At 43.9% G+C, this 72089-nt stretch overlaps 1 protein-coding gene across 1 annotated transcript; it reads right to left on the bottom strand.

Moving 5' to 3' along the window:
- Positions 1-17853: 17853 nt before the first annotated feature.
- TNS4 (tensin 4) lies at positions 17854-41156 on the bottom strand. Its single transcript, XM_036753187.1, has 13 exons — positions 40964-41156; positions 40682-40930; positions 32626-33070; positions 27814-28256; positions 25853-25942; positions 25080-25205; positions 22863-22961; positions 22649-22726; positions 22263-22334; positions 20780-20948; positions 19009-19077; positions 18686-18712; positions 17854-17995 (listed from the first exon to the last, which is right to left on the bottom strand). Exons 1-13 carry the CDS (start codon positions 41154-41156, stop codon positions 17854-17856), a joined length of 2202 nt encoding a protein of 733 aa, XP_036609082.1.
- Between the last annotated feature and the right edge of the window lie 30933 nt (positions 41157-72089).

Raw genomic sequence — 72089 nt, 5'->3', positions numbered from 1 at the left:
TTTGATCGTGGAGGTGGAACACTTGTAGAGGCTGGAAAGATCAGTGATTTTTAAAAAAAATTATTTTTATTTAATTTATTTTTATTTTATCAGTATTTACAGCTGAGAAGTAGGCTATGCTTGAGGGTATTGAGGCAAGACGAGCTTGAACCCTACTGGGTGTGGGATTTCGGTTGGACAAACTGCTTCCCTGCTTCATGTTGATGGTTGGTGACTGCTGGGAACGTAGGCTGAGCGAATGGTTCCATGGTTGGTTCCCGGGCATGGCAATCTCTGCCAGTTATTGTCCTGCTCTTCTCAGGTGGCTACTCAGGTAAAAATAATGATGATGATGATGACAGCTAGCATTTATGTGGTACCTACTATGTTCCAGGCACTGTCCTAGGTACTTTACAAATAGAATTTCATTTGATTCTTGCAACAACCCTGGTAGGCAGGTACTATTATTTCTCTCCTATTAAAGATGAAGAAACTGAAGCAGATGGAGATTAAGTGACTTGCCCAAGGTCAAACAGTGGATGACATTACCAAGGGAGAAAGTGTAGGAAGAATGAGAATAGGGTCCAGGACAGAGCCTTGGGGGTATATCCATACTGCCAGATTTGAGGCTGGATTTGAACCAAAGTTTTCCTGACTCCAGGTCCAGCACTCTATCCACAGTACCACATAACAACCCCTCATCTCTGGTGTATATTTCTCCCTTCTACCAGCTTCTGTGCTTCACCTCTTTAGGGCCACTTGCTGGTGATCTTAACTATAATCTGGTACAACTAGTGTTCTTTCTGGTAGCGGTCAGCTGACATCTCTTTACTCATAGCCACTACACCAGCTAAAAAACGTCAAGGCACAGTGCCTCCAGGTTAACTTTAAGTTTTTTCTTTTTGACCTTTGTTTCTGGGTAGGGATCTTGGGCTTCTGTTTCAGACAACTATCTGACCTAAGGGTGGCCATCCTCAAGATGCTTTCTGGTTTGGCATACAAACGAATCTGAGCCAAAGGAAAAGGTAAACTAAGGAGGCAAGATCTTTGCTCTCTATTCATTTAGCCTGAATTCTTGCCTTTCTTATGTGAATCTGTCAGCAGCAAAATCCCGTTGCTTTGGTGATGTGTTTTGGCCAGGGAAAAAACTTGTTGTTTCTCTATACAGGTCCCCACTCTTCATATTTACTGGAAGTGACACCATTACTTCTTCCTTCTTTCTTGATAATAGCAACACTGGATAACGGTTGCAAACTATCTACAGAGGAGCAAGCCTGAGGTGAGCAATGGAATCTGAAAAGCAAGAGTCTGTGGGGAGATATTGAAAACTCACCCAAGTGAATCTACAGTAAAGAAACTCCCAGATAGCTGTGACTGGTAGGGATTGTTCCTCAGGGAAGCAGTATTGAATGATTCATGTCTACCAAATGCTCAACAGCCATGTTGCAAGTATTTGCCCTGGCAGCAGCCACTGATCAATAGTTTTTTTCAAGTTACTTCATGTTTGATGGCCTTTCTACCTGGCCAGTAAAAGGATCCCCAGGAGAGAAGCAGTGCTTGAAAATGATGTGCGACTATGTGTCTATGAAGAAACACTGTGGTTATGAGAGAATTTCTCTTTAGCTGCACCAGCTGTCAATGATTATACAATGGTTGTAGCCCCATTTAGCTTCTCATTTCTCTGGTGACTGATCTGCTAACAGGCAACGATTAGAAACAAGGAAGCAAGGATTTATTAAGCACCTACTATGTGCTGGGTACTATGAGCTATGCTCTTTAAGAATATCATCTCATTCAATTCTAACAATAACCCTGGCAAATAGGTCCTCTTGTTAACCCCATTTTACAGCTTGGGACATTGAGGCAGATAGAGGTTAAGTAACTTGCCCAGGGTCAAACAACTGGTAGGTATTTGAGGTTGAGTTTGAACTCTGGTCTACCTTGATTCCAGACCCAGCACTCTATCCACTGCATTGTCTTTATTGGGAGGGTGCTTCTTCCTTTACCAGAAAAAGGTGATTTTGGGGTTGGACTGAGCAGGGATTGTGAACCTTTTTGTATGGCCCACACCCTGGTGAAGCCTATATACCCCTTCTCAGAAGAATGTTTTTAAATGCATAAAATAAAATATATAGGATAACACACAGAACCAATCCTATTGAAATACAATTACTAAAATTTTTTTTGAAAAAGTTCTTGGTCTCCAGGTTAAGAATCCTTGATCTAGATTCAGTTAAATCCTTACAAGAGAATTAAGGACATATTCTGGGTACTCTTCTGTCTGTACCAAGTCTGCTTATTTTGATCCTCAGATATGTCTTTGCTGGGAATGACGAAGCTGGTTGGACCAAGGTAAGTTCCTGGCCGCCAAATTTGAAATCTTGCAACCCATGTTGGACAAAATCCTGAGTTCCAGTGGGCCACTGTGGTAAATCCAAGTTGATGGACTTTGAATGGGGAATGATATCCAGAAGTTTTAAGATAGAAGGAGGTAAGAGGAACCTCACGGGTATGGCCTTTATTTTCAAAGTAACGTTCAAGTTACTCAGCTGAGAGGTGCAGGGCAAATAGGGTGGTATAAGAGAGTAGAGGAGAGAAGAGGATGTCTAGAACAACCTTCGTGGGCAGTGAAATAGAGCATCAATTAGGGAGGAGTAAATGGACTACTTTGCTGCAGTGAGGGCCCAGGTGAGACTGGATAACATCAATTTGTAGTGTAGTTTTGGTGACTTCCTCTAGCTCTGGTGCAAGTAATTTGGGGTTGGAATTTGCAAGACATGAGTGATGGTGGGATGAAGGGGCAAGAGAACCAAGATTTGCAGACATGGTAGAGTTGAATTAAACTCTAGAGTTGAATTACTCCTAGAGGGTCTTGATAATAGCCAAGCCATTGGCAGCATGCCACAAAATCCCAGAATACTAAAGCTAGAAGGGATCTTGGAACTCAACCCTTCCTTTTCATTGGATGGTTGAGGAAACTAAGGTCTATTCCAGGGGTCGGGAACTTTTGGCCTGAGGCCCTGGTCTAGTGATTTGCCTGAAGTCACACTTGTTAATAAGCAGCAGAGCTCTGAATCCTTAACCCCATCTTACAGGTATGTTTGAGGGTACTCAGAGGCTGTGGTTTCTTGAAAGGGTGACTTCCCTGAGACCAGCTGAAGGTGAAATCAGGGATGTTGAGCCGACTATGGGATTCTCAGCAGGAATATTGGTTGTTTGGATTGGCTACAGTTAGGACAGCTCCCTAACATCATTCTCTAATTCTCCCTGAGAAGTTGACCCCTAGTTCAATAGTGCTTTCCTAATAAAAGTATTTAGTCTTCCTTGATTACGTGTGCTGAAGGCCTGGGCATGTGGAGTGGTAGAATCTGGACCAGTTCCCTTGGGGAAAGTAGATGTGTGAACTCAAGCCATGAATAGAGCATATATTGCAGGAGATATCTGGCCCTGTTACCTAGACACTGAGTCTTTGGGGGAATGTGAATACTCTGTTTTATGGTCCTCTCTTTTATGTACATTAGAGAGACATCATGAAATAGTGTGTAGAGGGTTGGTCTCAAATCCCTGAAGACCTCTGTTTAAGTCCTGTCTTTAACACATACTAGGCCTTGAGGCTACATGTGGCCCTCCAGGTCCTCAAGTGTGGCCCTTTGACTGAATCCAAACTTCACAGAACAAATCACTTTAATAAAAGGATTTGTTCTGTAAAACTTGGACTCAGTCAAAGCGTTGCACCCAAGGACCTAGAAGGCCACATGTGGCTTCGAGGCTGCAGGTTCCCCACCTCTGTATTAGATCTTTGATCCCTGGAAACACACTTAATCTCTCAGTGTCCTACATAACTATCTAAGAGTGAAAATTTCAGAGAAGGTGCCAGAGTGTTTCCTCATTCCCTATAGCAATGAAAAGACAGGTCGAATCCCTACCCTTAAGTGTACCTAAATTGTAATAGGAGTCTTTTTCCCTATGGGGAAATTGGGATGGAAATAGCCTTAATATGAAATAAAGCACAAATTGTATCTATATGTTTTCCGGGGGTAAACTCCACAGCAGGGGTGAGAGACCAGTGGTGATAGATTCAGGCATGTGCTGCAGCCAGTTCTAGTTTCAGAAGAGCTGATTGTTAAATCTTCAGCATGAGCATTTGTACCTCAGAAGTTGGTGAATGCTACAAATCCGGGCTTGATTTATTTTTCTGTTGATTGTCCAGACTTAAGAAAGTAATAGAGAACATTAAGATTAAACTGAAATGTTTAGTGAGGGTGCATTTTGTCCCTCAGAGAGCCGGTTGTTAAACATTTACCAGTGCACCCTTAGGACCTAAGAAATATTAAATCTAAATTTTTCTTTTTTGCTTTTGTAAACCTTTCTCTGAGTAGTAGAGGAACCTGATTCAGGGATTTGCTGCGGTTAAGATGTTCTATCTTTCTTGACAGGTGGGGGACAGGTCTTAACCTCCTCTACCCACCTTTGCAGATGAGCATAAAAAACCTTTCTCCCCATGCAAAGGACCATTTATTCTTGCTGACATCCATGCTTAGCTCTATACCCACCCACCTCACCTTGTAGCTAGGACAGTGGGAAGTAGTGTTCTGTAAGGACACCAGGGGGCGCTGTGGACTAAAGACCAATAAATAAAAGCCTGGAAGCACCTGGCTGGGCAATGAATGCTTTATACCAGTACTGACCAGTACTGGGTTGCTCAGGTCCAGAGAGAGACAAAGGAAGCAGGAAGAAACCTGGCTCTTAGGTTGAACAGTGATGAATCTATTAGACTTTAAGCTTCCTGAGGGTAGGAATAGGGGGTAGGGATCTTATGTCTTACTTGTGTGAGACACTGGACAGTGCCATTTCTCCTACAGAGCAGGTGTTTAAATGAATGAACCAGGTGTTGTTTCTTCAACTGGGGTGAACTTAAATTTTTTTTATAATTGTATTTCAGCATACTTGGTTTCCTTTGTAATCCTATGTGTTTTATTTTATGCATTTAAAAACATTCTTCTGAGAAGAGGTCCACAGGTTTCACCCCACTGCCCAAGGGGTCCACAACACCCAAAAAGCTTCAGAACTCCTGGAATGAATGAATGAAATGCTCTTACACCTGAGGAAAAAAGGAAAAGCACGGAGGCATGTATTCCTCTGTTCTTTTCCACTATGCTGCTTATAATACTTTTGCCCAGCTCTCCCTCTGTTGAACCCCTGGGTAACACCCCTGATTTTGTGGGAGACCTCATCAAAGTTGGGGATATAAGGATTCATGGGTTACTCCCTGTAGCTTCATCCTCATCTTATGAATCTCTTTGGCTGCTTTCTCCTTTCCTTCTGTTTCTCTATTTCCCCCATGCCTCAACCATAGACCTCAACACTGCTGGACCTTTTGTTCTTTCTGTGGGTTCCTGTGTCTCTGCCTCATCTTCTCTCTTGTTATCTACCTTCCTTATCGTTTTTTCTGTCTCCTCGTATCTTGTAGATCTCTTCTGTGTTCTCTATCTGAATCTTTTTTTCCTCTGTTGGTTGTTCTGACTTTCTGAGTCTCCTAGGTCTGCTCCTTGTGGCAAAAGGAGGTTTAAAGGAAATGTTTTGGGTTGACCTAATATAATAGAACAACAGAAGGTAAAGTTGCTACCTAAGCGAACTGACAACAAAAGGCGAAGCTCTTCACTCAGCCTGATGGAATTATGGGTTGAGGCCATTGGAAGAAGGCAAATGACTAAGCACATGATTAACTGAGGTGGTAAAAAGCGAACTGGCCCCACTCCAAGGTGAGCTGGAGGGAAAGAGTCTGCTTTTCCCCTTTTTCCCTTTAGCTTCTTGGACATTGCAACAAGGAAAGGAAGGAGGGACTTTTTCTTTCCTTCCCTCCCCTTCGCATCAGCAATGGTGCTTGAGGCAGCATCCCATAGAGAGACATCATCTGTCATGGTGTCCTGAGAATCTGGTGCATGGGGTAGAGTAGGATCTTGCTGGGGAGATGGCAAACCCCAGAGATCCGATGTCTTCAGGTCCTAGGATTTGGGCTTTGGTCCTTTCTGTAGATGCATGGAAGTATCACATTCCAGGATATCAGCTGAGCCTGAAGCTAGAGGCAGTGGCCACTCTAGCCGGGTTCCATTGAGCAACAGCTAACTTGGAGACTTTGGGACCAAAGTTGGTGGGAAAAGGGCAGCAGTAACAATTTGGCCAGCATCCGAGGCGTGAGCTGCTTCTCCTCACATATGTGAAGACTTCTCTGGGTATCTTTTCTTCTTATCGATGCTGTGTATATTTGTGGGAGAGGTTTATGGAGCAGATATGTTGGTACGGTTCTTACTATTCTGTTTCAGTAAATAGCTTTGCCTTAGGCTAGTTGTGTCCTCTGGCTAACTAAACATGGGTAAATACATCCATGGGGACTCTTGAGCTATAGTTTTGGGAGTGCAAACCCAGAGCGTACTTTGACTCTGGGGTGGTTATCCCCTTGGGGTGTGTGGGGTGTTCTGGGAGGACTAGCATCTCTGGTGTGAGAGCTTGCCGAGCTGAAAAGGTTCAGGGCTTCTCATCGGCCTTTGGTGTCTACCTGCGGCTCCAAGAAGCTTTAGTGTGGGCAGCATCCATACCCAGTAGAACTGTCTCGGCAAATGGGCTAAACCAGGTTGAGGGGAGCCAAAAGGCCTCAAACCCATCAGTTAGAGGGATGTTTTCCCCAAGCATATGAAGACTTTTTCTGGGGGAATGGGCAAATGAGAACAATTTGTTCCAACAGCCATGAAGGTGGCTGAATCAGGCACTGTGACGCATTTGTCAGACATGGAAGATGCCAAGGTCATCCACTGCCATCATTAGTTGTCTTGACTTTTGTTCTGTCACTAGACTTTGCTGAGTCTGGAAGAGAGTGAGGCTGACAACTTTGTACAACTCTGCCTCACTTAAATCCAAATTATGCACGAATCAAGACACCCTGTGCAATCATTGGTTCTCTTTGAAAACTAAGGACAAACAACAACAGTTACCCCCTGGGACCCAATCTGTGTTGTGTGTGTGAACAGGGGATGGGTAGCCCAAAGGGGGCACCATATATGAATGTCTCTGTCCTGTCTCATTCCTTTCAACTGGGAATTCTGCCTCTTTTTAACTTTTCTCACCTGTCTTCTCCTCCTGGCCCTCTGATTCACTCTCTAAATGCTTCTAAAGCTGGGTCCTCTCTGATTACCCAGGGTTCCCGAGTTAGACTGTATGTTATCCCTTCCTAGCTTTGTAGGTCATAGGGACATGTATTTAGTGCTGCAAGGAACCTTGGAGGTATCTATTTAATTTCCTCATCTTACAAAGGAGGAAACAGAAGCCCAGAGACTTTAAATGACTCGCCTGAAGTCACACAGGCACAGAGTCAGGATTTAAACAGGTCTGGCTCTAAACCCATTGTTCTTTCCAAAAGCACCACAATGACTTCCCTCCCTCTCTTTGTCTCCACATTCCTTTTCTCCCTCTTGTCTCCTCCCCTTTTTCCAATGCTCCAACAACCTGACTAGGATCTGGGAAGGAAATCAAGGCCACACATGGTGAAGGCCATAAAAGCAAGGCCACCAGGACACCATCAGTCCATCACCAAGGAGAAAGCTGGATTGGCAGCCAGTCTTGTAGGGATGGGGCCTTTGGGAAGAGAAGGGCTAGTGTAAGGAGAGGCAAAGAGGAAGAACTGGGCCTGGAAGGGAGAGTATTGACCCAGGGGTCAGAAACTGTGAGAAGCCAGAGGTGAAAAGAAGGAGCATTAAACACATTGTAATACTCATGAGTAAGGACAAACCAGATTAAAATGTAATTGGGGAAATATTTAACGAAATAAATAAAACAAAACATGCATAATGTTAGTATGTGGTTTTCTAAGTCAGTATGTGGCCACGGGGATCCTTGTTACAAGTTAATGGCCCTTGTTTCTTTTGAGTTTGATCCACTAGAAAGTGGATATAACACTGGAGTTGGAGGACCTTGATTGGAATCCCTGCTCTGCTTCTGAGGATGGGTGTCATCGTGGTTATATCACGGCATTTTTTGGAGTTTAGTTTCCTCATCTATAAAATAAGGGAGGGTTGAATAAATGCACAAAAATACACTTTACTCTGTACTATACTCACTGTAAGCATTAGGAATACAAACACGAAATTGGGAAATTTCTTCCAACTCTGAATCCAATGATGACTATTCTACTCTTCAGGGTAGGAGTCAGATGCCTTCCACCCCACCCCAAGACACACAGCCAACCATCCACTCCATCCTCTACCCAGCTGCCATAGTCATTTTTCTTAAGTGAAGGTCTGATGAGGTCATTCTTACTTCACAAACTCTGGTGGCTCCCTGTTGCTTCTTGGATTAAAATATAGACCTCTATTTCTGGTATTAAAGGCCCTTTCCAATATGGCTGCAACCTATACTTCCAGATTAATTTTGTGTTGCTTGTTGTTCAGTCATGTCCGACTCTTCGTGACTCTGTTTGGGATTACCTTGACAAAGATATTGGGGTGGGTTTGCCATTTTCTTCTCTAGCTCATTTGACAGATGAGGAAACTGAGGCAAATGGGGTTAAGTGACTCGCCTAGGGTCACACAGCTAGTAAGTGTCTAAGGCTGGATTTGAATTCAGCAATATGAGTCTTCCTGATTCCAGTCCCAGTGTTCTCCCAATCCCTCACTGCCACCCCAACCTAGAGAGGCTACAATTAAGCCGCCTGTTACCCTTCCCATATTCTATAGTCTAGCCAAACTGGCTTTCTTGCCGTTCCTTACCCACATAACTCCATCTCTCACCTCTGCACCTTTGCTCTGACTGTGCCTCATGCCTGGCATGCTCTCCCTCCTCACCTCTGTCTTGTAGGATCCATGAAGGATATGTAGGATGTATGAAGCCTTTCCTGGACCAGTCCTCGTCAGCTGTTAGCATCCCTCCCCACCTCCAACTGCCTTATATTTCTATTTTATACACATACACAGACATTCTGAACATTCAATATGTACATATTGTCTCCTCTTATAGAATGTAGGCTCCCTGAGGACAGGGATCTTTCATTTTTGTCTCCATATCCTCAGCACCTGGGACAGTGCTTAGCACAAGGTAGAGGTTTAATAAACACTGATTGATTGATTGATTAATCAGACAGAACCATTACCCTCCCAGGCTTCCAGGCCACAGACACTATTGTCCTCTAGGACGATTTGATCTTTTAAAAAATTTTTTATTCATTTTGAATTTAAATACAAAAAAGATAAAAAAAATTCCATGTATACAGCACAATATAGAGGATTCAATATAAAACCATGAATTTCCATTTCAGACTGTTTACTTTTTTTGAAAAACTATGTAATAAATACTACACATTGTTTTCAAAGTTACCCTGCTTTTCTGTACTTCCAAGTTTTCTTTTTTTCTCTGCTGTGCACTTTTTTCTTTCTCCTTCCCTCCCTACCCCACCTCATAGAGGCTACAATTAAACACAAATACATACGCGCATGTATGTGCACATATGTACGTATGTATATGTGTATATACATATATGTTACATATATCTCACTGTACTATACATACTTCTGTTTATCAGTTCTTTTTTCTGGAGGTGAATAGCATCTTCCTTCATATGTCCTTTGTATTTGGTTTGAATATTTATGATGCTCAAGATGAATCAGTCATTCAAAATTGTTCTTAGGACAATATTTCTGTTACTATGTACAGCATTCACTTGGTGCTGTCCATTTTACTTTTCATTACTTCATGCAAGTCTTTCCATGTTTTTCTAAGACCATGGAGCTCATCACTTCTTATAGCACAGTAATATTCCAACACAATCACCTGCTACATCTTGTTCGGCCATTTCCCAATTGAAGGGCATCTGTCATTTTAGTCAGTCTGTTAGGTGTAGGACAGCTCTATCTTAGGAGACCTGTAGCCTCTAGCCATTCCTAAGGAAAGGCTTTGCTTTCCTTCTCCACCACCCCTTCACCCTGATAAGCAAAGGTTTTTAACTCAGCAGTTCAGTGGGTATTGAGGGTTGGAAGACCCAGCCTTCTCCCAGCTAACCCTTGCCATTCAGGAACCTGGTTCTTCCAGGCTGGCCAGGAGCCGATTCTAAGGCACCTGCAGGCCAACTATGCATTCTAGGAAGTGGAGCGGCAAAGCCAGGCCTGGCAAGAGCTCTGCTCTGGCAGAGGGGCAGGACTGGCAGAGGTCCGCAGAGAGGATGGCCAGGACAACAGCTTCCTTTCCTCCCTCTGGTAGCATGAACTTTCATCTAAATTGAACTCAATTTAGTTTGACAAACACACTTATTAAACCCAGTGCCTGGTACATATTAAGCACTCAATAAATGCTTTATCTATCCATCTTTATCTTCTACCATGTACATAGTGAGAAGGCAGCCGGGTGTAGTGGACAGGGAGTCAGCGAGACCCCGGTTCAAATCTAGCCTCTGACACATATGAGTAATGGGCAAGTAACTGACCGTACCTTCTCAGTGTACGCCCTCCACATCTCAAATGGGGAGAAACTGTCTTGCTTGTAGGCAGGAGAGGGATCAGATAATTTCTTAGTAGGGTTATAAAATTCCCATGATTATTAAAAGAGCCATTCTTGTAGTTACAATGGAATCGGGCCTCTCAGTTGGGGATGGGCAGAGAGAGGATAAGAAAGGGGCCTTTATCTTAAGAGCGGCCAGTTCTTTGAATCTAAAAGGGTGAAGGGGAAAGATGAAAGAGAGTTTATTTCTTCTAGGGAACCATTGACAGCCTCAACTTCCACCTGCCCCTTGCCCCTCAACTTATCAGTACTTATAATGCATAGTTATTTACCCAATGTATGAAGATTTTTTTTAAATAGGGAATGGTCTGGACTTGTGATTTCATCAATGCATGGAACTCCCACTATGGAATTGCCCTCCACCAATACAGATATGCATTTGTACCTTATAAACTTGTAATCTAAAGTAATTATGATGTGAGTTGCCTCGGATCACTCAGAGTTTAAGTGACTTGCCCAGGGTCAGGACTTGAACCCCAGTCTTCCCGATCTTAAGGCTGACGGGCTCTATCCTGGCTACATCTTGAAGGAATAAATAGAACGCAACAAACACTTATGAAGCAATGCACAGGGGAGGTGCAAAATTTGATAAGGCTTGGTTCCTGCCTTCAACAAGATTAAAATTCTTGGGATGAAATGTCCTATGCACCGTACTCCTAAGTGCTATCCTCTATCTCTGCCCATGCCAATGCCTCTGTTAAGTCCAGCTCTGGTTGGCTCTGGCCTCTTTGGGGTTGGAGCTAGCCCAGAGAGATGTGAGCCACTGTGACTCCTTCCAGAAAAAACAAATTGAGTTACAAAACAAGTCTTAGGCTAGCTGGAAGTAAAGGGGACCATGTGGGGTAGTAGAATTGGGGGTCAGGCCAGGGGCTGGGGTGGGAAGGCTTGTGAGTTTAGTTTGGGAGAAGAGACAAAGACAGGCCAGGGAGGATGGTCATGGGACTAGAACTAGAGGAGGGGGGTGCTGATACAATGAACTTGGTGGGCCTTCCTCCTTGGGGGTTGCTAGTCCCTGACCCTTAGAAAGGGTGGGGCCTGGGCTAGAAAGAAAAAAATCTTTTTCTCTGATTCAGCCTGTCCTGGCTTTTTGACTCTAGATTGGCATGTCTATTCACACTCAGAGAAAGTCAGAGGCCAATCCCAAGGTCCCTTGCAACAGATATTCCCTGCCCCAGAATTCTAGGCTGGAAGAACTCCAAACTTTACCTTCTACAGCAGGACCCTTATGCCTACAGTCCCTCACTCTCATGCTGCCTCAAACCCTGTCCCCATATGTATCTCATTAGCACAGAATGCAGACTCATCTTGCTGTGGGAGTTCAACCCAGGGCTCCCTGGGCTGGGAAAGCCTCCTCTTTTGCTCCAGGACCAAGCCTTCAGCTACAGGGGAGGCTAGAGCTGATCACTGGCTGGTCATCTGGGTCAGTTGTGAGAGCAAAAGCAACAGTTGGGCAACTGATCTTCTTTAGCAGGAAGTAAGTGCAGGCTTGTGTCTGCAGTTGTCGTCAGTGTCTTGAGATGGGCGGTACCCTGGGGTTCTGAGTGGCATAGTGCCTATTGTGCTGGACTTTGAGACCTAGATTCAAATCCCGCCTCTGACCCTCACTAGCTATATAATCCTGCTCTGTAAAATGAGAAGATTGGACTAGTTGGCTTTTAAAAAGAAAAGAGACAGAGGGAGAGGGAGGAGAAAAGAGAGAAAGGGAGAGGGAGGAGAGAAGAGAGAAGAGGGGAAAAGAGATGGAGGGAGAGGAAGGAAAGAGGGGAAAAGAGAGAAAGAGAGAGGGAGAGAGAGGGAGGAGAGAGGAGAGAAGAGGGGAAAAGAAAGGGAGAAGGAGGATCTGGTTAAGGGGGAAAGGGGTAGATGACAGGAGAAAGGGAAAGAATTAATGTACACGTTTAGGGGTAGGGGTAGGGTTCAGAGCTAAATACCAACAGGAAGAAATCTACCTTCTGGAGCTATGTGACTTAGGGAAGTTAAGGCCCCTCTTCTTCAAACCCTTCTTATTCAAAGGTCCCAAGTTTTCTCTCTGTCTGGGGCTCAAGGACCCTCTGGAGTTGGGAACTTCTTCCCACTCTGGGCAGACTGCTTTTCTCTTCATCAAAAACTCAGTTCAGATTCTCTCCAACCCTTCCTTCCTGGAGGAAAGATTAACCAGGGTGGTTTGCTGCTTTGTGTGGACTTAGGCCTAGAGGCATTTTTGGCAGTAGGACTGGACTGAAAAATGGCAGAGAAAGATGATGGGGGTGGGGGAAGAGCAGTGTATAGTCTGTGTGCGCAGCAGAGCAGTCTGAGCACTGAGGAGAATGGAGACCTTCATTAGCCTCGGAATGGCTGATGGGCTCACTGGGAGGGAGAGAAGGGATCATATGATTATAGCTGGAAGAGACCTTAGAGTCACTGAGTCCACCCTCCCCCATTTTACAAATGAGGAACTGAGGCCTTGAGAACCAGGAAGGCTGCATGTTCTTTTAAAAGAATTCTAGGGACAGTTAGTTGTCGAAGTGGATAGAATACCAGTCCTGGAGTCAGGAGGACCTGAATTCAAATTCAACCTCAGATGTCTACTATTTGTATGACCCTGGGCAAGTCACTTAACCCAGATGGCCTCAAAAAAACCCCAAAACCCAAATTCTACCTGCTGGGTCACAGGGAAGCCACTGGTGAACTTGATTATCCTTTAGCCTTCAGGCAGGATTGTCTCTTCCCTTATCCTAGAATGGAGGAGGGGGAATTTTGTTCAAGCAGGCTTAGGATTTAGAGCTGGAAGGGACCCACTTTAGGGCCATCTTGTCTAAGCTTCTCATTCTACAAATGAGGAATTTGGTAACCAGAGAGGTGAAGAGTGCACTAGACCTGGAGTCAGAGAGCCCACCGTTCAAATTCTGCCTTAGGCTGGGTGACCCTGGGAAAGTCCCTTGACTTCCCCAAGCCTCACTTTTTTCATCTGTAATTGGCATAATAGTAGATCCTACCTCATAGGGTTTTGAGGATTAAGTGAGACAATTACTTGTAAACCTCAAAATGCGAAATACATGTTTGTCATTATTAAGTTGAAGAAGGCAGCCCTCCCTTCTCTGGTTCTTCCTCTGTTGTGAACTGTCGTCTCTGGTGACCCTGTCCTTGTAGAACTGGTATGGCCCAAGGTGTCACATTGCCCTGGGGGCAGGACATATACTGGACTTGACAGTTTGGCTCCTCTGCTTGGCCAGGAAAACCACAGCAAATTTGGTCAGAGAGAGACCAGAAGCCAGTATGCTTTGAGGAGGTTTTCCACTCCCACTGACTAGCTTATCCCATGGTTATGCATGGGGGGCAGGTGGGCTGTCCAGATCAGCAGGTCAGGTATCAGAACATAGATTTAGAACACAGGATTCAGTCAAAGGGCTGCACTTAAAGACCTAGAGGGCCACATGTGGCCTTGAGGCCACGGGTGCCCCACCCCTGGTACTAGATGAACTTGAAGGACCCAGTACTAATATTCTATGGTCCTGTGTTTCTTTTTGATTGAATGGCCTAAATCCATTCAGTTACTGATGACCCAGAATCATAGGCTCAGAGATTGGCAGGGATTTTCGAGGTCACTGGTCTGGACTCCTTGTTCTACAGATGAGGAAAGTAAGGCCCACAGAGGTCCCAGGCCCTTTATTTTCTCTCTTTATAATCTTTCATTTGTTGACCTCATCAGTTCCCCTGGATATAATCATACCATCATCCGTAGGATTTCCAGTCCTAACATGGCCATCTATACATCCATTCCTACTCTCTCACCTAAGCTCCAGACCTGCACAACCAACTGCCTAATAGATCTTTTATACTGGATGTCCCCATGGGCACCTCGAGTTCTGCAGGTACAAAATGGAACTCACTACCCTTCCCCACAAACTTCCCCTCTTTTGAACGTCCCTATGATTGCAGAGGCTACCAGCCATTCTTTTAGTCATCCAGGTTTGCATGCTCAAGGTTCTTCTTGACCTGTGACTTTCATTTACGCTCCAGAGAGGATCAATCAGTTGCTAAATCTTGTCACTTCCTTCTCCACGACTTTCTCAGATCTGTCCCTCTCTCTTCACTTGCACAACCAATACCCTAGTCTTCTACCTTATCACTTCTTGCGTCCACTAGGGGGCAGCCAAAGACCTGAATTAAGATCTACCCTCAGACAACTAGCTGCATGATCTTGGGGAAGTCACTTAACTTCAGTCGACCTTAGTTTCTTCAGCTATAAAATGGGGATAAGAATAGCACCTACCTCTGAGGGTTGTTGTGAGGCTCAAATGAGATATCTGTTAAGCACTTCAGCACAGTGCCTGACACAAAATAAGCACTTAATAAACCCCTCCTTCCTTTTTTCCATCCCTCCCTTTCTTCTCTTTCTTCCTTCCCTCTCTCCCTCCTTCCCTTTACCCTTCCTATAGCTTCCCAACTGGTCTCCCTGTGTCACATCTTTTCCCCCTTAGATCCATCCTCCAGCTATCAAAGTGATTTTCCTTAAAGGCATGAAGGTATGACAGTGGCACTCTCCTACCCAGTAAACTCTAGTGGCTCCTTAACTGACTTGAAGATCAAATATAAAGTCCTCTGATTTTTAGAACCTTTCCTAACCCAGTCCCAACCTGCCTTTCCAGCCTAGTTGCAAATTATTCTCCCTCTGGCTTGGAATGAGGCCATTCAGTGGCCTCCTACAATCTCTTCCCCATGCCCCCCAGCAGATACCTTTCCCTTCTCTTTCTAGCACCCTTTTATGTACTGTCTTTCCCCATTAGAATGTAAGATCCTTGTAGGCAGGGACTGTTTCACTTTCATCTTTATGTTCCCAGGGTCTAGAATATAGTAAATATTTAATAAATGCTTGCTGAATGATGGATGGATACCCAAGGTCACACAACTAGAAAGGGGAGAACGAAAGGGGGGGAGATACACACACACACACACAGAAAGAGAGAGAGAGAAAGAGAGAGAGAGAGTGACAAGAGGGAAACAGAGAGACAGACACACACACGCCCAGAGGGAGACAGAGAGACAGAAAAAGACAGAATATGAGAGAGATTGAGAGAAGGAAAGAGAAAGATGAAGAGGAAAACATTGAGAGAGAGAGAGAAAAGAGAAAGATTAAAAGAGAAATTAAGCGATTAAAGAGAAAAGAGGGAGAGAGATTAAAAGAAAGAGAGGGAAGAGAGAGCAGGAGAGACAGGGAGACAGAGAAAGGTTTGCTCTGGGGTTGGGTAAAATAGGTTTCAGTTTTCTCCTCTGTAAAATGAGAGTTCAGATTCTATCCTCATCCTTCTATTTCTGCCATGCTGGGATTCCATGGACCTAGCTGGGGCACAACGAAGCAGGAGGGGGCTGGGTGGTAGGGGGTGTATGTAGGGGGGAGGTGGATCTGGTTGGGCAGTTCCATGCCTGCCTGTGCCCATCACCCTCTAGGCTGTTCCAGCTGAATCTGGTTTCCCAGATTGAAATTGTAACCTCCGTCAAACCAAGCCCTTGGCCAAGGTTAATGATGTGCTGCTGGCCGCAGCTGCCAGCTGGCTCTCATTAGAGGCCAGTCACTTGTTACTTCTAGAACAAATGTGATCTTTTTTCCAGAGCAATCTCCCTCGCCCCTCCCCCCCTGCCCCCACCCCTGCCCCGTCAGGACTATCTCCTTCCAACAAATCTACTTAGGGTCTCCTATTTTCTCTCTTCCCCCTACCCCAAGAGGAGCTTGTGAACACACCGTCTGGCTTTAAGACCAGACCATTGTCTCCCTAGATTCTGTGCATTAAATGAATCATTCCATCTGCTTAAACAAACTTCCCTTCCTCCCTCCCCTTTCGAGGAGCTGCTTCCCTGAGATGGGGGGGAGGAGGGGGGGGGGTCTCTATCGGTGGTATGTTTTGATTCTTGACTCTCTGTTGCCCCCTTGTGGTTAATGTTGCCTGCTGGGGCCATAAAACGGGTTTGATCCTTTGTTCTGAGGGCAGAGAATTAATTTAAGGCAGATCTAGGGACAAGAATCGGAGATGAAAATTGGACTGGACTTTATATGTCTTCTAATCCCACCCCATCATTTCACAGCTGGGGAAACTGAGGTCGGGAGAATGACTTATCCGAGGTAACACGAAGTGTTTAGGGAACGCCCTAAAGTTGTTGGACCCGAGGTTAAACCCCACCTGGGCTCCTCTGAAGAAGGCACCATCTGTGAAGTTAGATGTCGGATATTTCGCCATAGGAAAGCTAAAACAGGCACGGGAGTGAGAAGCCGTTAGGGTCCGTTTCTGGTTTCAAGGGAGGTAAATACAGTTCATGCTCACCGGGACCTTAAGCTGGTTATACTTTATTGCTCTTAAGAACATAGGTCACGGCAGGGACATGCGCCCGCTTATGATCTAGCCATCGGGGCCAGTGTGTCCTGATTTGGGACATGCCCCACGACACACGAGGCGCAACCCCGAGGAATTGCAGAGATTCCTGAGCCGTGCTTGCGCGCTGCAGTTTATGCGGCCCTTTACAAACGCACCAATCCAGGCTAAGCCGTCCCCAGATATTTTTGAATGCTCCAATCGGCAGGAAGCAGGACAGAGATGCACGCAAGGAAAGGCCGGATTCCTTAGGTGCTCTGTGGTTACACCTGTGACCACGTTCAGTGTTTCTATACATTCTGTCCCCCTCTCCCTCCCCTCTCCACCCACCCCCTCCTATTTTGGAGGAAGTCCGGCCAGACGGCCTGAGAGACTCAGTTAAGAAAAAAGCCTCTCTGGATCTCTGTTTCTCTAACTATAAAAAGAGGCTGTTGGACTAGATCGGGGGGTTCTGGACCTTTTTATGGCTTCCTTTGGCAGTCTGGTGAAGCCTATGACCCCCCTTCTCGGATTAACATTTTAAAGGTAAAAAGTAAAATACGTAGAGGGCAGCTGCCCAGGGAATGCCCCACATTTCTCCCTGAAGCCCCGGGTGGCCATCCCTTGCCCATCACTACCGGATAGAGGAGAGACAGGATCACCGCCAGCCCCGGCTTCTAGGAAAACTGAAAGCCAGGATCAGAACATCTTGTCCAAGGATTCCTAACCTGGGGTCAATGAACTTGGTTTTTAATAATATTTTGATAACTATATTTGAGTAGAACTGATTTCCTTTGTCAATGTCGGGAGGTTGTGGCTCTAGAATTAGTTTTATCAGTCTCTTTCCAGTCTTCCATGGCGATGGCAACCTGGACCCTCCTGGGGCTAGTCAAGTGGGACCTTGGTGTCTCTCCTCTATCAGGTAGTGATGGGCAAGGGATGGCCACCCTGGGGTTCAGGGAGAAATGTGGGGCATTCCCTGGGCAGCTGCCCTCTATGCCTCCCATTGCACCTACATCTTCTCTATATCCACAAGCAGGGTGCCCACGAAATCGATGACCAGAGAGACTGGCTGGACAGCATCGTATTCAGCAAAAAGATGGCACACGTTTTCTGCAGGCTCTGTCAAACTTTTGGCAATAAAGCCAAAAATCCTTGAGGAGAGAGAGAAAGTCAGCCTGAATTAGGCTAGGGTTTGAGGCTTCTCCAGCCTGGGATAGGACTGGATTTCCTTAACGTGAGTTACCTCACCACTCACCCCCTCCACCCCACAGACATACACACACTTGATTTCAATCTAGCCATAGTACTTCCTCATGCTCATATCTGGGCTCACTGAAGGCCTTCATCCATCAGACTGGGGATTCCCTCAGGGTAGACACTCTTTCCTCCCAATCCCATCAGACTAGGGGCTCCCTGAAGGCAAGAACTGTCTTCCTCCATCAGACTGAGGGGGTCCTTGAGAGTAGACACTACGCTTCTCCACACCCCAATTAGTTTGGGAGTTTCCTAAGGACAGGAACTGTATCTTTTCCCCACCTCATCAGACTGGAGAACACCTGAGGGTAATTGATTTTCCCCCTAGCAGACTATACACCTTCCCCTAAAGCACAGGATTCTGTCTTCTCCATTCCAATCAGATTAGGGCCCTCGGAAGGTAGGGACTATATTTCCCCCAGCAAATAGGGGGCAGCTGGAGGGCAATGACTGTTAGTTCTAATCTTCGAATCTCTCTCACCACCCCAGCCCAGGGGTCTGTCCATAGAGGATCTCCTACCAATGACTGGCTGACTAGGCTAGGAAAGCTTCAGGATAAGAGAAGAGGGGAGGTGAGGAGGACTTACCTCGAAGATTTGCAATACTTCTGCCACCTGTTTGAGAGAAGAGAGAAATAGAACAAAATGAAGAAGGACTTTGTTCCCTTATGAATGAAAGCTCTGACTGAGAGGGGTATGGAGAAGAGATCTAACTTCCTCCCTTTCCTTATCCTCCCCCAATGGAGCCCATAGTGTCACTCCTAGTTCTCCCAAGTGGGGCCACCTTGTCCAGTGAGCCCTACTGGGGGAAGGGCAGGGCTGGCTGAAGGGTTCCCTGGCGGTAGATGGACAGGAGAAATGTGGGACCACCATCTTGAATCCAAGGCTTGCTGCCTCAATCCTGTACTTACTTCCTATGCTCTGGGTCCATGCCACAGAAACGGAGGGTGGCAAGTGGATAATGGTGCCGGAAAAACACTCTGTGAAGAGAAGGAAGCAAAAGAAGGGTGGGTGGGAGCCTACTGCAGCATCCCAGGAGCATTTCCCTAAGGAACTCCCTTGAGAGTTGGGGAGCCAGAGAGGCTGAGGGACATAAATTCAATATGCATACATTAATAATATTGTAGATAATAATTTGTTATATGTAATTCTATATTATATTAATAGATAATACACATTATATCATCACATTGCATTACATATAAAATATAATATATACAATATATTGTTTATTTATTATTGACATTTATTTGTTCATCACAGTGTGCAAAGTATGGTGTAAATGTGTAAAGACAGATACAAGCTGTCTTATAATCCAATAGAGGGAAATGGCAAGGATGCAAAAATAACTGAAATAAGGGAGAAGTCAGTTACAAAGAAGAGGTCTAGGCAAGGCTTGAGGAGAATTTTGAGGAGAGTCAACTCGTCTTCAGGTGGGAAAGTTTTCATGGAGAAGATGGTAACTGAGTTGGGTCTGGAAGGAAGGGAATGGACAGATATGATAGAGATGGGGTGGAGGGTGGTCTCATTCAAGCAGGGCGGCCACTTGAGTGGAGGCCAGGTGGTGGAAGGGAGCAGGGCAAGGATGGAACATGGAGTACAGTGGGAATGGAATGGACAGAATACAGGAAGCAACATGTGAGATAAGACTGGAAAGTCAGGTTGGAGTACGATTATGGAAGGCCTTGAATGCCAGGGCTGGGGGGGGGTTACCTTTTATTCAGCAGGCAAAGGAAAATGTTGAAGATTTTGTAGTAGAGGAATGATAATCAAGGCAGTGCATCGGTTGGGAAGAGTGCTTTCGGCATTGGTTCGAAGGATAGACTGGAAAAGGGAGAGACTAGAGGCCTAAACACCCATTAAGAAGCAATTGTAATAGTCTGGGTAGTGAAGGCCTGAATTGAGATTTTGGTTCTGGGAGTGGAAAGGACACAGATATAAGAGATATTGCCAAGATAGAATCTGCAGGATTTGGCAACTTATTAGATGGCAGGAATAAGAGAGAGGGAAGAGTCAAAAGGGGACTTCAAGGCTATGAATCTACATGACCGGAAGGATGGTGGGTGCCATCAATAAAAATAGGGAAGGTAAGGATTTCACTTTTGATTATGTGGAGTTTGAAAATGTTGGCAAAACACTCAAGGAGATATGACAACAATTGGAAATACTCCCCTCTGGGGAGGGGTTTCAAGGGGAGATATGGGTCTGGGGGTTATCTTCATAGAGATGACAAGTGAAACCATGAGAATGGAAGAGCTCAAGAAGAGAATGGGGCTCAGGAGAGAACCCTTTGTTCTGTGGGTGTTCTGCTTGAATTTAAGGGGTAGCAAGAGGATGAAGAGTCGGAGGAGGAGTGATCAGAGATAGGAGAAAAACCACAAAGAGTGTAATGTCAGGGAAGCTAAAGAAGGAGAGAAGAAAGGGGTGGTCAACAGTGTCAGATGCTGAAGAGAGGTCAAGGAGGATGAGTACAATGCCAATGCCACTAGATTTAAGGACAAAGAATTGTTTCCATAGAGTGAGGACCAGAAAAACCTGACTTCCTGCTATTCATTCCAAGGTTCTGTCCACTAGTCCACTTCATTTCCTCTCTCCAAGTCGTACTACCAGAAAGATGTCCCTGTTATTCCCACCTGTACCTGTACCCATCCCAGGAGGCCTGGTGAATAGGAAGTCTCTTACTTTCTTTGCACATCGGTGAGGGTGATGCCCTGGTCTGTGACTTTAATATGAACCACAGTAGGCGTGGGGAGAATTTCTCTTTCAAAGGTGGTAGAAATGGCCTTCTGCACGGCCATGGCCCCAGTCAGTGTCTCCACACTCACAGAGGTCAGGTACAGGGCTTGGCAGCCTAGAGGACACAGACAAGAATCACTACTGCTTACTGAGGCTTCCTGCCACCCACTCTGGATCATCTACATGTGACTCTCCTTTACACCATTCAGATGGAGCCCATGCTGCAAAAGGTAGGACTGAGTAGGAAGCAGCCCAGCAGGGAGGAAGTGGGAGCGGGTTTTGGAGTGGAATTCAGTTAAATGGAAAGATTTGTGGGATTATCTGCTATCTTGTGTTATCTGTGTCTCTGCATTCTGCCATTCATGGGAGGGATGGATTTGTGAGTTTATGACCATGTAGGGGTCCTAGGATGGGCTATCTATCCCAAATGTTATTTTTCCCTCCCTTGTTCATTCCAACAGGTCAATGCTCATGGATTAATGGGAATTCTGGGCAGGCCTGGAGGGGAGAATCCAGTAACCCTGTAGAATTCAGTCCCTGGCCTTGCTTGGTAGGGGTGTGTGTGTGTGTGAGTGTGGTTGGAAGTTGGGGTGAGGGGGAAGGAATTGGGAGAATATGAAGCTTCCAGATGTGACTTCAAGGTATGAGTTAATCCAGATGGCCAAAGTCTTAATTAGGAGAGGAGGGGAGGCAACAAAGAATTGAAAGAATCTTGCCAGAGGGGTCTCAGACTAAGAGAGGCAGCCTTCCCTCCTCCTCTCCCCCATAGGGGAGGGTCTTCAGGCCCACAGAGACCCACTTAAGATGAAAGAAATAATAGCATTTACAACTGGTAGAATTGGAAGGCCCTTCAGGCATCATCCAGTCCAACTCCCTCATTTTACAGAGAAGGGTCAGAGGTTAAGTGACTTAGTCATGATCACAGAGCAGAGTAGAAAACTTGGGTCCTTGGACTCCAAATTGGGTGTTCTTTCCTTTCTAACACACTGCCTGTCAGACCCAGAGACTTCCTCACAGAGGGGCTCCTAGATACAGCAAAATACCGTGTGTGTGTGTGTGTGTGTGTGTGTGTGTGTGTGTGTGTGTGTGGTGTCAGCCACCCCTCCTTCATTGAATAATGTTCACAGAACCTACTCTGTGCACACCATTGGGCTAGTGGCCCCAGTTGCCTCCTGTGCCCTGTTACCTTGCTGGCTGGCTAATTTTAGCCTCTCAACATCTCTACTTTTACTACGAGGAGAGAAGAATGTAGCACCTTGTTAAAGGCTTAGAAATAAAGCCCTGATGGGAAACATGTGTATGTGTGTGGGGGTTGGGGGTCAGGGTGGGGGTGGGGAGAGAGGGGTTTGGGAGTGGGAGGTGGGTCTGGACTATTGGGCCCCTCCCAGCCAAGACTGGCGCCTTCCCTCCTTCCCTGTTAACTACTTACTGGCTGATTTCTTCAATTGAGAGGCCTCGCTGTCTGCTGGGGGATCTGGGGCCCCATCTCCACCTCCCAATTCTAAACCAAAGAAAAACAACAGCCCCCCCCAAGGGGTTGGAACAAATCAGTCCCTCTAACAAAGAACACCCCTCATTAATCCCTCTGAATTGCTCCTTCTAACTCTGACATGTCTAAGTAGCCCAATTTAATTATTGCAATTATGCAAATATGGGATGCTAGGCTTCTAGCCCTTTGGAAGTTTATTAATCTTTTGCTCTCTGTTCCTGTCCCCTCCCCTTTTATCACTCCTACCCCGACTCCCTTCTCCTTTGTCTATCACCCTGTTCCATCAGAAGATTTCCTCTGGAACCTACTGAAACCCGAGAACTCACCTTTCTTGGGGATGACTAGCTTACAGGGCAAGGCTAAGGGCATGATCGAGTGCTGGTATACAAAGGCTGACAAGCTGCCTGCAAGGAAAATGGGGTCACCAAAGTGAGGCAAGATGCACCGTCACTGCCCCTAAAGGCAGAAAGCTAGCTGCTATGAGACCAGAGCAAATGAGGGGCATGGGGCTGATGGAACTGGGCTAGCCTGGGACCTTACCAAAGTAGGGCTCCTCCCCAGCCCCTTTGAGATGCACCCCTTTGGCTGAAGATTCAATGAGGAAGTGTCGGACCAGGTCAAGGTCACTGCTGTCGGGCCCTGAATGTGGGCAAGAGGAACAGTGGGTGGATTACCAGCATTTACAACATTTTAGCCTTTCCCTCTCTTACTTCCTCTGTAAAGTCAGGTTAAGGATGTGTTTCCAGGAGCCATCTTGGAGGCAGTATGGCCCAGTGGAAAGAGCTACGAACTTGACCTTGTTGGGTTTCAAACCTTAGCTCTCTCACTTACTTTCACCCCCTGGTCTCAGTTTCCTCATCTGTAAAATGAGGGGATTTAGCCCCCCTGAATTAAGGCAGCCCCATAGCAAAATCACCCCGATACAGATGAGAATTTATTCTTCAGATCCTCTCAAGTTGTGGCCAAATTCTTTTGGCTCCCAGTTCTAGTATTTAATACTCTTCACTGTCCACCTGTGTGATTGAGAGCATGTGAATTCACAGCTCTGTGCCTCAGTTTCCCCACTTGTAATTTAAGAGATCTGGACTAGATGGTCTCTTAAGGTTCCTAAATCAGTGCTAAATCTCATGAACTAGGGAATTTTCCTTAGTATTTCAAAAACCTTCAATGGCTCCCACTTGCTTTTCAGACCAAATCTAAACTCTTCAGTTTAATTCTTAAAGTCTTTCATTTACTTCCCATGCTCTTTCTCTTAGAACTGATTTTCTTAAACTGCAGCAAAATCTCCTTGCTGTATCGCCAGGTTTCCTGGTACCTTACTTTCCTCCTCCGAGTCATTGATCTGTCATTCTTTTGATTTGAAATGACCTACTTCCTCTCAGCCAATTCACAGTCTTCGTGATTAACTTTTTAACAAGGAACCTTCCTTGACTCTCTATTCCAATTCTGTGCTTTACTTTCCCTCAGCATTAATGCCTACAAATTTTTTTCAGTCGTGTCTGACTCTTCATGACCCCATTTGGGATTTTCTTTGCAGAGATACTGGAGTGGTTTGCTGTTTCCTTCTCTAGCCTGTTTTGCAGATGAGGAAACTGAGGCAAAAAGGGTTAACTGATTTGCCCAGGGTCACACAGCTAGTAAGTGTCTGAGGTCAAAATTGAACTCAGAAAGATGAGTCTTCCTGACTCCACGTCATGCACTCTATCCATTGTACCCATCTACATGCCCTGCCTACAGATTAGATTGAATTATGTGCTTGGTTTCATCCTCCATTTATTTGATATGCCTTGCCTCCTCAATAAGACTATAAATTCCTTGAAGGCAAGATCCATATCCTGGTGTAATTTCCATTCCAGGAACCTGGAATTTAGAGTTGGAGGATTTTGCTTGAATTCTCAACTCTGAATCCCATAATTACTATGTGATGATAGACAAGGCACTTTGCTTCCTTTATACCCTCTGTTCTCTTTTCTATAAAATCAAGATAATAACCAAGTCTCTCCCTACCTCACAGGGTTGTGAGGATCAAGGGGAGAGTGTGTATGAAGTGCTTTGTAATTGTAAATGATATCAATGGGAACTATTATTAATCATTAGCTAAAAATTATCACTTACTAGCTGTGTGACCCTGGGTAAGTCACTTGACCCTGTTTATTTCAGTTTCCTTATCTGTGAAATGAGCTGGAGAAGGACATAGCAAACCACTCTAGTATCTTTGCCAAGAAAACCCCAAATGGGGTCACCACTGAAAAATGACTGAACAACCACCATCACAACAAAATTATACCTAATAAAGTGGGGTGCTTTTGGTATATATATATACACACACACACACACACACACACACACACACACACACATATATATATATATATATATATATATATATATATACCCATATATATATAGCCATTCAGGAAAAGGCACACTTTGATAAAAATCAAATTCCTAAGCCAGTGTCCTTGTGGTAGGTGAAGCTGGATTTACTGTTAGGTTGATTCTTACTCCTTTTCCTTTCTTCATGGAATTGGAGTCAGAGGACATGGGTTCAAATCCTGGTTCTTCCCCTTTCTATCTATATGACTTTGGGCAAGTAACTTCCTTTCTCTGGACCTCAGTTTTCCCATCTGTAAAATGAGGGAGCTGGACTTGATGACTTTATGGGGTGCCTTCCAATTTTAAATCTGTGACCCTGTGGCTATCCTTCCCCGTGCCCAGGATTAATTTCAGGTCCTGAAGAGGCATTTCTTAGATTACCTGATTTACTCTGAAGGGATGTTGGAGATTCCAGAACCTTCATGGCGAGACCAAAGGACCCTCGATATGAAGTGCTGTCCCTGATCACGAAAACACCTGGCTCCTCCATCCTCAGCATCTCGATTGCTGAAATGATTCTCCTATCAGAGGTTGCCCCCCCACCCACTTACCTTCCACCAGTGGATCCCGCCCTCCCACCCCCATTCTAGGTGGACCAACCAGCTAGGGACTCTCCCTTGTTCTTGGAAACCTCTAGGAAACCAGGTATTAAAATCTCATGGACCCATTTTTGAGTCATGCCTACTTGTAGACAGGAAGTACTGTCTACCGTCTAATCTTGGCCATTCTGGCTGTAGGATCAACCTGTTTCTTACTGTGCTTGTATATATTTGCATATTGTCTCCTCCATTAGACTGGGAGCTCCTAGGGAACAGATACTATCTTTCACCTTTCTTTGAATCCCTAGGACTTAGCACAGTGCCTGGCACATAGTAGGTGCTTAATAAATGCTTAATAACTGACTGACAATGGAGGTGAAGAATGGCAGAACCACTGACTGGTCTACCCCAGACCATTCCCTGCCCCTAAATGTAACATGGCACAGGATAAGTTTTGCCTTGGTTTAGGCAGATGACTTTGATCTGGGGACTTAACTTTCCTGTAACACCTCTCCAATTGCAAAGCCCCTGTTGTCCCATTTTGGTTTGGCTTTGTTTCCCTCCCTTTCTCTTGTCTCTCCCTTCTCCACCCCCTTCAGAGAGCATGCACGTTACCTTGATCCCGAGTGATGCTTGGTTTAAACCAGTACTTGGATGTGTCCATTACAAACTTCATGGTTGGTGGTGAAGTGTCTCTGTTGGGACCTGAGATGGGACATGGAAGAGAAGACCCTTGTAGGATGTATCCCTGCTCTGCTAAACCAACCGTGACAATGCCTTCTCACATTTTCTGTTCATAGCACCCTCAAACAGAACCAAATGAAGGATTTCTAGGGTGTGGGTATCTCCGAATTTGTAGACCCCTTTACACATTTAACCTTTGTGGCCATTAGTTCCTTCATCAGTAGGATGAAGGGTTATCTATTTTGAAGTAGAAGGTAAGCTTCTTGAGGGCAGGCACTATTTAATTTTTTTTTTTTTTTGTATCTCCAATGTCTAGCTGGTGCCTAGGAAGAGCTTAAGGTCTTCTCTAACCCTAAATGTCATGAAACCTGTGATAATCCTGGAAGTTAATAGAATCAAATTGGCAAAAATTCAATTAAAAGGATAAAATCATCCCCTAGATTTATGGCAATGCTCTGCCTGAATTCGTTCAATTTCATGGCCCATTCCCTCCCTACTTCTAAAATTGCCATATGACATATTTAACTTTTAAAAAGCAAGCAGCGTGCTCTGGTGGGAAGGATATTTCACTAGGAGTCAGTAGACCTGAATTCTAGGACCTACTCTTTCATTAATTTTGTATGTGGCCTTGTGGCAAATTGCTTCCCTTTCTGGGCTTCAGTTTCCTCATTTGTAAAATGAGGGGCTTGGATTAGAAGGTCTATGGATTCCTTCTAGCTATGAAAGTCTATAAAATTAAAAGGAATTAGATTTGGAAGATTTTTGAAAAATTTGATATCTCTGGAAAAAGACTAGAGATACCCAGGGTGACATGAAACTAGGCCTAGGAACCACAGGGCTAAGGGAACCCTAGAGGGGTACTGGGGAACAGTAGAAAGAACAATGGATTTTGAAGTGAGAGGATCTAAGTTCAGATCTAGTTTCTGATGCTTGCTGCCTATGTGCCACCTTTAGGCACATAGGTAATTTAGCTTGCATGGTCCTCAATTTCCTCAGATGTATAATGAGGATACTGGGACTCTGAGGTCCTTTCAGACAGTCACCAAGCATTCAGTAGGCACTTACTAAGTGCCAGGCACTGTGCTTAGGGCACAGCAGCTGGTGCTTGGGATGGTGAATGTGCCCTCCAGCGACATCATATCAGCCTGTCCTATGAATTAGAGATGCTGTGGCTTGACCTAGAACTAGACTTGAGTACTTCAGGGTTTAGCAAACTCTGGAAGCAGCCTACCCTAGTGAAAAGAGCAGAGGATTTGAAGTCACAGAATCTGGACTCAAATCCCAGTTCTGCCAGTTACTAGCTGTGTAACCTTGGAACAGTCATATAACGTTTCTGAGTTTTAGTTTCCTTATCTATAAAATGAAGGGGTAGGCCCAGATGGTTTCTAAGGTTCCTTCAAGTCCTAAAGCTATATGACATTCATTCATTCATTCAATAAACATTTAATAAGCGCCTACTATGTGCCAGGCATTGTGTTAGCTCTGAGGATACAAAGAAGAGGCAAAAACTCTTATCTATGTGACCTTGGGCTACTCACAGGGAGGTTATCTCTGTGCCTTAGTAAACACTTAGCACAGTGTCTGGCACGTGGTAGGTGCTTAAAAATACTTATTTCCTCTCCTTCCTTTCATCTGTAAAATGAGGGGGTTGGACTAGATAGCCTCTGCTTCCTGCTAGCTCTAGACTAGGATTCAGCCCTCAGGATCTTTGAGCCTCTCTTTATTAGGGGGATTTCCAGTTAAAGGGAATAAGAGAATGAATTTTTTGGTGGATAAGGAAAGGGCAGGGGCCGTATCTTATGCTATCTTAATATCCTCTTCTATACTAGATTAAGGCTTAGCACCCAGAAGGAGCTCAATCAATCTTAATAATTTGGAAGATGAAAACTCACCCTCAGAGGAGGAGGCAAGATTGGTATCAGAGGGGGTCTTGCTGTGGGGGCCGAGGCCTGCATAGGGGTTGCTGGGAGTGTCAACCATGGGCCGGACAAAGCTGTTATGTCTGCGAGGAGGCTGTGGGGAGGCAAGGCCTGGTTCTGGGCAGCCATTGATCAGCACAATGGGGATGTCCACCATGGAATTAGCAATCGATGGAGGGCAGCTGCTGGCATGCTCCTTCTGCAGTGGAGGTGAGTGCGAGCCAGCAGGCTGGCCTAGGGTGGAGGCTGGTGTTGTGAGTCCTGAGTCAGGGCTCTGGAGGTGGAAGTAGCTAGGTCTCCCACTGGGAGATGCAGTGCTGGGGTTGTGGATGCTGGAGGAAGAGCCTCTGGGGCATTCTGGGGACTTGTAGGCAGGCTGGTGGCTGGAGGTGGTAGTAGAGAGCAGAGACTGGCTGCTGTAGGGAAAGAGAGAAGACAGGTTGATATGATATCTCTGGAGGGCACATTCTCCATCCCAGGCACTAGCTGTTGTGCCCTAAGCACAGTGCCCGGCACTCAGGAAGTGCTTACTAAATGCTTGTTGACTGTCTGACTTTGCAGCATTGGGTTTGATTAAATGCAACTTGGCAACCCTCTAAGTCAGGGTTTCTTAACCCTTAGACTTCCTTCTTCAAAGAATGTTTTTAAATGCATAAAAGGAAATACATAGGATTATGAAGGAAACCAATTATATTAAAACAGTTATCCAACTATTTTTTAAAAAACAAATTCATGAAAATCTAGAAAGATTTATGTGAACTGATACAAAGCGAAGTGAGCAGAACCAGGAGAACATTGTACATAGTAACAGCAATATTGTATGACGAAGAATTGTGAATGACTTAGCAATTCTCAGTGATCCAAGATAATCCCGAAGGACTCATGATAAAAAATTCTGTCCTCCTCCAGAGAAATAACTGATCTTGTCTGAATACAGAGTGAAGCTTTTTTCTTTCTCTTTCTTTTCTTCTCCTTCCTTCCCCTTCCTTCCTTCCTTCCTCCCTCCCTTCCTTCCTTCTTTCCTTCCTTCCTTCCTTTTTTCTTGTGTAAAATGACTAATATGGAAATATTTTACATGATTGCACATATGTAACCTGTTTTAGATTGCTTACTGTCTCAGGAAGGGGAAAGAGGAGGGAGGGATAGAATTTGGAACTCAAAACTTTAAAAAAAGGTATGTTAAAAATTGTTCTTACATGTAATTGGGGAAAAGTATTGTTAAAAAAAACCCCACAACATGTTCATGGACCCCAGATTAAGAACTCTTGTTCTAAGCAAAGGGTCAGACCAATTAAATGGAACAGCTAGATGGTGCAGTGCACAGGATGGATACTGGGCCTGGAGTCAGGAAGACTTGAGTTCAACTGGGACACTTAATTAGCTGTGTGACCCAGGGCAAATCACTTAACCTCTTCCTGCTTCCTCCACTGTAAAATGGGAGTGATATTAGCACCTATTTCCCAGGGTTGTTGTGAGAATCAAATAAGATAAAGTCTGGCATACAGTAGGTGGTTAATAAATGTTTTTTCTTTCCTTGAGTCTCCCCAAAAGATACTTAGCTATACATGACTGGCATAAAAGTTTCTCTATCACCCAATCTTCTTTCCTAGCATCCTGCCCATTCCGTGCCTCCCCTCCCCTTTGCCCTATTTCTTTCTGGATTCTGACTAGTACCTAGAGAGTTCTGTTTGAGGAGAGATTGACCTGACATAAAGACATGAGTGGTTGGGCTCAGGCCAACTGCTTTCAGCCTTTAGGATAGACTGGGGGTATTACAATCTCAATAGGAACCAACAGTATGACATGTAGCCAAGAAAACCAGTCAGATCTTAGGCAACTTAGAGTGATAAAGAGCCCAGAATAAGGGAGCTAGATAACAATCCTGCTGCCATCACCATGGCTGGACCACACTTGGAGTGCTGTGGGCACCGTAGTTTAGCAAGGACATTACTGAACTGGAGAGTATTCAAAGGAGAGTATCTAGGACAGTAAATGGCCTGATCCAACTACTGATCTCCCTGGCTTTCTTTAAGCATGAACTACAATCCCACATTCTCCAAGAAGTCTTCCCCAACCCCTCTTGATTCCAGGATTTCCCCTCTTTTAATTATTTCCTATATATCCCGTACATAGCTTGCTTTGTAAATATTTGTTTGCATGTTGTCTCCCCCATTAGACTGTAAGCTCCCTGAGGGCAGGGACTGTCTTTTGTCTCTTTTTGTATCCTCAGAGCTTAGTATAGTGCCTGGCACATAGTAGGTGCTTAATAAATATTTATTGAATGAATGAATGTTAGAAGAATATATGTTGAAGGAACAAGGAATGTTTAGGTGAATGGAGAAGAGAAGAGCTTGGGAGAGGGGGGACAGGGAAAAGGCAATGATTTTGGTAATTAGGTATATCGATGGTTTTTAGGGAGAAGGGGATCTGCCTTACTCTGCTTGGCCCCAGATGGAAGAACCAGTCAGAATGGGTGGACACACTAGAGGGGCAGATTTGGCTTGATGTAAGGAAGAAGAATTCCTAACAATTAGAAATATTCCAAAGTGGAATGGGCCTTCTTGGGAGGTAGCCAGGGTCCCTTTCCCCTTCACTGAAGGACTCTGAGGATATTGCAGAATGGTTTCTTGGTCAGGCTCAGATCAGACTAGATGGCCTTCCAATTCTGAGACACCATGTGATCTGTGTCCCTAATCCTTGGCATCAGAAGACTGGGGTTCAAATATAGCCTTTGCCACTCACCAGATATATGACTTTGGGCAAGTCACTTAACTCCTCTGGTCCTCAGTTTCTTTGTTAATATAATGAAAGGGTTGGACTGAATGATCTAAAGTCCCTTCAAGGGGCTCTAACAGCAATTATTATTAAGCTATTAAAGCTTAAAACTGTGCTAAGACTTTTGGGACAGCCTCCATACTACTTTATGACTTCCATACTGTACATGATTACCTTATTTGAGCTTTATATCCCCCTGAGTTAGGTACTTCATATTCAATTATATGTCTTTTATAGACAAGGAAATGGGACTTAAAAGGTTAAGTGTTCTGCCAAGAGTCACACGGCTAGGAAGTGTGAAAGACAGGATTTGAACCCAGGGCTTCCTGATTCCCAATCTAGAACATTCACTCTACCACACTGTTTCTTGTATGCTGTCGATGGCTCAGCCCAGCTGCACTGATATGAAAGCAACTCCATAAGGAGGCTCCAAGTCAGTGTGCTCCAGACTGGACATCATTCTGCAGCCACCCCTATGCCCTACTGCCGCCTAGCTGAAGGGAGCCCTGTGGTTTGTGGTTGGGGAAAAGGTCCTCTCTTTTTACATGCCTAAAGCATTTGTTCATAGGATCCAACATCTAGAGCTGGAAGGACCTTTGAGGCCACTGAGTCTGCCCCCCCCCCATTTTTCAGATGAGGAAACTGAGGCACAGACAAATTAAGTGACCTGCCCAGGGTCACATTCAGTCAGTCAGCCCACAAGTGTATATTTGGCATTTTCTTCATACCAGGCACTGTGCAAAGCACCGGGGATTCAAAGAAAGGCAAAAAAAACCCAAACAACACCAACAAAAAAACCAAAAGCCAACCCAATTCCTGCTCTGAAGGAGCTCACAGCTTAATGGAGGAGACGACATACAAACAAACCATAGGCAGGATAAACTGGGGGTAGTCTCAGAGGGAAGGCATTAAGCTTAAGAAGGACCAGGACGTATCCCGGTCAGGATCTGAATTCAGGACATCCTGACTCCAAGCGCTGTCTTCCTTGTGTGATCTTGGGTAAGTCGCTTGACCCAAGCGAGCCTCAGTTTCTTCTTTGTAAAATGAGGAAGTTGGAGTAAATAGTCTCCAGGGTCCCTTCCAGCTCTGTCTATATATTTATGAGCCTGTGACTATGATCTCTTTCTAACATGTTCCCAGCTTGGGATTGCAAGATAAGAAGGAAACTGGCAAATCCATAAAGCGGATGATAGCAAAGGGGCTACAATAAGGAAAAATCCAGAAAGTATAAAGCTTTGCTTCCCTTTAGATTTCTTCTTCCTTTAAGGGTTTCCTAAGAGTATTTTCTGCATGTACTTAGAGGGAGTGGCACAGTGGTTAGAGCACTGGGCCTGGAGTCAGGAAGACCTGAGTTCAAATCCAGCCTCCAATACTTACTAGCTATGTAACCCTGGGCAGGTCGCTTCACCCTGTTTGCCTCAGTTTCCTCATCTGTCAAATGAGCTGGAGGAGGAAATGGCAAACCTCTTCAGTATCTTTGCCAAGACAACCCCAAATGGGGTCATGAAGGATCAGACATGACTGAAACGTTTGAACAACAACAAAAAGAGGGTTTAGACTTTAAAACAACGCATTTTGTTTGGCGGCTTCTTAATATAGTAACATGGTGAGGTGGTAAGAGTGCTGCATTTGAAGGCAAGATTTGGGGTTTGACTCCTACCTCAGACCCTAGTCAGGTTAGCTATGGGACTATGAATATGTTACCTAACCTCTCCATGACTCAGTTTCCCCATTTGTAAAATGTGGACAAGTATATTGGCATGATCTTCCTCAGCAGACGTGTAGGTCAGATTTTCATAAGAAGAATCCCATTTTAAACACATGAGCTCCTTATTTAAATGAATTAATTTACAAAGTAAAGAGTTCTTAATTCATCTTGAGAGAAAAATGCCATTCCCAGGTTTTTTTGCTTAAAGTGAGGTATACCTACAGACTGTTCTGCCAATAGGCCTGAGCTGAGGCTGGTTTGGTCACTAGGAAGGGAGGGGGAGCAAGCAAAAATGGATGTACCTGCCAAACACATAGCTGGTGTCAGAGCCTGGGCTGCTGGACAGCAGAGAAGCCCCACTGCCTCTCTGCAGTGCCCAGCTCCCCAGTGAGGGCCTTGGCATGGCTCCTGAGCCTGGAGAAGCTTCCAGGAAGAAGCTGTCACTCTGAGGACCAGTGTTCTTGTTCTTGGGATGGGGAATGGAGATACCAGGGGAGGGCGAGTGATGAGATGATCGCTCTCCCACTGGGGGTGGAGGCTGATGCAGGTGGTGATGTCCCCTATGCTGGTTCCCAGAGAAAATGAGGCTCTCGCTGCTGGCACTTTTTTCAAGGGGGGTGTCTCTGCAGAGAAGGATGCCGCCACTCAGAGGCGATCCGCAGGAAGGGATGACTGAGGGGCTGGCACAGCGCTGAGGGGGTTCCTGGCACCTCGGTTTGGCAGATGTCACCTCAATATACTTTATATCTGTGGAGAGACAAGAAGAAAATCAGTGATGTCATTCAGGCAGCCGTGTTAGACTGGAACCTCCCTAGAAGAAAGAACAGGAGCTGTCACCAGTGTGGGAACTCTCTCCCCACACCCCTCTGGGCACACGATCCTGAGGCAAGACCACTGCTATTCCTTCTTTCTGTTCCACCATCCCCACACCTAACCCTGGAGCAGAAGAACTTGATTCAAGAGAGTCCGGCTTGAAATCTGGCTCTAACACTGGCTGGGTGACCTTGGGCATATTACTTAACTTCTCTGAGGACTGCTTGGCTTATCCGTAAAATAGAGTACTGGCCTAGAAGATGATGTCTAAGATCACTTCTGGCTCTAAATCTTATGATCCATCTCCTCCAACCCAGAGCCCTAGAGATATAGTTTACTTCCCGCTCCTTCTTTCAGCAGTGCCCCTCAGGGGAATCTGTTTCTTTGCACTATCTCAGATATGTCAGCATGGGTGTTCCTTATTCTGGAGCATCACTGAGTCCTGCCCTATCTACTTCCTCTTCCTGTCCCATGTCTCTGGTTCTGGCCCTCCCAGAACCATCTCTGGCTCCTGCACAAGGGCCTCTGGTAATGACTGCAAAGCCTGTGCTTGTAGCAGCCTGTAGTAGGGTGGGGCCCATTATCTGGCCCCTGCACAGCAGTTCTGGCTCTGTCCTTACCTGCTCATTAAGACCGTGCCTTGCCAGCAGGGGATGGTGGTGATGGTGGGACTTACGTCAGATGAAGAGTCAAGGGGCTGGGCTTGGCCTAGACTTTTTGGGTGGGTATTGATATCAGGGGCTCAGCCTGGGTCCTTCTACCTGTCCTTAAGCTAGAGTGGGACCCCCATTGCTGAATGGAATGAAGACTAGGGAGGAAAGTGCTTTGAGATTGCCAGAATATAAGAAAGGAAGCACAGTGCTTGGCACACAGTAAGCACTTAACACTTCATTCAGAGCTAGACTTTCTCAGAACACCACAGTGCCTTATATACCCAGGGGCAGCTGGGTATATCTATTGGGAGGAACCTGCCTTATTTGCTCTTTTCTCGGAGTAAGGGCCAGCTGTTAACCCTGGACACTGCCCAATAGACTAGCACTGTGGGGTTCCATCAGGCAGCTTTGGAAAATTTCTCCCTAGTACCATTCCTACATTTGGTTTTGCCTTCCAGCTCTATTGGGGTGGAAAGGAAGTAGGGAGGGGTTGGGGAAGAGTGCAATTGGAAGGGAAGGTAGAGAGGGAGACTGAGTCACAGATGTTGTCCTGTAGATATCGGGAGGTGGATATGGTTGGGAATGGAAGAACACAGTGGATCTCTCTGCTCCCATAACCAAGGTGTGGCTCTTGTTTATCAGGACAAACAAAATGAGCCCTCAGGGCACCCATGCAGCCAGTTACTAATGGGCAAGTCTGAGCTGAGCATTGGGTCATTTGCCAGGTGCCAAGGGCAGGAGCAGGCAGGGTGGAGGGAAAGGGTGATGGTGGGTTATTAAAACTAAAAGCCCTTTACTGTGGACAAGCATTTACCTGGGAGAAACATGTTGGAAAATGAAATATGGTAACATACATAGAAGGAATTGCTTAGCTCTGGGCATTACATTTTAAGAGGAATGACACAAAGCTGGATGATAAAGGCTCTAAAAGAAGATCTTGACAGGATAGAAGGTTGGGTTGAATTGAATCAGATGAAATTTAATGAGGGAAAATCAAAGGGTCATTGATTCAGAGTTGGAGGGGACTTCAGAGGCTCATCCAATCTCACCTACTCATTTTATAAATGAGAAAACTGAGGCCCAGGCAGGTCAAATGACTAGCCCAAGGTCACTAAGTTAATAGTAATCATTCTTTCCAAGTCAATGGGCAAGTTTGAGTTCATCCAGAGGAAAGTGACCAGGATGGTAAAGGATTTGCTAAGAAGTTCTTATGAAGAAAGTCCTGTGTGAAATGCCAGGCTGGATGAATCAAAAGCCAGAATTGAGGTTGCTGGGAAAAATAGCAACAGTTTCAGATATGCAGATGATACCACTCGGATGGCAAAAAGTGAAGGATTAAGAAGCCTCTTGGTGAGGGTGAAAGAGGAGAGTGTGAAAGCTGGCTTGAAGCTTAACATGAAAGACTGAAGATCTTGGCCATTAGTCCCATCACTTCCTGGCAAATAAAGGGAGACGAAGTGGAAAGTGTCAGATGATGACTGCAGCCATGAAATTCAAAGATGCTTGTTCCTTAGAAGGAAAGCTACGGCAAATCTGGAGAGTGTACTAAAAAGCAGAGACATCGCCTTGTAGACTATGCACCTTGTGCATAGTCAAAGCTCTGATTTTTCCAGTAGCAATGTATGGCTGTGGTAGTTGGACTATAAGGAAAGCCGATCGCCACAGAATGGAGGCTTTTGAATTGTGGTGCTGGACTTTGGGGAGTACCTTGGACAGCAAGGAGGTGGTCAGTCAATACTTAAAGAAATTAATTCAGGCTATTCACTGGGAGGTCAGATACTGCAGCTGAAGCTTAAATACATTGGCCAGATAATGAAAAGACAGGACTCATTGGAAAAGACCTTGATGTTGGAAAAGATTGAAGGCAAAAGGAAAAGGGGACGGCAGAGGATGAGATGGATGGAACGAGTCATGGAAACAATGAACGTGAACTTGGACAGATTTTGAGAAACAGTGGAGGACAGAAGGGCTTGGTGTGCTATGATCCATGGGGTCCCAAAGAATCGGACATGACTGAACAAAAACAACAAACCTTTGAGGAAGGAAGGAATTGGTGATTGTTCAACTGGACTTACATAAGACCATGACAGCTGTTGCCAAATATTTGAAAAAAATATTTTGTGGAAGAGGGAAAATTTATTCTGCATTGTGCTGGAGAACAGGATTGATAGGCAGGAGGCACAGGGAAACTGATTTCAGCTCAATATTTAAGGAAGAACTTTCCAACAGCCAGCTGTGGAATATGCAGGGCTCCATGAGGGAGTAAACTCCCTGTTATTGGAAGTATTTAAACAAAGGTGAATGACCTGGATCACAGACTTTTAGAGTTGGAAGGCACCCTCAGATATCATCTAGTCTCGCCCATGTCTGAAAAAAAATCCCTATAGATATATTGTCGAGAGGATACTTAAATTGAATGGGCATTATGGGATGACATTCAAGGCTCCTTCTAATGCTAACATTCTAGGAGAAAAGGATGCAGTAAGGTAGCTCTCTCTTTACTCCTTAGCTAGACCTTGAGAGCAGGGATTGTTTTTTTTTTTTTTTTTTGCCTTTCTTTGGCCCCCACTGCATACCACAGTGCCTGGAATGTAGTAGGTGCTTAATAAACTCTAGTTGATTGACTCCTCCTGTATCCTTGTGTTTTTGTGTTTATGATTAAATTCCCCTCATCCCCAGCCTGCCTGGCAGGCACATCTCAATGATGCCAGATCACAGGTGGGCAGTCACTGAAAGCCACTGAAACTCCAGCCCATCAAGAGAAAAAAAGCAGGCTGGGCAAATCCCCAATCCCTTGGACCTCTGGGAACACGTCTCATCCCCAGCTCTGTATGGTCCACCTAGGGTGAGTAGACAGTTTGGGGGGAAGACATCAAAGGAAGCTAGCTTTTTTTTAGTGGTCGGCAAGCTGGAGGGGTCAAGAGTGTGATATGGATGCCAACAATTCTGATGCTCTCTTAGGCCGCACTAAGGAACTTACTGTCCAGAAGGAGGGGAGCTCATAGTCTTGTTGTGTTCTGCCTGGGAGTGTTGTGTTCAGTTTTGGGCTCCACATTTTAGAAAAGACATGAACAAGCTGGAGAATGTCCAGATGAGGGGGAACAGGATATCAAGAAGCCTCAAGATTAGACTGCATAATGGTTCAGTAGAAGGAATCGAGGGTGTTTGTCATGAAGAAGAGAAGGCTTGGGAAGAGGATGGGAGGCCTTTTGGGGACATCATAGCTGTCACTGAGTATTTGAAGGGCAGTCATACAAAAAAAGAACAAACATGGTGCAGGGGCTAGAATGATGGACTTGAAGTTAGGAAGACCTGGGTTCAAATTCTGCCTCAGACCCTTGGGCAAGTCTCTAAAACACTCTGAACCTCCATTTCCCATCTGTAAAATGAAGGGGATGAATTAACTGGCCTCTAAATCTAGGGGCCTATTAGGCTTACTCTCTCTCTGCTTAGCTTTAGAGGAGACAAGATCTAAGAGTAATGGGTAGATTTTATAAAGAGGTACAGGCAGTTGTGATGGAAGAAAAAACAATTCCTAACAATTAGAGCCATCAAAAAGTGGAATGAGATGCTTGAGAGGTAGTGAGTTCCCTTTTATTTTAGTCCTTCGAGGAGAGGCTGGATGATCACTTGTTGGAAATATTGTGAAGAAGCTTTCTTTATTTCTTTCTTTTTTTCTTTCTTTCTTTCTTCCTTCCTTCCTTCCTCCCTGTGACTTGCCCAGGGTAACACAGCTAGTAAATGTCTGAGGCTGGATTTGAACTCAGGTCTCTCTGACTCCAGGGCCGGTGCTCTATCCATTGTGCCACCCAGGTGCCCTGAGAAGTTTCTTAATCAGATATGGATTGAACTAACTGGCCTCTGAGGTCCCTTTCCCATTCTGCTCTCTTTTTCTCCACCTAATCCATTTCCCTAGTGGAAGCTAAAGATCCCCCACTCCTCATAATCCTAGTCTTCCCTTCTCAAGAGGAGTAACTAGGTTCCTTTGAGCTCAAAGGTCCCAGGATATGGGGATGGGGGGAGAGGAGATAGCAGTAGTCCTCTCTGCCAAGAGGATGCAAAGGTTATCCATGTCCATTAGAGCTCCCTGTAGGGTATATAAAACACCCACCTAATGTCATTAATAATGCCCATTAAAATAGTTTGACTCTATTAACAGTAATTAGCCCCTAAGCTCCCTCTCTTGGGCAACTCATCATTCCCAACTGGCCCTAACAAGCACTAATGACCACTAGAGGGATAATTATAGTTTTCATAACTGGTATGGAAGGTGGCCCAAATCTGAGGGGAGAGGTAGGAGAGATGAAGAGAGGGTTTAATCTCCATGTTAAACCCTAACTTTAACTTTTAGAGTCAGACTTAAATCTGGGGTGGTTGTTGTTCGTCCCTCCTTCTCAAAGAGGGCCAATGACATCACAAGGGTGATGTCTTGGCATGTGAGTGAGTTGAATTGAAGTGAGGCAGAGCTGAGTGAAGTCATCAGCTTTACTCTCTCCTCCAGTCTTCGGAGTCCAGTGGCAAGAAAAAGTCAAGACGGCTGGCGATGGCCCACAATATTATGTTATAAAAAAATAAAAAGCTGTTTAAGAAAGGAATGAAAATTAATTGGAGACTAAAATCTGACTCAAGACTTACCTGAATCTCAGCTTGGCTCCAGCCCCAACACTGATTCCATTTCCAATTCTCCTGACACCAGGCCCAGTGCTTTATCCACTAAGCCATCTAATTGCCTCTAAATAAAATAGGATGACATTGTACTGGGTCATGAGGAACAGGGGACATTGTCCTGCTACCAGGAAGGGAGATTTCTCTCAGAGCAGTCCTAGATAAGAAGTCAGAAGACCTGGGTTCCAGTCTTAGCTCTGCCACTGACTATGCCTATGACCTTGCCCAAGGCACTTCCTCTACTCTGAGTCTCTGTTTCCCCATCTATAAAATGAGGTGGTTGGCCTTGATCGGAGGTTCCATCTCCAATCCATCTTCAGTTCTTTCAGTTCCTAGCATTGACCCTCACCTAACCCTGAATGTGGACAAGTTGGTCATCTTACTTCCCTGGACCACAGTTTCCTCTGTTGAAAATGGAGGATGTTGGACTATCTAAGCCTTTCCAGCCCTCAATTCTCAGATCCTTTCTCTAATGTTAACAACCCTCTTGTAATTCTAACCCTAACGTCACCCAGCTGTTAGGCTTCAGTTTGCCATTTTTGTTCAGTCGTTCCTGACTCTCCATGACCCCATTTGGGGTTTTCTTTGCAAAGATGCTGGAATGGTTTGCCATTTCCTTCTCCAGCTCATTTTACAGATGAGGAAACAGGCAAACAGGGTTAAGTGACTTGCCCAGGGTCACACAGCTAGTAAGTGTCTCAGGCTGGATTTGAACAAGGTCCTCCTGACTCCAGGCTCTGCACTTTATCCACTAGGTCACCTAGCTTTCCCTTAGGGTTCCATATCCTTATGTATATGGTGGAATGGATGCTCTTTGACCCTCATACTAGAGAGGTCTCCCTGAGTCCTGCAGGTGGGCTGAGAGTGCCTCAGAGTTCAGAGGAACAGTGAGGACCTCTTGGTGAAGGTTTCAACTGAGAAAGAAAGCCAGATTCAAAGATGAGGTTTTAGTATGTATCAGCTCAGCTCTGTAGGATTCAGCCCTAACTGGCAGGTGGGAATGGTAGAGAAGAAGAGAAGGGCTTTGGGGGATCCTGATCATTGAGAATATTCTTCCCCCTCATTCCATCCCAAGGGCCCCTTGGAAATGGAGGGAGACATTCCCCACCTCCCAGGCTACATCATATAGTCTTCGATTTGGGAGGGATCTGAGAAAGCATAGAGTCAGGGGTCCTTAACTTAACCAAGGTCCGTGAACTTCTTGTCGTTGTTTTTAAATATTTTGATGACTGAATTTCAATAGAATTAGTTTCCTTTGTAATCCCATGTATTTTATTTTATGCATTTAAGAACATTCTCCTGAGAAGGGACCCAAAGGCTACCATAGGAGTCCGTAGAAACACAAAAAAGTTATAACCTCCAATCAAGTCCAACCACCTCATTTTATGGATGGAGAAACAGAGACTCAGAGTAGAGGAAGTGCCTTGGCCAAGGTCACATGCATAGTGAGTGGCGGAGCTGAGACTGGAACCCAGGTCTTCTGACTTCACATCTAGGGCTCCTCTGAGAGAAATCTCCCTTTCTGGTAGCAGGACAGTGTCCCCTGTTCCTCATGACCAGGTACAATGTCATCCTATCTTATTTAGAGGCAGTTAGATGACTTAGTGGATAAAGCACTGGGCCTGTTGTCAGGAAGACCTGAGTTCAAATCCTGCCCCAGAAACTTACTAGTTGTATGACCTTGGGCAAGTCACTTAACAGCTGCTTCATGCCTCAGTTTCCCCATCTGTAAAATGGGGATAATAATAGCACCTTCTTCTCAGGTTTGTTGCGAAGATAAAATGAGATAAATATCTGTGCTTAGCATAGTGCCTAGCATATAGTAGGGGCTTTTATTAACTATTGTTTATTAATATATATTTTATATTATATTTAAATATATTATATAAAATATATTTATGTTTTATATTATATTTATTGTTATTTATTAATTCATATATACTTCATTTATACTCATTAATTAATTAGCAAGCATTTATTAATGCTTGTTCCCTTCTTTCTATTCAACATGCCCTGGGCATGTCATTTTTTGTGCAAAGGTCCCCTTTGGTGGTCTGGTAAAGACTAGGGCTCCCTTCTCAGGACAATATTTTTAAAGTACAAAGGAAACCAATTATATTGAATTGTAATTATCAGTTTTTGTTCTAAGTCTGCAGAGCCTAGGTTTAGAAGCCCACTCCTTAGCCATGGTCTTGCTCTTCACCTCCCTTTCCCCAGCAACTCTTACCCAACACTTCAGGGTCTTCTTTTTTGCTCCTTGATGCTGTGACATTGGGGGTTGGGGCTGGGTCTGTTCTGAGGCTTTCTGCCCCTGAAGGCAGAAGCTCAAAGTTAGGATCAAGTTCAAGGATCATCTGGTTGAGGCTCTCCAGGGAGAAACCAACGGAGGAAGCCAGTTCATCAGTCCAGCCTGTATCCTGCTGCCCTCTGGGCTGGGGGAGGCAATTCGACTTGGTCACTGTTGGTACTGCCTGTCCTGCTCCAGGGGTGTGGAGGCTCAGGACACAGCTGCACCTGTTGGGGAGTGGTTGCCCCTTGCCAGGCATGGGGGCCATCAGAACCTGGGTGCCCCAGCCTTCAGTGGTATAGTAGGGACACTGGGGAGCCAGGTTGGTGCTCCGGGCAGGAAGAAAGCTGTTCCTGGTTTCCTCTTGAGGGCCTACACAGACAGTATGGCCTGCTCTCAGCATCTGGCTGGACATCACTTGGGATATGGTCAGTGTAGACCTGAGGCCTGGAGTTCACCCTTTGTTCTCAGGTCACTCTCTCCCGGTCCTTGTTTCAGTCTTGATCAGGAAGTTATCCTTAGCTTCAAGTGTCCAGGGAGATCTAGAATAGGCAAGGCACAAGAAAAGATTAGTCTGGATCATTTAGAAACACTCTCTTCTCAGGTGCTCAGATCATTGGACTCCTAGAATTCAGGCCCTTTCATGACAGCTTCCCTAAGGTCTCCTGGGTATCACTGATATCTTCAGATTGTCCCCAGAGCAAGGAGGAAACGAAATGTCAGGCTGAGAGGCCCAGAGCAGGGGTCCTTAACTCTTTTTGTGTCTTATATTCCTTGGGTGGTCTGGTGAATCCTATGGGCCCCTTCTCAGAACCATGTTTTTAAATGTTTAAAATAAAATATACAGGATTACAAAAAAAACCAATTTTATTGAAATAAAGATGTATTTTTTTCCCATCCAAGTTTGCAGATCTTTTGAAATCTATCCATATATTCCTTGGGACTCAGTAGATCCCAGGTTAAGAACTCCTGATCTGGGAAGTATCCAATGTAATCTTGCTCATTGGCAGGGGAGATAGATAAAACAACCATTTTAAAATAAGATATACAAGCAATGGAATATAGAAATCTATCTTGCTCTACAAGAAAGTAAGGGGAAAGGAGATAACGGGGGGTGGAGTGGGGTGATAGAAGGGAGGGCAGACTGGGGAAAGGGGCAATCAGAATACATGCCATCTTGGGGCGGTGGGGGGGAGGGTAGAGATGGAGAAAAATTTTGTAACTCAAAATCTGGTGGAAATGAATGTTGAAAACTAAAAATAAATTTTAAAAAATTGAAAAAAAAAACCCCAAACAAAAAACAACAACCACCCTAGGGTTAACTTAACATGCCTTGAGAGAAGCAACATGGTATGAACTGGAAAAAGCCCTGAACTGGGAGTTAAGAAATCTAGGTTTGATCCTAGCTTGGAGCGCTTATTAGTGGTGTGATCCTGGGAAAGAAACTTGACCTCTCTGAACCTCGGTTACTAAACCCATAAATGGGTCCTATAGAGTCCTAGGGCAGCTGGATAACTCTGGGGATACAAGGCAGAACAGAAACAGTCCTTGCTTGCAGGGAATGTATATTTCTTTTTTTTTTTAATTAATTAATTTTTTTTGGAGTGGGGAGGGCAGGGCAATTGGGGTTAAGTGACTTACCCAAGGTCAAACAGCTAGTAAGTGTGTCCAGTGTCTGAGGCCAGATTTGAACTCAGGTTCCCCTGACTTCAGGGCCAGTGCTCTACTCACTATGCTACTTAGCTGCCCCAGGAATGTATATTTCTTTACCAATTTTTAAAATGTCTATCTTTTTATTTGTATATGATAATTAGTATTTATATAAAGTTTTAATGTTTGCAAAGCATTTTAAAAATATTATCTTGTTTTATCCTTACAACAACTCTGGAAGATACATGCTATTGTTATCCCTATTTTACAGATGAGGAAACTGAGGCTAGCAGAGGTCAAGTGACTTGACCAGGGTCATACAGCTAGTAAGTATTTGAGGATGGACTTGAATTCAGGTCTTTCTGACTCTATGTAGTAGGCCACACTGTCTCCCAGGGAGCCAGCCCTTCTGGATGGGGACTGGCCCCTTGTGGTCAGAACAATTTTCATGATGATACTAAGATGCTCACATAAACAAAAACTCTTTGGGGTCCTCAGTAATTTTGAAGGGTTTAAATGAGTCAGTCCTGAGGCCAGATTGAGAGCTATGTGATTTCACTGGCACGGGATTCAAAATCTACCCCTGGGGCTCACTCTCCCCATGCAAATCAGTATTTTCTCTGGGACTTGGAGTTTTGGGGAAAGGAGAGGTCAGAGAAGTTGCCCAGGGCCACGTCACCAGGAGGCATCCGAAGCAGGACCTGAAATCAGCCTTTCCGGGCTTGGAGGCTGAGCTCTCTTTCAGGTGTCTCTCAGATCTTTTTGACCAAGGAGAAATGAGAGGGGGAAAATGAAACAGGTCAGCAAAATGAACCGACCTGCTGCAAAAGGTTGGCATTCTATGCCACATTCCACAGTCACAGTTCAGAACTTACCTTCTTTTAGGGAGCAAGCAACATATATGTAGACAATCAAATACAAAGGATATGCAAAGCGATTTCTAGAGATTGGGGACCGTCCACTGGGGGCAACAGGGCCGACTTCCCATAGGAGGTGGTATGTGAACAAGTTGTAAAGGAAGCTTGCTTACTTACTCTCTCATTGAAGCCTCACAACAACCTTATGAAGGTTGGCACCAAAGATTATTATCCCCATTTTACACATAAGAAAGTGGAGACTGAGAGAAGAGAAGTGGTTTATCCAAGGTCACAGGGTTCATAAGTGACAGAGGAAGGGTTTTGAATCCTGATCTTGACACTAAGTCTGGAACTCTGTTTACTTCATAAGCTTCGGTTCCCCAGTCTTTTTCTTTCTTTCTTCCTTCCTCCCTCCCCTCCTTTTCTCCCTCCCTCCTTCCTCCCTCCCTCCTTCCTTCCTGCTTTCTTTCTTTCCTTCCTTCTTTTTCTTCCCTTCCTTCCTTTTTACAACTTTCCTTCCTTTTTTCTTTCTTTTCCTTCCTTTCTTCTTTCTCTCTTTCCTTTCTTCCTTCCTGCTTTCTTTCCTTCCTTCTTTCTTTTTTCTTCCCTTCCTTTTTCTTTCCTTCCTTCTTCCTTTCTTTCTCTCTACTTCTTTCTTTCTCTTTCTTCCTCTCCCTTCCTTCCTTCTTTCCTTTTTTCTTTCTTTCTCTTTTCCTTCCTTCCTTCCTTCCTTTCTTTCGCTCTTTCTTTCTTCTCTTTTGCCTTTCACATGAAGAAGCAGAGGTCTGGCTTTTATTTGGCTTTAGTCCAGACTGCTTTTTGGCTGCTACGACTGGCTGGAATCCATTTTCCTGATTCACACTAGGATGGGTCTGGGATGCTCGGAAACTCCTGTCATCTTGCTACGGCAATGAGGGCAATCGTTATTGCCAGAGAGCTGGGAGGAGGTTGTTATGTTTCTAGAATTGATTAGGAGGAACAGGGAACCAGAGGACAAATCCACCTTGACAGGGCCAGGCTTGCTGCTCCAAGGTGTCACGGGGACTGAGGCTGCTAAGGCTGCATTTTTGAGGATGTCCATAAATGGAAGTGGAAAGGAGCCAGAGAGGTCTCCTTCCCACTACCTAGGCTCAGGGCAGCTGAGGATACTGGGAGATGATTTTTCCATGATTGTACTCAAGTCTCTGTGATGTGTCAGGATAAGATCTCAAAGCATTTTATAGTATGCATCCTGAAGGGGTGACAGTTGTGAACTCTGCCATAGGTTCTGTCCTCCTGGGAGGATAGATCAATTGTCTTGAGTTGTCAAGAGCTCTGCCTAGACTTGGGGTGAAGAGGAAGACCTGGGTTCAAATCCTGTCTCAGATACCTACTGGCCATGTGACCCTGGGCAAATCACTCAGCCTGTCCATGCTCTAGGCTAACAATACTCAAAGCATGATCTTTAAGCTGGGGTGGGAAGTATGTGTCCCCAAGACCCTTTCAGGGGGCCCTTGTGGTCAAAACTATTTTCATGATAGTATTAAGATGTCATTTCTGTAATTCACATAAGAAAAATTCTTTGGAGTCCTCTAATTTTTAAGGGTGTAAACGAGTCCTGAAGCCAAATTGAGAACTATTGCTCTAGGCAACTCTTTAAATTATAAGGTCTGTGTCGGTGGAGAGTTTCCTAATCTGGGAATTCTCCCTCCCAGCTCCAGTCCCTATCTCTGTAAAATAAAGAAGCTGGACCAGAAGATCTAATTTGAGTTCAAACATTTCTGTAACCCTGTGAAACCAAGTCTTTCACATAGACTTGACTCAAAGTATATATTCCCTCCTCCCCCTCCTGTCCCTTCCCCCACAACATTCTCTTTCCTGAAATGGGAAAATCAGAGACAGAAAGATGATCTGAGTCATGGAGAGTGTGGAGGGCAGAGATGGAACAAGCTCTTCTTTGAATTCTGCTTGCTTTGTGTGGTTACTGAATGAAATCATTAGAACCTCTGGCTACAATAATCTGGGTAGGCGGCTCCACCTGTAAGGTGTTGTGTCTCTCTCTACCATGACTCCCAATACCCTAACAGTACCTTGGGGTCAGGTCAGTTGACCTTCAGCTGTGTCTGACTCTTCATGACCCCATTTGGGGTTTTCTTGGCAAAGATACTGGAATGGTTTTCCATTTCCTTTCTCAGTTCATTTTACCGATGAGGAAACTGAGGCAAACAGGGTTAAGTGACTTGCCTAGGGTCACATAGCTAGTAAGTTTTTTGAGGCCAGATTTTAACTTGGCAAGATGAACTTTCCCAACTCTAGGCCTAGCACTCTATCCACTGGGCCACCTAGCTGCCCACCAAACTTCCTGGGGTAGGGAAAGTGAATGGTTAGTTGGTCAGACTATTTTAGTCTGGACCCTATCTCTTCCATCTTCCTCAGGGGCCAGCACTACGTTTTTGTTCTCTGTCTCACACATCTAAGAGGGGGAGGGAAGGCTGGCTATCACAGTTTTGTGTGTATGTGGGGAGGGGCATAACACAGCTAGGGTCCTCCAGCCCCTCCACCTGTCAGAGACACTCATTTTAGAGGAAGGAGTGCTCAACTCCCTAGCCTCAGCTCCTCTCCACAGATCTGGGGAATGAGGTAGGGGATTATCATGAAGATAATGAGTCAGAATCATGGCTAACAGCCCCTGAAGGGTAAATATAGTAGGTGCCAGATGATAGAGCCTGTTGAGGGAAGGGTGTGGGGTAAGAACTCATGGAAAGAATTCTGGCTTTGGAGTCAAAAAGTCCTGGGTTCAGATCCCAACTCTGCCAAACCATTAAATGTGTGAAACTGGGCAAGGCACCTCCCCTCTCTACACAGTTTTCTTTTTTGTAAAATGAGAAAGGTGGAGTAAATGACCTCTAAGATCCCTCTAAGGGGCAGCAAGGTGGTGCAGGGGATAGAGTACCAAGCTAGAACCCAGGAAGATGAGTTTTCCTGATTTCAAATCCAGCCTCAGACACTTATTAGCTCTGTGACCCTTGGCAAGTCACTTAACCCTGTTTGCCTTACTTTCCTCATCCCTAAAATGAGCTGGAGAAGGAAATGGCAAACCATTCCAGTATCTAGCCAAGAAAACCCCAAATGGGGTCACAAAGAGTTGGAGGCGACTGAAACGACTAACAACAATAAAGGTCCTTTCACTTTGTGGTCACAGCTGACAAATCCAATCTTGTTCCTAGAAGCTACATCTCCATCAACATCCTGCCTGGTTCTCATAGCATGAGCCATCCATCTCTGGGCTCATAGGATCACAGATTTCAGACCCTGGGCATCATCTAGTTCTTCCCCCACCCCTCATTTTTTAAAGATGATAAAATGAGGCTCAGAGAGATGAAGGGAATTGCCCAAAGACACACATATATTCCGTCTCAGAGGACAGATGTGAACCCAGGTCCTCTGACTCCAGTGGCTTGGGAATTTTCCAAGGTCCTCCAAGTAGCAATCAGCAGAACCAGGGCTCAACAATGACTCTCCACAGAGATGACTAGATCCTTACCTTTGACCCACCCTCCCCCCATTAAACTGTGAGCTCCTAGAGGTCAGAGACTGGGTTTTTTGCCTTTTTTTGTACCCTCAGCATTTAGCACAGTGCCTGGCACAAAGCAGGCACTTCAATGCTTGTTGACTTGACTACAATCTTTCTTCTCTTTTTAGTCCCAAAGAAAAAAATGGGCCGGTGATGATGATATAATCATAATGATGATGATAATAATGACAGTAATACAGAATATTAATAAGTATCAATATTAATAACAAACATAATGATAATATTAATAATAATTTATAGAACCCTTCGAAGTTTACATGGGGGAACACGCAAAGGGTTAAAGAGAGCGACCTGACAGGAGAGGATAACTAGAACTTCTTCCCCCCCCCCCATATTTCATTGCCCCAAAGGCTTAATTAATCTGTGATTTGGGAGGCTACCTGTGAAACAGCTGCCTGGGTCCACCTCGGATGAGATGCTTTCCCTGAGGCTCTCCTGCTGTAACTGGTCTCCCGGGACTGAGGCGGGCTCCAAGGCCAGGTGCGGAGTGTACTGAGGCTCTAGACCACCCCCTACTTCTTAAAGAGCATCTTTTCCGCCCTCCCCCCCGGGGCCCCAGCACATGGCCTTGACAGCGGATAGACGCCCCTCCCATTTCCTCGGATTTCTGGCCAGCCTCAGGTGTGCCTCAGGTGGGGCTGGCGCGGGGCAGGGGCGGAAGTGAAGCAATGGGGAGTTGGAATCTGAGTTCACTGAGGGGGCAGGGCGGGCGCCCGTGGGCATCAGGCGGGGGTGGGAGGTGAGGATGGGGAGGGAGGCTGGGCGTCTCTCAACCGGACTCGCCTCTCAGGTGCCAGCATCCCAGCTGCCCTGGGCTGCCTCAGCTTGCGGACTAGCGGTCTCAGGCCAGGAGTGCCCCCCTCCCGTGTGCAGCAGGATTGTTTTACGCTCAGATGTCCAGGAGCTCGGCCGCAGGGAGTGACGTGATTGGAAAATAGGAAACCAGCCAGCTTCTTCGTTCTTCGAGTTTCTCCTAGCGCTTTGTGGCCAACCTAGTCCTTAGCCTAAGGGAGGTACCTCAAAGGGAGACAAGGGGTAAACAAATGGGTATAGAGTTGAACTGGTCAATTAATCTACTTCGCTGTTGAGGCTTTTCCATTGTTGTTATTTTTAAAAATAAGTTTATTTTTAATTTTTAGTTTACAACATTCGTTCCACAAGTTTTTGGGTTCCAAATTTTCTCTCCCTCCTTCCCCTCCTCCCTCACCCCCAAGACGGCATGTAATCCAATGTAGGTTCTACATTTACCTTCGCATTGAATTTATTTACGTAATAGTCAAGTTGTAAAAAGGAATTATAACCAATGGAATGAATCATGAGAATGGAGAAACAAAACCAAAGAAGAAGGAAAAAAAGAGAGCAAATAGTTTGCCTCAGTCTGCATTCAGACTCCATAATTCTTTCTCTGGATGTGCATAGCTTTTCCCATCATGAGTCTTTTGGAGCTGTCTTTGAACCTTACATTGATGAGAGAGGTCAAGTCTATCAAAGTTAGTCCTTACAGATACCGTGTGTCTGTAATTGTGTATAATGATTCCCTGGTTCTGCTCCCCTCACTCAGCATCAGTTCATATAACTCTTTCCAGGTTGTAATGAAGTCCGTCTGTTCCTCATTTCTTATTGAACAATAGTATTCCATTACATTCATATACCGCAATTTGTTTAGCCATTCCCCAACTGATGGGCATCCCATTGATTTCCAATTCTTTGCCACAGCAAAAAGAGCTGCTATAAATATTTTTGTACATAGAGGTCCATTTTCCACTTGTATGATCTCTTTGGGATATAGCCCTAGAAGTAGTATGTCAAAGGGTATGCACATTTTTATAGCCCTTTGGGCATATCTCCAAATTGGTCTCCAGAATGACTGGATCTGTTCATAACTCCACCAACAATGTAACTGTTCCAATTTGTGCACATCCTCTCCAGCATTTATCATTTTCCTGTTTTGTCATGTTAGCCAATCTGACAGGAGGGATGTGGTATCTAAGAGTTATTTTGATTTGCATTTCTCTAATCAATAGTGATTTAGAGCATTTTTTCATCTGACTATAGATATCTTTAATTTCTTCTTCTGAAAACTGGCTGTTCTGACTTGTATTCCTATAAATCTGGTTCAGTTCCCTGTATATTTTAGATATGAAGCCTTTATCAGAGACATTGGTTGTAAAGATTTTTTTCCCAATTTGCTGGTTCCTTCCTAATCTTTGTTACATTGGCTTTGTTTATAGAAAAAACTTTTCAATTTAACATAGTCAAAATTATCCACTTTGCATTTTGTAATGCTCTCTATCTTGTTGGGTCATGAGTTCTTCTCTTTCCCATAAATCTGACAGGTAAACTCTTCCTTGCTCTCCCAAATTGCTTATAGTATCAGTCTTTATTCCTGAATCATGAACCCATTTTGACTTTATTTTGGCATACAGTGTAAGATATTGGTCTATGCCCAGTTTCTGTCATACTGTTTTCCAATTTTCCCAGCAGTTTTTGTGAAATAGTGAATTCTTAACCCAGACGCTGGATTCTTTGGGTTTATCAGAGAGTAGATTGCTATTGTCCTTGACCATTGTGTCTTGTGTACCTAACCTATTCTACTCATCCACCACTCTGTTTCTTAGTCAGTACTAAGTAGTTTTGATGACTGGTGCTCTGTAGTACAGTTTAATATCTGGTATGGCTAGGCCACCTTCCCTAGCATTTCTTTTCATTAATTCCCTTGATATTCTGGACCTTTTGTTCTTCCAGATGAATTTTGTTATTATTTTATCCAGCTCTGTTGGTAGTTTGATTGGTATGGCACTGAATAAGTAATTTAATTTAGGTAAAATTGTCATTTTTATTATATTAGCTCAGCCTAACCATGAGCAACTGATGTTTTTCCACATTATTGTTATTTTTATAAACATCTTACCTTGCCTCACCAGGCTATTGTGAGGACTGCACTTTATAAACCTTAAATTAGCACTATAGCAAGTACTTAGTAAGTGCTTAGTAAGAAGGAGGCAAGGGAATAAGTATTTATTAAGCACCTATTATGTGCCAAGGGGCAGCATTGTGGCACAGTGGATAGACTGCCAGGCTTGAAGCAGGAAAACTCATCTTCATGAATTCCAATGTGCTCTCATATACTGACTGTGTACTTTGGACAAGTCATTTGATCCAGTTTGCCTCAATTTCCTCATCTATAAAATGAGCTGGAGCAGGAAATAGTAAACCACTCCAGTATCTTTGCCGATAAAATCTCAAATGGGGTCAGGAAGAGCCAGACAGGAGAACAACAAATGTGTGCCAGGCACTGTCCTGGGTGCTTTACAAATACCTGGTTTGATCGTCATGGTATCCCTGAGAGGAGAATGCTATTATCATCTGTATTTTGCAGTACAGGAATCTCAGGCAAACAGATGTTAAAGGACTCAGCCTGGCAGCACACAGCTGGTAAGTGGCTGAGGCTGGATTTGAAGTAAAATCTTGCTCTAATGGCTATCCCACCTAGCTGCTTCTAGGAAGCTATTATTATGTTGCTAGTCTTAGTCATACATAAAATGCTCAGGTGCCACCTCCCTCAGGAAGCCTCTCCTGTTTTCTCCAATGATTAACTCTCTGACCTCTCGAAATTTCTTGGTATTACCTGGCATATGCTTTGTATTTGTTTCTCTGCACCCTTGTTGAATTCCCCCAGTACAATGGAAGCGCCTTGAAGGCAAGGGCTATTTTGGTTTTGTCACTGTTATCCCTTTATACTTTAGATATTTAATAAGTGTTTATAAATATATACTTTAGGCGTCTAATAAATGTTTATAAATATACTTGTATACTTTAGGCATTTAATAAATGTTTATAAATGTTAGTTATAAGCTCCCTCACGGCCAGGAACACTATCCCATACTTAGATTTATACCTCCCAGCAGTGTACAGCTCACAGTAGACTAAATGGCTTTAATTTTTAAAAATTTGCTCTGAACTTAACAAACACTACATTGAAATGAATGTTTTCAGAGACAAAGTAGAATGAATAATGAAGATTGTACAACTTCTGCTATGTGCAACCTCTGTTTTGGAGTGGGGAAGGCAGGGCAGTTGGAGTTAAGTGACTTGCCCAAGGTCACACAGCTAGTAAGTATGTGAAGTGTCTGAGGCCAGATATGAACTCAGGTCCTCCTGACTCCAGGGCCAGTGCTCTACTCACTGCACCACCTAGCTGCCCTGACCTCTTTCTTTTATCCCCCCCAAGTCTATAACAGATTCAACATGTAATTTTCAAAGCTGTCCTGCTTGTCTGTGTTCTCCTCTTCCTTCTGTTACCTTTATTAAAGGAAAAAAAAACCACTTCAGTGACTCTTCTCTTTCTTTTCTTTTTCTACATGTTTGTTGAATGAATTGACTACATGGAGATGGAGTCTGAACTCTTTGTTGTAAAGTATGAGGAATAACCGATGGCTACCCCTGTCTCTGCACTAGTACCTATGGAAGGCTACAAGATCTAGAGGAAAGCCTACAGCAAATCAGGAACGTCTTCTGTGGTAGATCAATGGAAGGGCACAGACAAGAATGGCGCAGATGAAAAGACATGTTCATGAAAGCCTACTTCTGCAGTTACAATCTGCAGGAGTAGTGGGAGTACTCATGTGGATGAGACCATAGATCCCTTGAAGTGTTGGAAAACGGCCTCAGCTTTGGAGTGCTGGATACACTTTGGAGAAGAGTGGGACAAGGTTCTAATGCTGGGATGTAATGTAAATGATGAAGGGCACTGCTATTTCCAAGAGGGAGCGGAAATTCCTTCCTACTTCCTGTCAATAACATTGATAAGGGAGAACTATTTTCTCCCAGTGTTACCCCTGTAGGGAGACTGATCTGATCAGTCCTTTGCCTCATTCCCTCCTTTCTGAGGGCAAAAGATCCTTTCAGCCCTTGTGCGGTGTTCGTGTGAACCAACCATTTTCTCCTACCCCATTAGGGTGCAGTCCACAGTCAAAAAACACAGCTTTAGGATGTATCTTCCACTCATCATTGAATAGGCTAAAATGGAAGATGGGCATTGAAGTTATGCCAGGCCCACGGCTTTACAACAAGGCAGATTTAAATCCTGGCACTGCTAACTCAGGAAATTCAGTTAATGTTTCTAAGCCTCTTCCCCTCCCTCTCTGTTCAAGGAGAGAATTAGCTGGTTGAATACAAAGTTTTTAAATCTGATATTCCCAGCCCTCTATAATCTAACTCCAATTTTTCCTTTCTTGCCTTGTTTCTTAAAAAAATTTTTTCTTAAATTTTTAAAAATTCTGAACTTAAATGTTAAAGAAAATGGGTGTTTTAATATACATAGTAGAACTACAAAAAAGAGGATTGAGTATGAAGCCACAGATCTCTATTATGTACAGCTTACTTTTTCTTTAATAATAAATTTAATATGTAACTTTCAAAGCTGTTCTACTTGGTCTGTGATTTTTTCTGGATTTCATTCTGTTCCCTTCTGTGCATTTAAAAATACTTCATCTCTCTCTCTTTCTCTCTGTCTCTCTCTCTTTTCCTTCCTTCTTTTCTTCCTTCTTTCCTTCCTTCCTTCCTTCCCTCCTTTCTTCCCTCCTTTCTTCCCTCTTCCCTTCCCTCCTCCCTTCTCTCCTTCCTTCCCTCCTTCCTTCCTTCCTTCTTTCCTTCCTTCCATCTTTCCGTCTCTTTCTCTTTATTTTTTCTTTCATTCTTTTTTTAGCCACCCTATTCCCCACCCTACCTTTTCCTCTTATCCTTTTTGTATTTTTTTTCTTTCTAGCTGTATTTCACGTTAACCTCATTCACATACTCTTGATTCCAGCCAAAGTGGACTAGTTACTGTTGCTCAATTTTTTTCCTTCTCTCTCCTGCTTCCGTTGAATTTACTTCTGCTATTCACCATGCTTGGAACAGGCTCTGCTTATATTCTTGTCTTAATAATAACATGTGTGTGCATGTGTGTATGTGTGTGTACATATATAATATCTATATAAATTTAAGTTTTGCAAAACACTTTACAAATGTTATCTCTTTCCTCATATGTGTAAGAGCACCCTCTTTTTTTGGGGTAGGGGGAGAATCGTGGAAGGCTTCATGGAAGTGGTAGCACCTGAGCTGAGCCTTGAAAAGAAATGAACTTCGACTCTTTAGGTGGGTCTGTTATTCCAGAAGCTGCCACAGAGGCCCAAGGGCCTGATTAGTGTCCTGGGGAGACACTGAATATCATTATGTTATTATTATACTCTTTACTCATTGCAATCTAATCCTGAAGGTGAAGATGTAAAAGGAGACTGACTATTCAAGGCATGGGGTGGGAGTGGGGGGGAGGAGAGAGCAAAAACATGGGGAGAGAAAGGGCAGAATAGAATAAAGCGATGATGAGAGTAGGCCAGTTTAGTTAGAACATTGACTACTTTTCCAGTCTTCTTATACTTTGCTTCCCTTCAGGTACTCTTGGATCCAGTGACATTGGCCTCCTTGATTTATCTCCCTACTCAATAAACTCTAGCAATTAGCTATTGCCTCTAGGATCAAGTACAAAATCTTATTTGGCCTTTAAAGCCCTTGATAGCCTGGCCCCTTCCTACCTTTCTAGTCTTCTTATATTTTACTCCCCACCCATACATTCTTTGATCCAATGACACTATTGTGTTTTAAGTCTTTTTCAATGAGCAAGTGCTCATTGAATATTTGTGTTTTAAGCGCATTTCTTTTGCAGTAGAGGGAATAAATAGCTGTCCTATTTGTGTTTTAAGTGCATTTCTTTTGCAGTAGAGGGAATAAATAGCTGTCCTATACCTGATCTACATTGTACATTGAATAAATTTCCACTCCCTTTGGGAGAGACCCTTGATTGAGCTGAATTAAGCTTCAAGTGATTTTCCTCAGGGTTCCAAAGTTGAGGCTTAAAAAGCCAGAGAATATGAGAAAAAAAAAAGCCTGACTCCTCTCTTTACAGTAGAGGTTCCCCCTGGGCTGAGCTTATAACCTGTGAACTTGGACCCAGAGCGAGGGTTCCTTAGTGGGGGAAGGTATCCTCAGCTTCAGAAGGCCTACTGACACATGGAGAAGACTGTTTACTTTGATGTCTCTTCTCTTCCTTGAACTCAACCCCCTCTTCTTTCTTTTCTGCAATTTCTGATGAAGAGGTGTCCATTCCTTGCCAAGACCAACTCCATTACATGTACCCGTTTCCTCCTATTCATCAGATTGACCACTCCTTACCTCTAATCTTCAATCTTTCTCCATCTTCTGATTGTATCAGTTGCCAAATCTTGCCATTTCTACTTTTGTACAGGCTCTGTTCTCTTCTTTCCATTCCCACCATTCCTACCTTGGTTCAGGCCCTCATCACCTCCTGTCTGGGTTATTACCTCCTTGAGGCCCCAATTTTCTCCCCTTTCCAATCCATCCTTCCACAGCTGCTGAATTGATTTCCCTAAATCACAAAAATGGGCATGTCACTACCCTACTCAATATACTTTCGTGACTTTCTATTACCTCCAGTATCAACTGTAAGTTTTCACTCTGTTAGACATCGAAAGTCCATGACATGCCCTCAATCTTCCTTTCCAGTCTTATTACACATTACTGTCCTTCATGTTCCCTATGTTCTAGTCAAACTAGAGCATCATTTCCCATCTCCATGCTGTCCCTCATGTATTGGCTATCCCTCATGCCTGGAATATACTTTGCTAAAAATGCTTATATTTTTTCAGGGCTGAGCTTCTACCTTCTTCATGAGGTCTTTGCTGATCCTCTCAATTACTAGTGTCCGTACAATATCACTTTGTATCTATTTTATATGTATTTTGTGGTTCAGTTGTTATGACATATATTATATATGCATATATGTTATATATTATATATAAACTAAGATCATAGCGTCATAAATTGAGAGCTAGAGGCCATTTAGTCAAATATAATATGACATATAACATAACATGTTATGTATTATATATATGTAACATGGATCATAGAGTTACAGATTGAAGTTAGAGGCCATCTGATTATATATATGTATATATATATAACATGACATAATATAACATGCTACATATTATAATATATGTAACGAGGATCATAGGGTCATAATATGACATATAACATATATATATATGTATGTGTATATATATATATATATATATCTAACTAGGATCATAGGGTATATGGTTTGGAGCTAGGGGCCATCTAGTCTACCTTCCTCATTTTACAATGAGGAGCTAAGGGCTGAATCTATTTTGCTTCTGTCTTTGTATATCTAGCACCTAGCACAGTGGCCATTAACTAAATGCTAGGTGGGGCAGTGGATTGGGTGCTGGACCTGGAATCAGGAAGACCTGAGTTCAAATCCAGTTTCAGGCAGTTTCTAGCTATGTGAACCTGGACAAGTCACTTAACCTCTCCCAGCCTCAGTTTCCTCATCTGTAAAACGGAGATTATAATAGCACCTACCTCCCAGGATTGTAGTGAGGATCCAATGAGATGACATTTTTAAGAGCTATATAAATGCTAGCTATTCCTAGTGACTGGTTGTCAGATGGATGATGATTTTGCTCTGTCTTTATCTTTCTCTCTCAGAAGCCTTTCCTTCCTTCAGGGCTCAGCTCAGGTTTTCTGACTTCTATGAAACCTTCTCTAACGCTTCTTGTTGTTAGCGCTCAGCTTCCCTAAAAATAGCCTCTCATTGTTTTATCTGTGAACATATACCTCCTCCACAGAATGTAAGACCTTTGAGGGCAGAAACTGTTTTTTTTTTTCTTTTTTCATCTTTATTGTTGTTTTCATTCAATGGTTTCAGTTGCGTCTGACTTTTTGTGACCCCATTTGGGGTTTTCTTGGGAAAGCTACTGGAGTGGTTTGCCATTTCCTTCTCCAGTTCATTTTATGGATGAGGCAAACAGGGTTAAGTGACTTGCCCAGGTCAAACAGCTATTAAACATCTGAGGCCCGACTTGAACTAGGGTCTTCTTGACTCCAGGCCTAGCACTCTATCCACTGCACCACCTTGCTGCCCCCATCTTTGTTTACCCAGTACCAAGTATGAAGTTTTCTGTTGAATTTAATTGAAGTGCTAGTAGGATTCCAAGAAAGGGAGAAATGAGGGGTATTATGGTGTTATCTTTTATCCTATCAGATTCTCTCTGGAATCCTCTCAGTGAGTGAGTCAAGGGCTGGAGTGTGTGGGAGTGCACTGAGTCATCCCCCACCCCCCATCCCCCAATTCCTGTGGCATTTATTTATGACATTGGTCTGAGTTAGAGAGTTGCAGAGGACAGAGCACTTTACCAAGTACTGAATGTGTGACTTTGGATTCATTAACACTTGTGTGACTCAATTGAGCCAGACAGCCTCAGAGAGAAGAGTATAAGAAATATTTGGGCAGGCAGCCAGGGAGTGCTGAGGCTAAAATGCGGGATATGGGGTCAGGGAGACCTCCATTCAAATCCTGCTTCAGATGCTTACGAGCAGTGTGCCTCTGACCAAGTCACTTAACCTCTCCCAGCCTCAGTTTCTTCATCTGTAAAATGGGGAATATAGTAGCACCTACCTTATAGGATTGCTGCAAGGATCAGATAACATACATAAAGTACTTTGCAAAACTCAAAAGTGCTACATAAACGTTAGCAGTTATTATTAGCAAGGGAAAACCCATATCTGAGTCACAGTCCCCTTTGACAAACTGATGAAACCTATCGACCCCGTCTCAGAAGAATGTTTTTTAAATAATTGAAGGGAATGCTAAATTGTAGTTAGAGGTTAATGGAAATAAAGATTCAATCATCTTCCCATTCGAGTTCACAGACTCCCCTGGAATCCATCCATGAACACCGGAGAGGGGTCCATGGACCCCAGGTTAAGAATGCTTGCTTTAGAACAATATCAGGAATATTCATTAACTCCCTGTGTGACCTCCATTGAGTTACTTTCCCTCTCTGGGAGTCAGTTTCCTGCTCTAAAAAAACTTTGGGGTTGCATTGGAATTTCTGTTAGGTTCCTTCCAGCTCTAACAGTCTAGGGAAATCAGCTTTGATCACATCCAGAAAAGAGGCAGGCCCCAAAGCGGGAAACAATGGACCCACCCTGGGTCAAGAATGAGACCCATGCTCGAGTTGCAAGGCTGAAGGCCTACCTTCCCAGCTGCCTTTCTCTCTGTCCCCAGCTGACCTTGAGCTAAGCCTTGCTGCGTGCTTTGGGCTTAGGGTTTGTTATTGTGGTGGTGAAGCCTGGCCTGGATCCCCCCTGCAGAGCAGGAGGAGAGGGTTCCAGGGGCCGAATTCCTTTTCAAATGATATTCCCGTGGTTTGCTGAGCTGAGGCTTCCACAGAGAGAACAAACAATTTGGAATTAAATATCACTGCAAAACAGACTCTGCAAATGAAGGTCTGAGTTGTCTCATTAGGGCGGGCAATGGTTTCCTCCTCCCCACCTCCCCAAGTGCCAAGCTGGACTCTCTTTGCCTTCTACAATCTCTTGTATTTTGCAATCTTGGTATCCCAAGGCTTTCCCAAAGCCCAACCCTGCTTCCCCATCACCATCTCAGCCAACCCTTGAATCCAGTTTTCATCATAGGCTTTTGGCTTTCCTGGGAGCAGGACGCCCTGCCCCAGAACTAATGTTGTTGGAGTTTGCTAGAAATCCCTTCCCCCTGTCCCCTCCCTTCGGAGGGTCCAGGGAACCATGGACACCATCTGCCTCCACCGCCACGGCTCTAGGATTAGGTTGCAATGTGTATGGAGTGGTGAGACTTGTTGTCTCCCCTGGGTCCCTTGAGGCTCCTGGGTCAGATTTTGGGCCTCAATGACAGCTTCTAGGATTACAGACCCCTAAGGGCTAAGTAGCCTGGAAAAAGGGTGCCCAGAGGCAGGCCTGTTCTAATGTACCTGATCTGACTGTAAGTAAACAACCAAACCAAGAACGATTATTTATTCAGCATCTACTATGAATTCGGCCCCGTGCAGTGCTTAAGTAGCCTGAGATGTCCAGGTACCCCACCTCAACCTCCCCGAAAATACTTTCCAAACCTCTAATATCTCCACTATCCAATCAATCAATACTGGCCTACTACATGACTAACCCTGTGCTTGTCAATGAGAATATAAAAACAAAAGTAAAAATAATTCCTACCTTCAAGAAGCTTGTTGTCTACCTGGGAGAGACAAAATGCACATGCGTGTGTGTATGTGTATGCCCATATATATGTAGTACAAAATAGATTCAAAGAGATGTCAGAGTTGGGGGGGGGAGGAATTAACGTCTGGGGGATCAGGAAGGGTGGTCCTAGAGCAGAACCTTGAAGGAAAGTAGGAATTCTGAAAGACAGCATTAAGGAGGGAAGGCATTTTAGGCGTGAGGGAGATGAATTTGGCTGGACCAGAGTGTGGGTGGAGGACAGTAATGGGTAATAAGATTGTAAAGGTTGGTTCCAGATTGTGAAAGGCTTTAAATACCCAAGAGAGAGAAAATCCAGTTCAAAACGTCCAACAGGCAGTTAGTATGAGACTGGGAGACTAGGGCTAGATACGTGGATTGCAGTCATCTGTGTAGAAATGATAATTAAACTCATGTGAGCTGATGAGGTCACTGAGAGAGAGTGTAAAGAGAGAATGGAAGAGGGCCTAGGTCCTAGGACATAGCTTTGGAGTATACCCACAGTTAGGAGTCAGGACATGATTGGTGACGCATCAAAGGAGACTGAGGAGTGGTCAGATAGGAGGAGAACCAAGAGAATGTCCTGGAGAGCCAGAGGGGAGAGGGTATCCGGGAGGAGAGAGTTGGTCAGCAGTGTCAAATGTTTCATAGAGGTCAAGAAGGATGAAGATTGAGAAAAAGGTCATTCAATTTGGCTTTTTCAAAGTCCAAACAATAAAGACTGTTGGTCTTTTGGAAAGGGGCAACTAGGTGGCTACAGTGGGTAGTGTACTCAGCCTGAAGTTAGAAAGATTCATCTTCCTGAGTTCAAATCTGGCCTCAGGCACTTAGCTGTGTGACCCTGGGCAAGTCACTTAACCCTGTTTGGCTTAGTTTTCTCATTTGTAAAATGAGCTGAGGAAGAAAATGGCAGACCACTCCAGTTATCTTTGCCAAGAAAACCCCTAATGGGGTCATGAGGAGTCGGGCTTGACTGAACAACAATAATGGTCTTTTGGAAGAGGGCAATTTTAGTTGAGTGAAGAAGATGAGAATCAGGTTGTAAGAGCTTGAGAAATGAGAGAGAGAGGACAGGATGTAAAGGCAATGATTATAGACAACTTTTGCAAGGGGATGAGTTGAGAAAGAGAGAAGAGATAATGATACCTAGAGTGGATGACAGTTAGGGTCTAGACAGAGGAAGGTTGTCTTTTGTTGTTGTTGTTGTTGTGTTTTTTTTTTAGGATGAAAGAGACTTGAGTGTATTTGTAGGCAGCAGGGAAGCAGGTAGAGATAAGTTTAAAGAGAAGGAGTGTGCTTGTGGGGGCAATGTGTTGGAGAAGATTCATTTTACAGATGGATAAACTAAGGACTGGAGAGGTTACCATCTAGTAAGTAGAGGCATAGCTTTTTTTTTTTAATGTATAGATGGGATAAGTCCTGGGAAGATGGCATATTCTGGGGACAGCTAGTAGTTCCGTTTGTCTGGAAAACAGATCATGTGAAGGACAGTATATGTGAATTAAGGCTGAAAAGGTAGTTTGGAGCCAGATGGAGGGATGATTCCAGGCCTGGCCTTCTATCCATGGAGCCACCGAGCTGCCTCAGGTCAAGAAGATCTGAGTTCAAATGTGACCTCAGATACTTATTGGCTATGTGACCCTGGGGAAGTTGCTTAACCTCTGCCTGACCCAGCTCCCTCATCTGTAAAATGAGGATAAGAATAGGACCTACCTCCCAGGGTTCTTATGAGGATAAAACAAGATAATATATGTAAAGCACTTTGCAAATCTTTGAGTACCATATTAAAGCTAGATATTATTAGATAGAATAATTTGGGGAGTTAAAATACCATGTAGTCTGGGACTAGAGAGTTTTATACACTTCTAATTACCTTATCCCAGTGTACTGTTTCTGAATTTGCATATTCCCTTTTCCCTTATGAATAAACCCCAGAAACCACACTCTTGTGGCCTGGAGTGTGTAGAGAGGAGGGATAGAAGGGAAAGAGAGGACCGATGCCATAGTCAGGCAAGGAAAAAGGAAATTGGCTAGTGATCTGAACCCTGATTAACATGCTGGTTTATAGGTGAGGAAGGTTTAAGAAGCATTGGCTTTAGAGGTCAGCGAAGGTTCATAGAGTTGGGAAAGGAGAAAGCATCAAGGCCAAAGGCAAGGTCTCTGGGACTGACAGAGCTGGAGTCCCCAGGGAAAGGAATCAGTACCAGTGAGGATGGAGTACCGTATTTGGGGTTGCAAGACCTGAGTTTGAATCCTGATTTTTCTGCTCAATACTTGCGTGACCTTGGGCAAGTCACTTCATTTCTATAGACCTCAGTTTCCTCATCTGTAAAACAAAGACACATTGCTAGATGGCTGCCAAAGTCCCTACCAGCTCTAAATCTATGGTCTTATGATTCAGGGCTGGATTCTTCCTTGGCTGGCATCACTAGGATCCTAATCAGCGCTGCCAGCAGTGAGCTTAAGAACAGGGAGCCGTGATTCCCAAGCATCAGTTACCTGTCCTCCATCTTCAACTTCACCCCACCTTAACCCCGACCCAGGCGATCTGCACAAGTAGCATCTTCCCCCCACAACCAGGTTAGTAACTGGCTAGCACTCATTCATTTACGTTCAATAAGCATGTATTAAGAGCCTACTGTGTGCAAGGAGTAACAAGCAGTGTTGCACAGTGGTGAGAGATATGGCCGGGAAGGCAGGAAGACTGGTTCAGTCCTGCCTCTGACACGGTGACCTTGGGCAAGTCACCTAACCTCTTATTGATCTAGGAAACTTAGGTAATAAATTACAGGGAAGGTACAGACCTGCATTGTTCAAAGAAGTTTCCTCACCAGGAAGTTCCCTATCCCATTGTTGTCACAGGGCCAATCCCTACCCCTAAGTGCTAGGCAAGCCCAAACCTTGGGGAGCTGGAATTACACTTGGAAGACAGAATCTATCTATCTTCTTCTCTTCTTTCCCCACTGATATGGGCTGGTTCAATTCAAGCACTGCTTTCCCTGGGCAGAGATGTGCTAGAGCATAAGAGCCAATCGTTAAATTTTCAGTGTGAGCATTTACACCACAGAAATTGGGGAAGATAATAAATCAGGGTTTGTTTGGTTGTTTTGTTGATTGTCTAGACCTAAGAAAGTGATAGAGAAAATGTCAGTAATGCAGATCAAAGTAAAAGTCCGTCGAGGGTATATTGATCTTCCACCTCCTCCTTCCCGGTCAAGCTGATAATTAAATATTTACCAGCACACCCTTGGAATATAAATATGCGCCAGCCGAAGCAGTTCCTTGTCTTTGATGCTGGGAGCTGTTGGAGTCAGGGTTCTTTCTGATGGGTCTTTCCTTTGTCTGAATCAAGGAAGAAAATGTGCCTATTTACTCTTCCAGTATCAAGAAGCTGGGAACCCCACCCTGATATGCCCAGGATTTATGGGGCTGTTTTAGGGAATATGGTGCTCAGGCTTCCTGCCTTTCCTGTCTTTCCAAGATTTGGTACAAGGAAGCTCTTTGATTTTCAAGCCTTAGATAGCAGAACTAGGGGTTCTGACAATATTTCCTCTATGATCCTAACTTGATTCCCAATCTCAAGATTGAACTCATTAAATCCATTAAACTTTTTTATTTGACTCAATTTTGTTTTATTTTCAGATCTTTGTTCTTTACTCCTCGGTCCTCCTTCCCTCCATTGAGAATACAAGAAGAACAAAACCCCTGTGACAAACATATATAGTCAAGCAAAACATGGCTGAAAAAAGGTCTTAATCTGTATCCCGAGTCCATCATCAGGAGATGGGCAGCATGTTTCATCACCACGTCTCTGGAATTGTTATTGGTCACTGTGTTGACCACAATTGCCAAGTCTTTCAAAGTTGTTTATCTTTGTACTAGTATTGCTATTGCATAAATGGTCCTCCCAGTTCTGCTCACTTCACTCTGCTCAGTTCAAAACAGAATTGCCAGGTTTCTCTGAAACCATGCCCTTCATCGTTTCTTATAGCACAATGGTATTAAACTCATCAATATTAATGATAGGACTATTAGTAATGGCATTTATTATTAAAATTATATTAAATTATAATAGAAATATTATTAATAATAGTTTGCTAGTATTAAACTAAAGTCAATGTAAGTATTGACAGGTACCAAGAGGTCATATATCAGGTCAGTGGGAAACACCACCAATATCTGTTTGTTGGCAGGGTGTTTGAGCTCAACCTCCTCGGGCCATGGAATCATAGCGCTCTTCAATGATACACACCCTAAGAGTGGGTTTCCCCAAAGCTCTGTCTTGGATCTTCTTTTCTTATTTCTTTGTACTCTCTCCCTTAGTGATCTCATTAGCTCCTATGGGTGTCATTGTCTTCTCTATGCAGATGACTCCCAAATCTGCATATACACAGATGCACAGACTCACACCTAGACATACAGACACACACTCACATAGATATACACACATCTCAAAAGTCTTACTGCAGTTTTGAGCTTTATTAATTTTAAGAAACTGAAGCTTAAAACTGCAATGACATTTGGGACTCTTTCTCTGTATATACATACATAGACACACAATATAAATATTATATATAATATTTATTTGGGACACCATATATACATATATATAGGGCATGTGTACTTTGGATATATATATATAAACATATGTATACATGCATATATACATGTATACATGCATATATATGGTATCCCAAATATATATCTGTGTGTGTGTGTGTGTGTGTGTATTCTTTCCCCATACCCCCAAACTTAAGCACCTTTAGACTTTTCCATTTCTTCTGATGGTATGACCGGGCTTCTATTCCCCAAACTTTACAAGCCTAGAGTGATATGTAGGGCTTCCTTTTCCCTTGATACCCATATCCAAACAGTTGCCAAGTCTTAGCAATTCTACAGCATTTCTCCCATCTATCCCCTTCTGCCAACTCATCCAGCTACTATCTTAGTTCAATTTAGCCTTTTGTCAACTTTCACTGGCATATTACAATGGCCCCCTAATCAGCCTCCCTGCCTCCACTTTCTCCCCTCTATAATCTGTCCTCCACACAGCTACTAGATTAGAATTCCTAAAGTTCATGCCTGACTGTGTCAGTCCCCTAATCAAAGAGATTCATTGGCTTGCTGTTGCTTCTACAATAACATTTTTTTTTTAAAAAAAGCAAATGAATTCCTTTGACATTTAAACCATTTCACAATTTGGCTTCAACCTATCCTTCTAGATTAATTTCATATTACCCTCTCTCCTTTATATACTCTAGGTTCCAGTCAAACTGGACTCCTTGCTGTTCCTCACACACAACACATCATCTCCCATTTCTGTGACTTTTCATATACTGTTCTCCATGCCTGGGATAGGTTCCCTCCTCATTGTTGTCTCTCGGGACACCTATTTCCCTTCAAGGCTCAGCTAATGTGCCATCTCCTGAAGCAAACAGTGTAGTACAATAGAAGAGATCTGGGTCTGGCATCAAAAAATTTAGGATTGAATCTCAGCTTTCCCACTGGATACCCATGAAACCCTAGATAAGGGCTCTGTGCCTCAGTTTCTCCATTTGTAAAAGGAGAGGATGAAGTCGATGGCTTCCAAGGTCCCTTCCAGCTTTATGGCTATGATCCTTTTGGCAGTTAGTGCTGCCTCTTCTCAAAGAAAATTACTTTGTCTGTATCTTGTTTTTCCTTATCTGCTCATTCCCCCATTAAAATATAAGCTCCTTGTGGGCAGAGACTCTCATTTCTTTGTATCCCCAGTGCCATCTTGCACATTGTTGAATTAAATTGCTGTTGAACTGGATTTCTCAGTCCTCTCAGAACAGGGTCAGGGAGAAATAAGATTCTCACCTCAGAGCTGACTGAGTACACCTCTTACAACTAGCTTCATGGACCTCTGGTCACATGTTCTCTCTTCTTGCCTCTCCCCAAAGAGACGGAGGTTTCCTTTCAGGTCTTTGGGCAGATGCCATCTAGGAACAAGAGCTGGCAATCAGAAAAGAGGAAGATTTCAAAAACTCTCTCCAAGCTCCAGACTTGCCCAGAACAATGAGAACAGTCTGAATTGGGAGGCTCAGGAAGGAGGGTTTTTTGGTCCCCCTCCCAAAATCTGCTACTGTTTGCCTATTGTGTGGTATGATGAATCAGAGAGACCTGGAAGCTAAAAGGGACCTAAGAGGCCACTTGGTCCTAGACCCTCTGAGCAGCCTGGAGAGAGGGGAAGTCACTTAGCCACAATCGCCCAGAGAGTTATTGGCAGAGATAGGGCCTGGATTAGTCCCCACTTTCTGCAAAGCTCACCCCATGGACCACACTGAAGCAGCCTCCATCCTACCCTCAAGTTCCCTTTGCTTAATGTCATCACTGGTGGGGGTTTTCCAACAAGGGCCCCATGTACTAGAGCCTGACTTTGTGTATCCCGAGGCCTGACAGAGGAAGTGCCTGCATGTCCTAGCCCGAGGATGGCACAGAATGAGTGGATGAGACTGGAATGTTCTCTTAGGCCTCAGGAGCGGCAGGGAGGGGTGCTGTGGGGTTACCCTTACACACATCCTGAGGTATCAAGGAAGAATCCGCCTCGCCCCTGTGTCCACAGGCATGTTTTTTCCAAAGTAAAAGCTGTGTAAATACGGCCAATGGGGCACTGAATCATCCTCTGGTGGGCCCTTTGTTTTCTTTTTCTCTAGAGACTTAGAAACCTATGCTCCATTTACATTTCTTTGTCTAGTACTGCCTTTGGTACCCCAATGACTTCACTTTTTGTTGCGGGTGTGTATGTGTGTGTATATGTGCTAGCTGGCAACACTCCTGTGTATGCTTTGTCTCCTTCATCAGGCTGGGAGTTCCCTGAGGGCAGGGGCTGTGTCTCCCCCATCATAAGACTGCAGATTTAGAGCTGGAAGGAAACTTAGAATTCATTCTAGACCAACCCCTGTTCAATTTATAAGCAAGGAAACTGATGGCCAAAGAGCCACTTGTCTAGGGTCCAGGTAGTAAGCGGTAGAGCTGGCATTTGAACCCGGGTCTTCTTACTCTAGAAGGCAGCTGGGTGGTGCAGTGGATAGAGCGCCAGGCCTAGAGTCAGGAAGACCTGAGTTCAAATCCAGCCTTAGACACTTCTTAGCTGTGTGACTGTGGGCAAATCACTCAACCTGGTTTGCCTCAGTTTCCTCATCTATCAAATGAGCTGGAGGAGGAAATGGCAAACCAGTCCAGTATCTTTGCCAAGAAAATCCCAAACAGGGTCACTAAGAGTCAGACACGACTGAAAACAACGGAACAGCAACTTCTGACTCCAGATCCCACCCTCTTCCCACTATATCATATTGCCTCTTTTTTTGTCAAACCGTCATGTAATATGCAAATATTTATTAAGTTACTACTATGTGACAAGCACTGTGCTGGGCATTGGGGATAAAAGAAGAAGGAATGCAATAATCCCTCCTGGCAAGGAGTTTACATATGCTCACACATATGCACGTGCGCGCGCGCCCGTGTATGTGTGTGCGTCCTTTTTCCTTGGCATGGGAGCTCCCTCTGGCTAAGGACAATCTCTCCTACTTTCTCTGGATTGCCCTGCCCTTTATAGGGAGTGTTGGCTGAACCACTGTTGATACCCCATTAACCTCAAGTGGAGGGAGGGAGAGGGAGAAGGGATGGAGAATGGGTAAGGGGGAGATCCAGGGGTTCTGTTCCTGCCATGTGCTCTCTTAGAGGGCAAAAGGAGAGCCAACCCACCTCTACTCTGGGCCTAAACATATTATTCCTAAATTTGAAGAATCAGCAGCCACTCCTAGCAGGTTCCAAGAAATCCGGGTGGGGTCAGTCTGTCTCTCTATGACTCTGAGTCTGAGGGGGTGGGACAGGGGGAGGAGCAGGGCCCAAGCTGCTTTAAGGGGGGTGGGGATTTTGGTGGGGGAGTAAGAACAACCCAGCCCGGGATGGTGTGGCTCTGTTGGCCTGTGTTGCCAGAAGGGATCCGGATGCTTAATGTCTTGGCTTGTCAGAGTCTATCTGTATGCTTCACAGACTTTGTTTTTGTTTTTTGCTAAAGACCTTCACATTTTGGCTTCAAGCTATTCCAGCTCAGCCACTTATCTGTGTGACCTTGGGTAAGTTTACTACCCCTCTCTGGGTCTCAGTTTCCTTAGTCTGTAAAATGAAAGGGTTGGACCAGGTGGTTTCTAAAGTCCCTTTCAGTTTGGAAACCCACAATCTCACCTTTTCACTTTTTATCTACTTCAACACCCCTAGATGAACACCCTACACCTGTCAAAATAGTTATCATCCATTCACCAAACGCTGGTCATCTGTTCTCACTGTTCCCTAAATCTGTAATGTCCTCATTGGTCAGGTCTGATTTTCCGAATACTATCCATCCTTTGAGGCCTATTATAATTCTACCTTCTCTCCTTATGAAGTCCTATTGAAGTTAGTACTGGTGCTTCTCAATTTACACAAAATCTCAGCGTTGAAAGGGAACCCAGGCAAGGGGTCATTTAGACCTCTTTTATTTTTAAAATTATTGTTACAAGTCCTTATTATTTCTCCCTTCAACCATGCCCTCTCTTAAAATGAGCAACAACAAAAAAAGAAAAGAAAAATAAATCCCCTATAAAAATACACCTTGTCCAGCAAAACAAACTTCCACATTGTCCATGTCCAGAAATGTGTCCCATTCTGCATCCTGAGTCCATCTCTGCTTTGCCAGGAAGTGAGTGGAATGCTTCAACTATGGTCTTCAGGAGTCATGGTTGATCATAGCATTGATTGGGATTCTAAAGTCTTTAAAAGGTTTTTTTTTTAAATCTGCATAATATTTTTTTTCTGTAAATTGTTTTCTCAGTTCTGCTCAATGGCATCAGTTAGTCAGTCAGTAAGTATTTATTAATTATTTAATTTATTTAAAATATTATCTATGTGCCAAGCACTGACCTAGGGGCTGGGAATACAAATACAAGCAAAAAGACAGTTCCTGACCTCAAAGAGCTTCCATTCTAATGGTGGAAGAAACACATGAAAGGGAGCTAAAAAGCAGTGTGTGTGTGTGTGTGTGTGTGTGTGTGTGTGTGTGAACTCATGCCATGGTGGTGAAACCCAGAGAATGAGACATGGCTGGTCTAGACCATTCCCCAACATGGAGGTTCCCAGAAGAACTCACCGATGAGAAGTCTGTAGGAGTGGAATGAGAAGGCAGATGAGGCTTGATGGCAAAGTCTAGAGAATAAGCATCAGTTCACAGAGGTCATCCCAGTTTCTCAGAGGTCATCTAAATTAAACTAAACCCTAAACCCATACCCGCTTGGGATTCCTTCCCTCCTGAAAAGTCATCGTCTAGCCTTTCCATGTAGGCTGCTTGATAGCAGAGACTTTGTTTTTGCTTTTATTTGCAGATCCAACAATTAGCAAAGTGCCTGACATGTAGTAAGCACTTGATAAATGCTTGCTGACTGACTGACAAAGACCTCCAGAGGTGGGGGGCACTCACTACCTTCCCCTATTTTTGTAAGGTTCTAATGATTAGGAGGGGCCATCTCTAGTCATCCTGATCTATATCTTGCCACTGGACCCAGATGGCTCTGGAGAAGAGAGTAAGGCTGGTGACTTTACACAGCCCTCCCTCGTTTAAATCCAATTCACTTGCAGATCATGACATCTCCTTCCTGATGTCATGGTTCTCTTTGAGAACAAAGGACAAACAACAACAGCAATGGTTAGGAAGAGCATCTAGGTGGCACCATGATGCACAGAGGGCCAAGCCTGGAGTCAGGAAGACTCATCTTCCTGAGTTCAAATATGGCCTCAGGAGAGGATTCTGGGAAGATGGTGGAGTAGGTCAGAAAGTTCCAAGCTCTCAAGCTTTTACCCCACAAAAGAGATAAAATAGCACTGTAGGGTGTAGGGTGAACAAAGTACAGGTAAAAATAAATAAGAGTAGGGGCACAACAGGGGTCTTCCTGGGACAGTTGGAGAAAATCAGAAGAAAAATCCCACAATTAGATTTCCTCCTTGTGAAGAGTAAACACCTCCAAGCTAGAATGTGCTTAAACAACAAGGGGCAAGTCCTGGGGCTAGCTGGGTTGGGAGGCTGCATCACCCGGCCACAAGAACTTTTACCCCAGGGAAGAGCTGTAGAGCAAGAAGGAAACAGTACTCACTGCTGAGTGCAGAAGCAGTGGGGCAGATAGCCCCTGGCTGTGGGCACTTATAGGAGGCTGGAGGTTTGGCTTTGGTTCCAGGCTAGATAGGAGAACTGAAGATCTGGGGCAAGAGGCACCATCCCCCATACCCCAGGATTAGAGGTGATTACGAAAATTAAACTATTACTACAAAAATAATGCACAGGAAAAGGAGAAAAATCCAACCATAGAAAGTTATTATGTGAATGGAGAAGACTGGACTTCATCTTCAGAGGAGGATATCAAAGCAAAGAAACCCCCTTCTACCTCAAAGAGTAACATCAAATGGTCACCTGTGCAAGAAGAATTCATAGAAGAACTTAAAAAAAAGACTTTAAAAATCAAATAAGAGAGATGGAGGAAAAACTAAAAAAAAAAATCCAAGAAAAGCAAGATTATGAAAAGAAAGTTGACCAATTAGAAAAGGAGATCCAGAATCTTAAGGAAGAAAATGACACCTTGAAAATTAGAATTGGGCAAGGTGAAGATAGTGAAGTTATAAGAGATCAAGAAATAATTAAACAAAATATGAAGAATGAAAAAAATAGAAGAGAAAGTGAAACATCTTATAAGAAAAACAACTGATCTGGAGAACAGATCAAGAAGGGAAGAAATAAAGAGTAATTGGATTACCTAAAAGTTATGATCAGAAAAAGAATCTTGATACAATGATACAAGAAATAAAGAAAATTGTCCTGAAGCACTAGAACAAAGGGGGGAAAGTAGAAATAGAAAAAAATCCATTGAACACCACTTGAAAGAGACCCTATGCGGAAAACTCATAGTAATATTACAATCAAAATCTGAAACCCCTAGCTCAAGGACAAAATATTAAAAGCAAAGAGAAAAAATCAATTTAAATATGATGGTGCCACAATTAGAATCAAACAAGACTTAGCGGCGGAGACACTAAAGGATTGCAGGTTTTGGAACACTATATATCAAAGAGCAAAAGAACTGGGCTTCTGGCTGATAATATCATACCCAGCAAAGTTAAGCATAACCCTGAATAAAAAAAGATGGATATTTGATCAACCGTCAGACTTTCAGGACTTTGTTAAAAAAAACAAAAACAACCTGAACTTAATAGAAGATTTAATGTACAAGAGCCAAGAGAAACATAAGGTATGTACTAAAGGCTGATCACAAGGGATTCAATAAGGACAGACCATTTACTTTTTATATATGTAAAAAATATATATGTCTAAGATTGTCATTAGTAATTGGATAGTTTGTAAGAAAGATTGGGGTAGACCTGAGTCTGATATGACTTTAAAAAGTAAAACCATTTAGGAATAGCTAAAAAGAATAATTATTTTATACAAACGAAGTGCAAAAGGAAGAATGGATATAGAAGCCTTAGATGGGGGAGGAAGGCTGGTAGTTCTAGTAACCTACTTTCATCAGCAATGGATTTAAGAGGGAACAATATATACATATATATGTATATATATGTGTATGTATACGTATATATATATGAGTATAAAAGTCTTCTAAATTCAGAAGAAATAAAACAGTAAGGGCATAGGGAGAGGACAAAGGAGGGTGAGGGAATAGGTTAAGGGGGATATAGAAGGGTGCTTAGATCAATGGGAATGGGAAGATAAGGGAGGGATCTCTAGAGGGGAGGGTGAGGGAATAGGTTATAGGGGGCTATAGAAGGGTATCTAGATTTATGGGAATGGGAGGATAAGGGAGAGAGCTTTGGAGGTGGGTAGGCTAAGTAATAGAAGGGCAAGGTAGCTGTAGAAGTAAAGTACAGGAGTCAGGAGGGATAGGAAACAAGAGATATGCACAAACAAAAACAAAAATCAATTTGTTAGGGAAAGTATATGTCTATATATGTATGTATATACATGTATATACATATATGTGTATGTATATATCTATATTTGTATTATAATAGATCCGAATGTAATTGTGGTCTTTTAGGGGGAGGGAGGGAAGAAGGGTGAACAAAGAACAAAGTGAGAAGAGCACAGCAGAAAACAAAAGAAAAGTTACAAGGAAGCAAAGAAAAGAAGGACAACTCTCAACACAACATGTATCATTTATCATAGAGGCTTTCTTGAAATGAAAATTTATCACCATATTTCGAATCCTCTCTTATGTTCTGCTATGCATGAGACACGTTTTTCTTTTCTTTTCTTACTTTGTATTTAAGTTCCAATATTTAATTTTATGGTATTTTTTTCCTTTTCTTTGTTCTGTATTTGTGTTCTGGTGTTAGAGATTAAAAAAAATAAAAAAACACCCCAAAACCAAAACCAAAACCAAATCTGGCCTCAAACACTTGCTAGCTGTATGACCCTGGACAAGTCACTTCACCCTGTTTACCTCAGTTTCCTCATCTGCAGAATGAGCTAGAGAAAAAAAAAAAAGGCAAACTGCTCCAGTGTCTTTGCCAAGAAAACCCCAAATGGGGTCACAAAGAGTTGGGCATGACTGAATAACAACAAAATGATTAGGAAATTTTTTTCTGTACGCTGAAGTGAAATATGTCTCTCAACAACATGACCCATCACCACTGGGATGACCCTGGATCTGTCATCTCTCTTTAGAGATGTTAGTGGGGGGGGCGTCCTCAGTCTTTTACCCTGTAAAATGAGGGGGTTGAACAAGATGAGCTTTAAGATCCATTCTGGCTTTAATCATTTACTCCCCCTAACACCTCACCCCCCCCACTCATCCTACTGTATGATAAATTCTATCCTTTGCCCCTAAATCTGTCTTGTGGGGCCCCACAAAAAAGCCTTATTCCTCTTGGACAAGAAACTGAGGCGAACAGGGTTTAATGACTTACCCAGGGTCACACAGCTAGTAAGTGTCTGAGGCCAGATTTGAATTTAGGAAGATGAGTCTTTCTGACTCCATGCCTGGAGCTCTATCCACTGTACCACCTAGTTTCTTTTCAAACTTTTCAAACTCTTCCTGACTCCTTCTCGTCCTCCCAATTGCACGTGCCCTTTTCCTCAAATTACTTTGTATTTACTTTGTCTGTGTTCCTCAGGTAGAATGGAAGCTCCTTGAGGATAAGGATGGTTTCACTTTTGAATTTGTATCCCCAGGGTCTAACATGGTTCCTGGAACACAGCTGATACTTAGTAAATGCTTATTAAATGATTAATTGACTGCCATGATGCTGGTGATACTCCTCAGGACACACTAGAGCTTTTCAATATCTTTGATTATCTAGACAGAAAAAGCAATGGAGAAAATATTAGTAATGCAACTTAAACTTGTAATTGTATTGAGTGGACTTTTTTCTTAGAGAGTCAGTTGTTAAATATTTACTATCAGCCACACCTCTGGTTGGGTGGATTTGTAGATCTGACTCCTGCCCTGGGACCCCGGGCTTAGATAGGCGAGTTTTCATCTTGTGTTTCCCAGAATGAGACCACTTCAACACTACCCAGCCCTTTCCAAATCCCCCTCTCCATCCTGCTTTCCAACTCCAACTGCCTCTTCCTTTTGTGTTGTTCTCCCCTACAAAATGCAAACACTCTGAGGGCAGAGACTGTTATTCTTGCTTAGATTTGTATTGCTTGTGCTTAGTACAGTGCCTGGCACATAATCTTAATAAATGGTACTTCATCAGTCAATTAAACAGTTAATTTATCTGGCCAATCAGTTGAATGAAGATGAACTTCAAGCCCCTATCCACTGGCTAACTCTGCCTTCTTTTGAACGTGCATAGTATATTTCAGTGAGTTCTGGTCATGGGACTTTGGTTCCCCATGGAGGCATGTACATGCTGAGATGCTGCATATATTTTTACTCTTAGCATAGAATTAATGAGTAAATAAGCATTACTTAACAACCAGAGAATATGATACATAATAAAACATATGAGGCATGTACTGAATAAGTGACTGTGAGATCATTGCTCTCCCAAATCCCAGAAGTCTCCCTCTTCCTTTTTCCTTCTGCCTTACATAGGATTGATCTATGCCCAGTTG

The sequence above is a fragment of the Trichosurus vulpecula genome, chromosome 4 (assembly GCF_011100635.1).
Source record: "Trichosurus vulpecula isolate mTriVul1 chromosome 4, mTriVul1.pri, whole genome shotgun sequence".
Classification (NCBI taxonomy): domain Eukaryota; kingdom Metazoa; phylum Chordata; class Mammalia; order Diprotodontia; family Phalangeridae; genus Trichosurus; species Trichosurus vulpecula.
Note: the sequence above shows the minus strand (reverse complement) of the source record. Positions and strands in the feature narration are given on the sequence as shown.

What these genes read in the sequence shown, in the direction of transcription:
- TNS4 (XM_036753187.1), bottom strand. Translation starts at nt 41,156, where the DNA reads ATGTCCAGCCAGATGCTGAGAGCAGGCCATACTGTCTGTGTAGGCCCT. An exon ending in AAGCATCACTCGGGATCAAG is followed by an intron (nt 25,206 to 25,852) that starts GTAACGTGCATG and finishes GAATCATTTCAG; the next exon opens with CAATCGAGATGCTGAGGATG. An exon ending in GCTAGTCATCCCCAAGAAAG is followed by an intron (nt 22,335 to 22,648) that starts GTGAGTTCTCGG and finishes TCTTTGGTTTAG; the next exon opens with AATTGGGAGGTGGAGATGGG.